Below are 72,089 nucleotides of genomic sequence, written 5' to 3' on the forward strand. Positions count from 1 at the left end.
CCGGTCCTATGCATGCTTCAGATCTGAGATTTTCGGCGCCTGGTTAGGGCACCTAACATCGCACGACTACCCTATTCTTTGCAGCCTCATTTCCTTCAAAACCTTTGCATTCTTTCCACTTCAATCCTTTATTCCCTGCGCTAGCCTTAGACACAAACTAGGCCTTGCTCCACCCACCTGTAAGGCCTTTCGGTCCTCCCAAAACAGGCCTTACAGCCCTCTGATCTAATGCTATAGGGGCTCAACCCTCTACAGAAATCTTCAGCCCTGATTGGCAAAGACTTAAACCAACAGACTATGAACAAAACTTCCTTTAAATATTGTCATCAAATTGCCCTAGCTCAACCTGCTCCAAACCCAGAAAGAGACCCAAACAATTCGACTTTCTACTCTTGGAAATGCTCCTACAGAGGCTGCAACTAGCACAGATTAGAAAACATCCTCCTTAGATGCTTTTCACTTCAGCTAGGGCCCTGAGGTCTGTGGCTAGATCAAATCATCTCTATCCCAAGAATCATAGCACTTATGATGTGTGTATTTAATGAGCTTCAAGGCCTCTTATTTATATTGGATGATAGAGGAGCCAAGGGGTGTCATATGTGCCAATGTGACCCTTCAATTAGTGAGGTTGACTTGAGGAAAATGCCCTTTAAATTTTTCCTTGTTAATATTTAAATATATTTAACAAATGCCTTGATGATTGCTTGCCCAAATAAATGTCACATCAAATAATAATGAGAGGAGTGCCAAATATATCAATAATAATATTTCTTTTATCCAATTTTGAATACTCTTTTGGGGCAAGACAATTTATCCTTGGGGGCAGCTGGGCTTTTCCTTGGGGAAATTGGATTTTGGGTAAATTCGTCCCGAAGCTGGCCCCAAATTTCAACAAAACCATTGCTTCTTCAGCCCTTCCATGAATAAATTCCAAATCTTCTGTAGCATCTGCATATTTCATCCTAATAATCCACGGGAGAGGCAGGGATTGACCTTAATTATTATGTACCCATTCATATACATGATACGCGCCATACCTCCCAATGGAACAACAAACACAACACTAAGTTCCAAGAAAACCATCAAAAGGGAAACATAAATGGACTTGCATTTAATCCACTTGCCTAGGTCTTGAACACAGATGTGATGCTCTTTGTTGGAAGTCGTAAACAACTCATACTGTGTTATCTAAAGATTATGGCTTGTGAAATTGATATGAAAGATGTTAGAGTTTGGTAGGTTGTTGTGGTCCAAAGGTTATGTTCCTTCATATTCATAGTTGGTTGGTGTTCTTTGGAGGTTCAAGATGTTGTGATGGTATTTTTTTTTGTTGGATCCAACACAGCAAAAGATTGCGGTGAGCCAAGATGTGAATTTCGATGAAAATGTATGGTCTTCTAGATCATAGGTATCTCCTTCAATGATTGGGGGAAATTAGGAGGTTGTTGTTTAAACTATGATTCAAAGATTAGAGAAGAATCACATCCAAATGTGGATGAGTTGAGATTGGGGATGGATACACCCTCACCTTCTACTCCAACACAAAGGAAGTAGAGATGGCTTACTCAAACAATGCAAGTTGTACAGGAGCATGTAGGAGCGCCCAAATCATCAATAGGGGTGAGAATACCTCCTAGGAGATATGCCCATATCACATTGGATTCTTCCATTTGCGATCCTTTTAGTTGTTTTAATGGGGTGAGGTATGATGCCTTGATGGAGGATGATGTTTAGGGTGATTGCAAGAATACAACATGTTCAAATTTGTAGATAGAAATTTTGATTCAGTTGTAAAGGGGGCATACTAGTGTTGGTGAAAATAATTTCCATATAAATAAGGCAGTGTTAGCTTTCAGGGACACTCCAAAAGTGTTCACGCCATGCCTAGGAAAGATTCATGTGGTGTGGGGCACATGGTGTGTTGATTACCCTTGGTTGTACCATGATGGGCATACACCTTGGAGTTAACTTGCTCATGGATTTCCATGCTTTGACTTGATACTTATATGGCACACTTCCTTGGAGCATATGAGACCCATGTGGATTAGTAGCTTTCTTCATAGCGTATAACATCAAAATGTTGGTTGCTTGCATTGGAGAATGTCTCACCATGGAGGAGAAGCAATGGGCATTCTGGAGGAGGGCATTAAGCACCAGATAGAGTGGGCACACTTGGTTACTTGCATAGAGGCTCGTATTTAACTCGAGGGCACTTATATTGAGGAGTGATCATGTAGTTGTGGTGGACATTGAGGTACACATGGCTTAGGAGGTGTTGTTGGAACTTTAGAGACTTTTAAGGAGAAGTGTTGGAGAATTCATGAGAAGCATTCAATCTTGAAGCCTAACTTGTTCAACATGCATACTTTGGAGCTTGACATGTGTCACCTAGAGTTGGAGTGATCCAAATGTGGGCATATCTTTTAAAGAGTTAGGTTGCATATAATGGACTAGGTACATTTGTTATTGCTAACCACCCTCACCTTTCATATAAATAAAAGGGGGGAGGAGGGAGTCATTCCATGATATTCATTGTTTTTCATTAATCTAATCACATACTCATCTTAGAGACGTGAAAGCTAGAGCAAGCTAGTCTCTTTCTACTCTTCTTATTTGTATTTGCTCTCTTTTCCTTAGGCACTAGGATTCTTGGAGGAAATTCATGGAAAGGCTAGGATTAAGCCTTTTCCCTAAAGAGGACAAGCAAGACTAGGGTTTGGAATAAACCCTGAAACAACAAAAGAGGCACTTGATCTTGTAATTCTTGTGAGAGAAGGAGATTAGGGTCTTAAGGAAATTGGAAACCCTGGTGCTATTTGGTTTCCTTGTTGTGGAGAAGATAAAGGAAGACAATCATGTACACTTCTTGGATGCAAGTGTTAGTGCCAAGGAGGACTTGTCAATGTGTATGTAAGCTAGTTGAGGATCTTTGGTGGAGTGACCCGGTTAATTGGAAATGATTATTGGTTAGGAGGAGTTGGTGGCTAAGGCTTTTCTTACAGTTTCCCTAACTAGGATTTGAAGAGCTTAACTTGTACCAGCTTGTCTTGAGCTATTGCCATGTACATACACTTCAGCTTCTATATCTATTATATATGAGGTGTTCCAGCTGTCCAAATTTTGTATGCAATTTGCCTGGTGCTATTCGGTTTCCTTGTTGTGGAGAAGATAAAGGAAGACAATCATGTACACTTCTTGGATGCAAGTGTTAGTGCCAAGGAGGACTTGTCAATGTGTATGTAAGCTAGTTGAGGATCTTTGGTGGAGTGACCCGGTTAACTGGAAATGATTATTGGTTAGGAGGAGTTGGTGGCTAAGGCTTTTCTTACGGTTTCCCTAACTAGGATTTGAAGAGCTTAACTTGTACCAGCTTGTCTTGAGCTATTGGCATGTACATACACTTCAGCTTCTATATCTATTATATATGAGGTGTTCCAGCTGTCCAAAGTTTGTATGCAATTTGAATTTCAGCTTATGTTATCGCAATTATTATGCAGATTCTAACACAAGTTATGCAAGCGGATTTGACATAATGTTGAGATAGATTTGTTAAGTGATTTAACACAAATATGTAATATGCTTGGAAAGTGTATCTGAAGGGTTGAAACTTTGTGGTATTGAAGTACACTTGATTGGTATTTATTTTCTTGGGCTGCTTTGTGAATTGGGTCAAAGGAAGTGAAGTATTTGCTACAGTAAATTGATATTTTGGATTCATCCCTAAGGCTAAAAATTCACAAGAAATCGATCTGGGAAGCCTCAAAGTTGAGGTGCATTACCAAATTTACAATAAAAGGCAATTTCTTGAAATTTCTACATTTCTACACTCCTTAGTTCTTATCTCTTCACTAACAGTTCATGTTTAAAAGTAACTATTTTAGGCAATATTTTTATCCTTTAATTGTTCTTAATTTAGAGGAAAAGTGCAGGGCAGATGAGATTCCCAGTGTAAGACATGGCACATTTTTCTAAAGAGAGGTGTTTTATTTTGAGCAACTATTGTGTGTAGGCTAGCCCCCGAGAGGCAGTTCAATTGGCAATCACTGTGATAATGAGTGTTACGTACCAAGAGTTTCAAGGTTAAAATCCCCCCGATTTACCTGTGTCTGCGAAAGGGGCGTACGTAGGCACCTAGAGGTTATAGTGGTAGTGGTCGGAATTGACCCCATGTCACGCAAGAAACCGGCCCATTTGTCAATTCCTCTAGTTACAAAAAAATACTTGTGTGCGTAGGCTGCACACACTTCCCATGAACATAATTAAGGTTTTACTAAGTGGGACATGCTAGTAGAGATTCCCCACTGGTTTTGTTATTCATTCAGTTTACCAGAATGTTTGTGCACTATGTTGGGATTTCTTTACTAAGTTCATAGAGAAAACAGAAAAGATTTTCTGAGTGTTGCAATTTCTTGTAGTTGTTGTTAGTACCAGTGTTGGTAATATCGGTATCGGCAAAATATCAGTGAGGGTCCAGAAAACATCTTATCGGCAATATCGGCAAAATGTTGGCAAGCATAAAAAATCAAAAAAAAAAATTAAACATAGTCGATATTTTGCTGATATTTTCAAAATATCGCGATATTTTTCCAATATTTTCAAAATATCACGATATTTTCTCGACGATATATTGTTTTTGCCGAAAATATCACGATATTATTGAATATCGTCGATATTATCAACAGTGGTTAGTACTTTTCAGTTAGCCTATAGATTTCAAATCTGACATACAGGAGTAGTTTTGTAAGTTCTTCATTCCAGCTTTCTAGGGCCAAAAGGTTTGCAAAAAAGAGTGTTTTTTGAAACCTTCTAGGTGATCGTAGGGCTTCTACTCAAGATAGGGAGTTGTTGGAAGGTTTTAGGGGTGTCATGTTCAAGATTAGTAATTGAGAAAAGCATCATGAACCTATGATAGGTTGTTTTAGTCTACTGATATGTTTGGATTATGTGTGTTACCAGAGCTGTAGTGATGACTAGTCCTGGTCTTCAAGAGTGTCACATGTTGAAGGACCCTTCCAATTTTATACCATTGAAACATAGGTTGTGAAATCCATTGGAGGAGGTTGATCTTTGGGGTTTTGATGGAGACAAAGGTTGCAGAGTCTAACAATCCCACGTGTTTGGCTAAATATACCAAGAAGATGTCCAAGGCAATGTGATTCATCCTCAACTTGGTCAAAACTAACTTAATCCCTCACATCATCAACGAGAAGATGTTTGATGCTCTAGTCACTATATATCAAAGAAAGAACATCAATCAGAAGATGTTTTTGAGGAAGAAGCTTAGAGCCACACATATGAATATGACAAGTACCATAGCCAATGGTTTAATGAAGACTAGCGAACTCCATGATCAGGATTCAGCATGCCATAGGGGTCAAGCCTCAAAAGTGAAGAGTTGGTACCTATGGCCTTGGATGGATTTTCATTTTCTAGGCAACCTTTTGTCTAGGGAGTCCACGCCCAGGGTAAGCTTCCCACTCCGCTTCCTAGATTTTTGGGAAATTACACTTCTGCAGATCTGCTTCCAAAAATCGTCCCCGCTTCGTGCAACATTGCCTATCAGTAGTTTGCGAAGCCAAATGGCTTCTCCCCTTCCTAGAATTTTGGGAAATGACGTTTCCACAGATCCGCTTCCAAAAAATGTCCCCGCTTCGTGCAACATTGCCTATCAGTAACTTGCGAAACCAAATGGCTTCACAACCAGCTAGACTGGCCGCCATGTACTCTGCCTCAGCTGAACTCAGTGCTATTGAGGTTTGCTTCCTGTTGAACTAGGAAATGACTGCTGACCCCAAACTAAAGCAACATATATATATATATATATATATATATATACATTGCATTTATATTTTTTAAAAAAAATCCAAAATACCAAATTAGTTGTAGAAGATATGGAAACATGCATATTTGTACATAAATCAAGATAGATATGGCACCCATTGTACATTAATGATTAATTATTCGAGCATCAACCATCTAGAATCTAGATTCTTCTCCTTTTGTCTAGCCTTTGCCTCTACCTAGATTGTCTAGGGATATTAAGTCAACATTGCCCAATTTTTATCAAACTACCTAATCCAAGACTTAAAATATGGTTGAAAAAGATTAGTATGCTTGATCGATGATTTTGACTTGATTGAAAGGTAATTTTTTGCTAAGGGCATGACAAAGGAGTTCAACAATTAACACCACCAACACTAGGGTACATATAGGGCTTGGTGCCTTCGATTAAATGCCAATCACCTACCCTGATACATGATATAATCTAATGAAATGCCACAATCCCATTGATCCTGAATTCCCTTAAAACTGTTAAGTCTGTTGAATTTTAAATAGGATATGAAATTCTATTTCTCCATATGAAGTGCGATTACACTGGAACCATTCTAAAACATCCTGAGTCATTTCATGGTAATGTTAAAAATTTAAGTAAAAGGATGTAAATGAATGTCACTTTAAGAATTTAACATTACGACGAGGGAGCATCTAGGAAGCATCTAAGGAGCATCAAGGGAGCATCTTGGGAGTATCTGAGAAGCCCCAACCCAACTTAAGTCATAGAAAAAAAAAATTAAAAAAAAAATTTAGAACCCTGTGGAACCGCCCGTCTCCTTTCGGATCCGCGCCCGATCCACCATCCGATCTGCAGTTCGGAAATCTGGAACCGAGGATCGAGTCGGCATGGTTCCGCATTTCCAGGATCCGTCTTTGTTGCCTGATCAGCGGTTCCAGATTTCTGAATGGCAGATCCCCCACGGATCCGTAAGGGACGCGGTTCCCAGTTTGGATCCTTTCGGGGGGGGTTCATGCAACATTGTCCACAGGATTGTTTGATCAAAAGCTTGAACTGATAGTGATACACTACAATAACTAAAGTTGTATCAACCACTCTGAGAATCCAGCATTTCATGATAGGTCAAAGCACATTAAGATCAAATTCCACTTCATCAAAGAAATGGTGTTGAGGGGAGTAGTCAAGCTCCAATATATTTGTATAGAGGAGAAATTGGCAAACATTTTGACCAAGCCCTTGGCGAAGGGCAAGCTCGTATGGTTTCCAAACATGCTTGGAGTGGTGGAGAATAACTTCCTCACTAAGAGGGAGTGTTAAAGTTTGTAGCTCAAATAGGTATTTCCATGAGGGTCTCTACTTATGGAAATCATCATTAAAAGTATCCTATGTTTTTTCAAACATTCACTTTAACAATTATTAATAAATTGAACATTCTTTTATTCAAGTGATTTTTAACTAATTTAAGTGATTAAGCTGGGCGCTCCCTCTCCAACCTAGGGTTCTGAACACAAGCAACGAAACTAGCTCTCACAGCCATGGCACCCCTGTCGAGGGGGTAGGCAGTGGCCCTTCTTTGAAAACGATCGTAGCACGTCATCCACTACAACGACCAATTAGGCGATCTAATGGCTCAGCGAATGCGCAAACCGCCACAGCAGGGGCATCAAACTACCAATCAGACGTTGCAGGCTCCAGGGAGCAGACCAATGCAGATCCCACCAAGCAAGCCTCAACAACCACGACCGCGGGACAGTCAGCAATACCCATTGGACCCTGCCATGCACAGACCTCAAAACCACCTCTATTAGAGATCCCTCCTCACAAAGTGGGATATACATTGGAGCATATGAAAGAGCATGCACTCATATGTAAATTCCTAGGACCCTAGCCATCAGGAAAACTCTTGATCAACTGGATCAAGAAGAACTAGGTCATCAAAGGGGATGTCGAACTAAAATTAGGCTCTCGAGGCTTTTTCATGGTCATATTCAATAATGTTCAGGATCGAGATGATATATTTCAAGGTGGGCCTTATTTCCTAAATGTAGCAGGGCTTTACATGAAACCTTGGGTCCCTCACTTTGACCCACAAAAGGAAGACTTCACCATCCTCCCAGTTTGGATTCGACTCTATTCACTACCTCACAAGTACTGGGATCCAAAGATTCTTACCCAAATAGGCAACAAATTAGGAAGTTTTAACGCTCTCTGGCATCACTAAGCAAGGGAGGTAAACAGTGTATGCTAGACTCTGCATATACCTAGATCTATCCAAACCCCTTCTAGACAGTATTCTTCTCAGTTGCGAAGATGTCATTTGGGAGCAACCAATCGACTATGAGCAAATTCCCTTTTGTTGTCGTCACTGCCATAAATATGGCCACCTCTTCAGAGATTGTCAAGCACAGTAGACTCAATCACCAGATCCAATAAGTGGCCCTACAACACAAGTTGCCTCTGGCAATGACTTTACCACTGTGACCAATAGAAGGAGGGTCGCAAGAAAGCGAGGTGGCACTTCACATCAGCTAGGCACTCAAGAGCAAAATCATTACAATATATTTCAAAATACGGAGGAAGAAAATGGGACCACAGAAGCTCCACCCTCCAATGATCCCCCTCACAACCTGAGGCCCAAGAAAAACACAACGAAGAAAAGGCGGCATCAACTCCCTGAACTATGGAGTACCATGAACATCACCACAAAGGGGATCAGGAAACCCCCCCTCCGATGGAGGAAGAAGATCTCTTAGATTTGGATCTGCCAAGCATAGATCTCCATCAAATAGCAAAGGAATGGGAGCATAAGGACCCGGCAACCATCCCAAAAGCGCAGATTCAATGCTAGCCGAAGCATACCTCCAACATCAAGAATTGCTCATCAATAGAATGCAAGGTAACTCCCCCTCACCATCCTTTTCATCTTCTTCACAAGGAATCAAATGCAATGCTCCTCAAGACCAAACCCTTGCAACTAAAGAGCCCAAGAAAAAGGCAGAAAAACCAAATAGCCAACTCTTACAAGACCTCGGTGAATTCTTAATTAACTCGGGTCAAGTAGCTCCCCTGAACACCCTTTTCCCCCCTCTCCACAATTCTCAAGAATATCGTCTCTCAAGAAAAGGCATACATTCTGCTATTGCAAGAAGCCAAACGCATGCATGAAAATCTTCGCAACTCTGTCAATAGCTTCTCGAAAAATGGTGAAATCCTCTCCCAATGCTCCACGGAGGCATCAAGTGACATTGCCATTCTTTGGAATCCCTCTTCGGTCACCCTGAGGGATTATTTCTCACTTCCTAGGATACTCTCTACCCGCTTCCAACCTATTGGCTCCTCTCACAGTGGTTTCATATCAAATGTTTATGGTCCTCACTCTCCTAAGGACAAACGAATTTTCCTCTCCAACCTTTCTTCAATGGTTCGCTTGGTAGGCCCCAACCAATGGATATTGGGGGAAGAGGTCAATTTGATCCACTCTCTATAGGAAAAGAAAGGAGGAATCTGTAGATTAGATGAAGATGCATCCTGGTTCAACTCATTCATAGATGAGCACAAAATGGTGCATATTCCCACCCCAAATGGCATCAATACATGGAATAACTGGCGAGGGGGCTCCCAACAAGTGGCCTCACGGCTTGATCGGTTCCTTTGCTCAGAATCCCTTTCTATTATCAAGCATCAGTATCGAGGTGCTCATCCTTCCTAGTCATGGATCAGACCATTGGCCGATCTCCCTTGGTCTAGGATGGTTATCATCCCCCAAGCACAAGCCCTTTAGATTTGAAGGATTTTGGCTTCATCATCCAAGCTTTCTAACCAATATGGAACAATGGTGGATATAATCGGTATCCATCTCGAGCAGCACAATGTATCGCTTTCAACAAAGACTGAAATACATCAAGCAAAAACTAACGGCCTAGAGAATAACAGATTTTGGCAGTATCATCTAGGACAAAAAACGACTAGATGCAGAGATGAAAGAATTGCAGCGAACTATCATCAATAACGGTCGAACAGAGGATTTGAAATCTTTAGAAGAGACTCTGAAAGCTCAATTGAATGAACAGTTGGCTCAGGAAGAAATCCTCTATATAAGGAAAAATCCCAAGTGAAGTGGTTGCAAGGAGGAGAAAGAAATACAAAATTCTTCCACAGATCGATGATCAATTATCGGCGACAAAATTGCAACAGTCGACTCAAAAACCAACATAACCAAATGGTGGAGGATTGTGAGGAGATCACTCAAGCATTATCCTATCACTTTCAGTCTCTTCTCAAAGAGTCAATCCCAAGCAAACGGAAGGACATCCGCCAAGTAACTCAACACATCCCTAAACGCATTTCTAAAGAACAAAATGCTTTGCCCGTGAAAGAGATCACTTTCCAAGAGGTTTAGCAAGTGGTCATGGACATGCCAAATGATAAAGCTCCAGGTCCCAACGGCTTCATGACCAAAATTTTATAAATCATGCTGGAAATTCCTGGGCCAAGATGTATGGCAGGTGGTAGAAAACTCAAGATTCACTGCCTCACTCCTCACTACTTTCAATGCTTCCTTAATTTCCCTCTTGCCCAAGTCATCCACTGCCTCATCCCCAGTGGATTATCATTCCATTGCACTCTGCAGCGTAATCTACAAGATTATTTCTAAAACCTTTGCTAATCGCCTCAAATTGCTTCTCCCCTCAATCATCTCCCCTGAACAAACCAGCTATGTAGAGGGCAGACAAATCTTGGATAGCCTAATTCTAGCCCAAGAGCACATTCATTCACTTTGATCTTCTAAACAACCCGATATGGTTCTTAAGCTCGATATGTCCAAGACTTTTGATAAGGTAAGTTGGTAGTACATTTATGACACCCTCCATCCCTATGGTTTTCAAGACAAATGGATCTCATGGGTAATGTCCCTCATTTCTAAGCATTCTTCTCTATTCTGGTCAATGGATCGCCCTCCCCAACCTTCATCCCTTCCGGAGCATCAAGGAAGGAGATCCCCCCTCTCACATCTTTCTCATGGTTGTCGAAGGCTTACGTCACACTATAAGGCATGCTCTTTCATACAATTGCTTAATGGGTCTCCCGCTTGGCTCAAATCATCAATGATCGACACACCAACAATATGTCGACGATACCCTATTAATGGGTCATCCCTCTCATCAGGATGCCCTGGAATTCAATCACATCTTAAATACTTTCTCAGTTGCTTCTAGCACTAAGAATCTGAGATAAACAACAACAAATCTCAAATCTTCTTTTTTAACACCCCTCAGAAGATACAAATCCACATTTCTCACATTTTTCGGTTTCAAAAAGAGCTCCCCTTTCGTCCAAATACCTGGGAGACACCTCACCATAGTTTTAAGACTCAGACTTGGACTCAAAACCGGCCGAGGGTCAACTCCGACTTAGTATCGACTCAGACTAGTCAATTCCAATGGCTCAATCTTCATAAAAATTACATTAAATATTTAATTTTAATGAAAAATCATATTTTTAAAGATTTTCATTTATGTTTCCAAACTCAAAGCATTAGAATAATAGAGACAAGACAACACTTGATCAAAGCATGCTCATGAAATGGCACCGAGTGCATTGTCCAATACATGTAATATATAGAGATCAAAACAAAAACACATAACCAATGTTGCTCCAAAAACCAACTCCTCAATGTTGCTCCAAAGATTGCCCAAGAACCTCCTCAATGTTGCTCCAAAAACCAACTCCAACTGCTCACAAACTCCTCACAAATGCTCACATAAATGCAATGAGATAGTTGTGAGGAAATATGAGGGGGTTGGGTCACCTTTATAGGTGTGGGAGAAGGTTAGAGGGGCTAGGAAATAGTTTAAACAAAAAAAAAATGATTTCAAGTCCGCCAAGCCCGCCTTTTTTCCCGCCCGCCAAGACCGATTGATTTAAGTCGAGCTCGGTCAGTCCAACCATTCCTTTACCAAACTGACCGAATCGGTGACCCGTCGAACCGGATAATTGACCTCGTCGGTCCAGGCAGGGATATGGCTCAGTCAACCAGGCTAATTCCAAGTCAAACCAACCTAGTTTTAAAACTATGCCCCCCACCTCCAATCCCCTGCGTCTCTCGGTTTGGGAAGAGCTATTGACTAAAATGGAAGCCAAACTCTCCAGTTGGACTTTTCGAGCTCTCAATCTGGTTGGTCGTCTTACTCTCCTTAAATCGGTGCTTCAAGCTATGCCTTCCTACCTACTCTCAGCTTTAGCAGCTCCTGAAGTGATTCTTTCTAAAGCTTTGTAGCCTCCAACGCTCCTTCCTTTGTGGAGAAGCTCAGCTAAATCAGAAATGGGCCTTTAATGGCTTGGGAGAAACTGTGTCTACCTAAATTCATTGGCGGCCTAGGCCTACGTGATCCTAAAACTCTCAGCAAAGCCCTTAGTGCAAAAACCTAGTGGAAATGGCTCAAAAACCCCTCATCCCTTTGGTGCAAAATGCGAAGGAATAAATATGCCCAGGGCATTCATACAAAGTAGAACGTCAGAATGTCAGCAAATCTCAAAGGCTCTCACATATGGAAGGCAACATGGAAAAACAAGCAACCCTTGCCAACTCACAGTAACTCCAAGAACAATTTCATCAACAAGGGCTTTCTGTGGTGGCACGATATTGGCACGATCCTCCCACGAAATCTGGAAAATTCAAGACCATGCATACGCCAAAACTCATAGAGGAACAACAGCTCCTCACACTAGTCTTGGATACAAGAAATATCACAATAAACATCGATAGGGGCATATTACGCTAGGACAATGGACCCTCAAGGAACTTCAATATCAAAGAGGCGTGTCGGACATGGACTCAAGCTCAACTCCCTCTCCCAACCGCAATTGCAAACATCTTTGGAAGATGAGGCACTTGCCCAAGATCACTCTTTTCCTATGGTTGCTAATGAAGCATAAAAACTTAACTTGGGATAATCTCCAAAAACGTGGCTTCTCAAGCCCCTCAATCTATTCCCTTTATATGACCCAGGCAAAGGACTCCACTCATCTCTTCCTGACCAACTCCTTTACCTCCCTACCTTGGGATCATTTGGCCATCTCATTTCACCGTCAAAGATTGTCATTGCAATCCATCATAAGCACTCAAGAAAATAGGACAAACTCTCCCTTTAAAAACAGTGTTAAATAGAGCCTAGACCCTTATCCCATGCTTTCTCACGTGGAACGTCTGGAAAGAACGAAATGCTAGAATTTTTAAAACCTCCTTTGCTTCTCTAGAATCAGTCTGAATCCTCACTCTCTCTCAATTAAAAGAAATTATTGCATCTTCTCAATGGACACCCCAAGATTGGGAGGGCCCATCTGAAGAACAGTTAATACTCAAAACTTGGGACTATCTTCCAACCAATCCCTCCCCCAAAGTACTTCTCTTGCGCCTCGCCCTATCAACCCTTCATCCTAGTCTCCGCCTCCGCAAGGATTCATTAAACTCAACTTTGATGGGGCCTCTAGGGGTAACCTAGGCCTGCAAGTTATGGTAGTCTTCTAAAACTGTTCAGGTCAGATCATCCACGTGTTGGTAAGCAAGTTGGGCTTCATAACCAACAATGAAGTTGAACTTTGGGGAGTGGAACACGGCCTCAGCACCGCACTTCACCAGGGCTACCATCAACTCCTCATCGAAGGAGACTCCCTACTAATCATAACAATCCTACAAAAAATGCATTATGGAATGCACCTCTCAAAGATCTCTAACAGTTGACGGATACAGGCCCATTTGTCCAAAGTGGCATCTCTACTAGATCAAATTCGAGCTCCTTTATTATTTCACATTCGTCGTTCTGGTAACACGCTGTAGATAGTCTGGCCAATTATGCTCTGGATTCTGAGAGCCCTCCATTGGACGCCCAATGATCCCAACAAATCCCAAATCAACTATGAAATGCTTACCTCTCCAATGCAATGCAGGGCTCTTCCCCCCACCACAGGTGCACAGAATCAATGACAGTCGGCAAGTGTACAAGGACATCGAAGAAAAAAGACGCTTGGCCATGTAATCAATCTTTTGGCACGTCGACACTCACCTCAAAATGATACTGACACTGGTAAGCCTTGGTAGATTTGTACCCTTCAAGTCGCTCACTCGTAGGATCGTGATGGAGGCTCATTATGGTTCATTACAGTTTCTGGCAAAGAAGCACAGAGATGGTGTCAAGATGAGCCGACATCTCTCCCCTAGCCCTCTTTTAATTCCATCAACCTCCAACGCTCACCAGATGCCTAAGGCAACAATGAGTCTGGTTGTGGTAACGAGCAGGAACAATGCCTCTCATGTTAATTCTCTCCTCTCAATCAACAATTGGCCCATTTGTAAGCTTGCTCTAGTTGTCTCGGCATTGGAACATATTCATTGCAATGGGAGTGGTACTCACACATCCCTAGCCTCCTCAATTTGCAGGGTGGTCATCGTATCTATAATGGCCCCATGGACTTACATCATTCATTTCACCCTCTAGTTAGCTTCTCTATTTCATCATTGTCTGTAGGTATTAGTCCAACAAAAAATTCACGGAAATAGGCACAAACTGATCCCTCTTTGTATGCTCAAGGGTGCCTGGCATGACAGCGTGGCCTCAACTCACGATTCACTATTGAAGAGTGTTGGCACACTCCTTCATAATCACCACAGAGCCCAAATAGTTAGTGATACACCTTCAAGGATGATAATTCGACCAATATGGCACCATTTTAATTTACTCCGCCTCTGAGAGAAGCCTCGTCGAAACCAGCAAGTAGTTTAGGGCTCAGTCACATTTCCTCTCGGCATGGCAAATCAATCTCAGCAGACTGACAATTCAACTCATCCTTCTCAAGGAATTCAGTGGCGCATTCCATTGCAGCCTCAAGGACATTGATGGCAGGCTCTTCACGTCGAGACTGCAAATGCTCAGAGGTCAACCGAGGACAACGTAAAGCTGGCAACTTCAGACTGGAAGGCGTGCCAATCAGAGCTTCCCAACTCCTCTTCGACTCTCCGCATATGGTTAGTCCAATGTATCATTAAGAATTTCGTCATGTAGTTGCAAAGTTATGGAGATGTTTACTCAATTTTGTCAAATTCTAGTTGGCCCATCAAAGGGAAGTCGTCCATTTTGTAATCAACAGTTTTGTAGCTTTGGCCTAAATTATCAGTACTTTTTGCCAGATAAACTAGTTAAGGAAAACATGCACAGTCTCAAGGAGCTCAACATGAGTTATTGGGTCGATTTCCCAACAGGGCGACCCATAGCACCAAGAAAAACACTATGTATTTCTCTGGCTCAGTAAAATAAAGTTGAACCTTTACACACACACACAAAAAATGACTTTTAATTAATAAAGTGACTAAAGTGGGTCACTTTATCATTTAATTAAAAGAGAGCCATTGATCTCATGGATAGGTCTCAACCATTAAAGATTAGGTTTTTGGCTCATGTCAAAGTTATAAAAGAAAGAGAGGGCAAAGGACAAAGACACACTTAACATTCATTTCACAAGTCACGAGAGTGAAGGAGAAAATCGGACATCTGATTTTCAGCCATTGGCAAGGATTCCAGCAGTATTTCAGTAAGAAGGTAGTCAGTCTTCAACAAGGAAAGGCAGCCATTTAGCAGCAAGGAAAAGAGAAACTTTACAACCAACAGAGTAGGTTGTACCATCGTCCGTACAGATTCCACACCGTCATACAAATTCAGTACAGCCTTACAGATTTGAGGGTAGGCTTGCCTTGATTTCCATGCAAACTAGAATTTTCAAGTTCGTTGTTCGTTTGGTTAAATTCTCAAAGCCATTTTTCCCTATAAGGGAGCTCTTGTAAGTTCTAAAGAAAATTTTGAATGATGAACTGATCATAGGCTCTAGTGCCTCCTTCCTTCTCCTATTGTGTCATATTTGTAAATCCTTCAATCCTATCCCAAGTTGTTCTTAAGGGGGGATGTTAGGATATTCCGACACATAGAAAATAGTTAAGTATAACTTGGTCTAGTATAGAGTTAGGTAAAGTGGGTTTCTTTACTATGTACATTTTGTAACTTACAATCCGACGGTCACGATATGTAGTGATCCGACGGTTCATTCTCTCCTCGGTATTACCGACACTTGATCCGTGGCTTAACACCCGATTGGTCCATGATCTCTATTTAAAAAGCATGGAGGGTCATTTGTAGGTTAACTGTTCATGAGAGAAGCTTATGTAAAATTTCATTCTTTTATTAATAAATTGCCTGAAGTGGCCGCGTTGGCTCAGGCCGTGGACTGTTTCCCTCTTTGAGGGTTTTAACCACGTCAAAAATACTGGTGTATTGATCTGTGATCTATTTGTGAGCGGTGTCCTTTGGTGTTCTGTCTGAGGAACTTACCCTGTAAATTCCTACATGGTATCAAAGCTATTTGAGGGCCGCGTCCGTTGGTGATCCAAATCTGAAGCCGGTAGAACTGCATTCGACTACCGTTTCCTAGATCTACTATTTCTGACTGCTTTCGGGCCGAGAGGACTGCTCTGTTGTGTTGGGAGCATCTGTTCCAGTGAGGAACCCCTTTCGTTTCACGCGAAAAGGTTTCCGGTAGCCCTAGCTACGTCATTTTTAAGATCTGGAGGTATACAATGTTTATTTGCAGTTTACAGTTATTTTCTCTCTGTTTATTTCGATTTCGGTTTATTTAGCTTTTTTTATTACCAGATCTATACCTTTCATTTCTGCGTATGCTCTTTGCCCCGCGACTCTGTGCGATCTGGGCAAATCAGAAACAGAAAGGAAGGATTTTTCTCATGCATATGCTCTTTTCCGCTGCGTCTTAGTGTGATTTCGGAAAATCAGAAACATTGAGGAAAATATTTAGTTTCCGGCTAAAATTAACTTCGAGCCGCAAGGTTCTTTTTTTTGTATGTCCGTGTTGGGTTTTGTGTTTTTTGTTTTGTAGAAAAAAATAGCTTTCTCAAAGCAAGCATGCAACCCAAAGCTTCAACCCCCCCTCTCTCTCTCTCAAACTTTTTGTATAGCTCACTTGGTCCAAAGCTAATTTATGAGAGTAGAGGTCTTGAGTTCAAATCTCCTTTTTGTGGGGGCAGATTTTTCATTTCCGCACATTCCCACACTTCGTCAGCATCTTCATCAAATTTTCTTCAAAAAGCCATAACTTCTTCATCCGGAAGCTGTTTTCAGAACCGTTTTTTTGAAACAACCTAATTTTTCGAGATCTTTCCATTGGAACACTTAGTTTCAACATCTATAGCTTCAGTTTCTGTTAAAATGGAAAGTCCATGCCAAGTTATTCTTTCAGCACCAACTACTTCCAATGGTGGTCCTACATTGTGGATTTACTTAGAAGTAAAGGTCTCTACAGAATAGCCTCAAGCCAAGAAACCAAACCGAAAGATGAAGATAAGGCAGCTAAATGGGAAAATAGGCAAGATCAAGCACGTGGGTTGATAGGGATGTCTATTTCTCCAGATCTTAGATTCCATATTGCAGAACTTGATACTCCTGATGAAGCATTGAAACAGATTACTAAAGTTTTTGGAATCAAAAATGAACTTAGAGCCCATCAACTTGAAAATGAGTTGTTTACATTAGACCCCAATAATTTTTCTTGCATTGAAAATTTTTTGTCCAAGTTCAAGACCCTTAGACTTCTCTTGGAAGGTGTTAAGGTTAAGAAAGAAGATAGTAACCTTATCTATTCCATTCTTACTAAGTTGGGACCAGGCTACTCTGTGTTTGTTTCCACCTTCCATTCTACAAGATAAGCCTTCATTTCTCAAGAACAAGACTATAAGTCCCCTTCCTTTGATTCTTTTTGTGATTCTTTAATAAGAGAACAAGAAAAACTCTTACACCTTGGTCTTCTTAATCTTGGAAACTCTTCTAAGAAAGCGTTAGCCGCCCAGCAGCAACCAAATTCAAAGAATCCTAAGAAGTTGTATCCTAAAAGGAATGGTCCTACACCAAACAAGGGTCCTAAGCAATTTCATCCTCAAAATGAAAAATCATTTCAACAAAATGATAAGACAAATAAAAACAAAAGGAAGAAGACTGATAGACATTGCAACTTTTGTAATCGAGATGGCCACTTAGAATCCAAATACTTTAAGAAGATGGAAGCCTTGGAAGCAGCAATGAAGAAGCATAACATCCATTTGGAGCACTCTTCAACTTCAACTTCAACTTCATCTTCAGGAATGGCACTTTCTGCATGTGGTTGTCAAGCATCTCGGTCTGGCTAGCACTAAATGTATCTTCTTCTTCTCATTCTCATGAGTGGCTCATTGATTCTGGAGCTTCTTATCACATGGCCTAAAACAAAGCCATGTTTTCTTCTTTAAATGATTGTAACACCAAAAATATATATGTTGGTGATGATAGATCTCTTAGTGTTGTAGGGATTGGAACTGTTCATATAGACAATGGTCAGTTTAATGATGTATTATGTGTTCCAACCTTATCCTAAAACCTTCTATCTGTATATCAGATAACTCATTCAAGTGAAGGTAAAATCGTTGAATTTTCACCTCACAATGTTGTAATTAAGGACCTAAGAGATCCTAGACAGAATTTAGCTACTAGCATTGTTGATGATTCTACAAGGTTGTATAAGTTTCACAACTTTGGGTCATCAAATATTCCCTCGGTATTTGTTGCTCATAATGATGAAGTGAGCAAACTTTGGCATGAGCGATTTGGTCACTTAAACTATCACTCTCTTCAGAATCTATGTAAAGAAAATATGGTGACAGGTCTTCCAAAATTTACCATAAATCTAATTTTCTCTCTCCTAATCTAAGTTTCAACCCCTAGAGGACAAGCAGCTAGCTAGGGATAGGGCATGAATTGGACTAGGGTTGAAGTTGTTGGTTTGTGGAAGGATTCAACATTGAAAGGAGCATTGGTTGCCTCAAAACCAGCCCCTTTAGTGGCTAATCCACCCATTTCAAAACTAAATTCTTCTGCCCTATTGGGATCTTGCCCTAGAAAAGCCCTAGTTTGCCCTAGGCTTCAACTTGGGGCTTATTGAAGGCTTTTTGTTCCATTGGTTGCTAATATTCATTGTTTGAAAGCATTTTCATGGCCTTGCAATGCTAGGTTGATCCATTAGGCTTGCTATTTAGCAAGCCCTAGATTACTTGTGCCCTAATAGGCTATAGGGTGGAGGATGTGAATTGCCTTTAACCTTGCTTGAGCCTTGTCCCTAGGAAGATTTTTCCACTATAAGCTTGTCTTGTCACCTTATTCCTTGAACTTAGCACATCTCTCATAAGTGATCTACGAAAGGCAACCTCCCTAGAGGTCGAAATCCACAAAAGAGCTAGAGGTAGTGGTTGTGGTGACAGTGGGCCACACCTGATTGTTGTCCCTTAATCTAGTTTTTGTCTTGTGAGTTTTCCCCACATAAGACCTGTTAGATTTTGAGGCAACAAGTCTCATCCTTGTTATCATAGGAGATGAGATGAAAAAACATCGAAAGTCAGAACACAAATGCCTTGTTTGTGAGAGGACGCTCACGTAATAGAAATAAAAATAAATCCTCAAATGGGAGATCTAAATCTAGAGGAAACTCTAAATCTCTACGAGAATTCATGATGGTAAGTTGGAGATGTGGAAAAGAGGAGCATTACAAAAAATCCTATAGATCCAAAATTGTTGAGAAAAAGGGAAATGATCTGATGATGCTCCTTCCATATAAACAAATACCTCCTCAAATAACAAAGGGGATGTGTACTTGGCTTCTTCAAGTACACATGTAGATCATGAGGCTCGATTGGTCAACTCAAGTGCATCCTTTCATATGACTCCTCACAAGGAGCAGTCTTGCGAGTATGATAGTCTATAGATATGATGGTGATTATGTTTTCTTGAGAGATGACTCAACGGCCATAATCATAGGGCAAGGAAAAGTCAAGATGAAGCACATGGATGGAAGGTTAAGAACTCTCTCTAGTTTTCTTCACATGCCAAGATTGAATAGAAATTTAATTTCTATAAGCAAGATGAGCGATGCATGTGCAAAAGCAATGTTTGAAAATGATATCTGCAGGATGGTTCGAGGAGCAATGGTATTATCGAGGGGAGTTTAGATTAGAACTTTGTGCAAATTGTTGGGGAGCACAATGTTAGTGATGGGTACAATAGTTCTATTGTTCCAAGAGTGGAGCTAAAGAAAAAAAACACCTACAGTATTTAGAGAAAAGACTATGTTGTCGCATCAAACATTAGAACATATCGAAGAGAAGGACCTTAGAGTACTACAGGGTAATGGTATGGTAGAAGGTATGTCTAACTGCTCTCTAGATTTTGATTTTTGTGAACATTGTTTATATGGGAAGTACAATCTAGTAAGATTCTCCTCTGATGCTACAAGGGCAGAGGGAATACTACAGTTGGTGCATAGCGATGTGTTTGACCCTATGTTGGTTCCATCACTGGGTAAATATGTGTAACATGTTGCATGTATATATGACTTCTCGATAAATACATGGATTTATTTCCTTTGGAAGAGATCGGAAATCTTTGACAAATTCAAAGAATTTAAGGTTCTTCTGAAAAATCAAACAAAGAAGAATTCTATGGGAATGGATTCAAAGAATTTTGTAAAAGTGCAGTACAACAAAGCATATGGAGTACCTCAATAGAATTGGAATAGCAAATAGGATGAACAAGACATTAATGGAGAAAGCATGGAGCATGCTCAGTGGTGATGGGTTGGAACATGGAATTCTAGGCAAAAACAATGGACGTTGCTTCCTTGGAAATAGATCACCCTCATCAGCAAGAAGACAAGACTCCACATAAGGTTTGGCCTAGTAAGAAACCCTCTCTTAAACATCTCAAGGTATTTGGCTATGATGTTTATGTTGATGTTCCAAAGGAGAATAGGAGTAAACAAAACAAGAAAGATGAAAAGTGTATCTTTATTGGATATAATATGGTCTGAAAGGTTATAAGCTTTGGAACCTAGAAACTAAGAAGGTTGTATATAGTCAAGATGTGGTATTTAGAGAAATCAAAGATGTTGTCAAACAAGAAGTCCTATTGAGGGAAAAAGAACAAGAAAAGATACAAGTTTGAATTGAAGGATGATGAAAAAGCAAAACCACATACTCCAATGATGAGGAGATCAATTCGTGAAAGAAGGCAGACAGAAAGGTATATTCCAACTAGTTTCCATTCAAATTTTGTTTTGTTTATTATTAATGATGATCCTTGAACTGTTAGGGATGAAATGGATTCAAAGGATGGCAAGCTCTGGAAAAAGGCCATGGTTGAAGAAATGGAAACCTTAGACAAATATGAGGCTTGGGATCTAGTGGAATTGTTGGCTGGAAGAAAGCCCACTAACAACAAATGGGTGTTTAAGAAGAAATTGAATGCAAAAAGCAAAGTGGATAAATACAAAGCTTTGTTAGTAGCAAAATGTTATTCCCAGGTAGAGGGAATTGACTTTGGTGAGTTGCCAAGTTAACTTCTATTAAATTTCTTTTATCCGTTGCTATTGCTTTTGATTTTGAAATAGAACAGATGGATGTAAAGACAACATTCCTACATGGGGATCTAAAAGAAGAAATCTACATGAAGCAACCAAAAGGCTTTGCAGTAAAGGGAGCAAGCAAAAGAAGTCCCTATATGGGTTAAAGCAATCACCAAGGATAAGGTATCAAAATTTTGATATTTATATTAGGACTTGGTTTCACAAGGAGCAAAACGGATCACCGTGTATATTTCAAATTAGTTGGTCACAATCTAATTTAAAGGTTCTTGTATGTGGATGATATGTTGTTGATTAGAAATGACAAGGAAATCATCTAGAAAGTGAAAACACAGTTGTCCTCTAAATTTGACACGAAGGATCTTGATGCTGCAAATTTCATTTTGGACATGGAAATTAAAAAGAGATTGGGAAAACAAGAAACTCTAGTTAAATCAAAAGAAGTATGTAAGACAATATTGTATATAGGTTTAACATGCAGGAGTGCAAACCAACAAAGGTGCCTATTACTGTAGGTGCAAATTTATTTATAGATTAGTGTCCCAAGACACGGGAAGAGGAAGAGAACCAGTGTTCAGCGGGGACACATCCCCCAGGGTGTGGGGCACGCTTCCTCGCTCCCGAGACAAGGAAACTCATGGGGAAACATTTCCCCGCATCCCCTTTTTTTGGGAAACTCCGAGGGGATGTTTTTTTGGTGCTGAAGTGTGTCTCTCGTGTGGGGGAGGACGCAGAGGGACGCCTAGGCATCCCCCCCACCAAATACAAACAAAATTAAAAACTAAACGATAAATTAAAATTTTAAAACATTTCCCATTAACCCTACGATTTTACATTGTCGTCCAACATCTTCCTTCTGTCATCACTTGACATTTTACCTTTTCGCTCAAGATTTTCCTATTGTCGTCGCTCGACATTTTCCATTTGCAAGTTGTTGTGATTCTGATTACCATCAACCGCGAACCTGAGACATTTGGAGTTACGCAAATCATTTATCATTTGGCACTACAATTTTCATTTTGTGACTTGGTGCCGCTGGATTGGCGCTGCAATTTTCATTTTATGACTTGGAGCCGCTGGATTAGAGCTGCAATTTCCATTTTGTGACTTGGAGCCGCTGGATTAGAGCTGCAATATTCATTCTGTGACTTGGAGCCACTAGATTGGAGTTGCGATTTTGGAGTGTGATTTATCATTTGGAGGTCGGAGCTGTGTTTTATCATTTGACACTTTGTGACCTGGAGTCATCATCCCAAGCCATTGTCCAAACTTTGTGAGCCACTCAACAGCCATGAATTATGTGTTAGTATTTTTTACCTCAAATCTATGTTTGTATATTTTTTATTTTTTTTTTAAATCTATGGTATACTATGATCGTATTATAATTTTCTTATAGTATTTTTTATTTTTATTTTAATTTCATGCTATTGTTCAATCACCAGTGTTAAACAATGGCACTTAAATTCACTAATTGCATAATGTCAAATGATGGATTCAATTTAGTAATTTACTTTTAGATTTACACAATGTTGCAAACATAACGTTCAAGATTAAATCGACAAGGATCCGAAATCGGAAAAAATCGGCACATACAAAAAAACAAATCATTCTTTTCAATTTTTTAAATATCTAAAGCATCCACAACATAAAATAAATTCATTGACACATAAATATGAAAAGAGAATTAATATATAAGATGTGTAATATCATGTCTAGTGCTACATCACACATAACAGCCTATGAAACCGGATTCGTCCTAGAGGCCCCACGAATCCTGAATCCATCGTGTCCGACACGATTCTCTCAAGATTCGTGTCCAAAAACCACGACACGTTGTGTCCTTTTTTGACACGTCGAATCCAACTGCGTGTCACGATTTTGGCAACGTGTCACGATTTTGGGAATCGTGTCCTGTTTTCCAGGACTCGCTAGGCTCAAAAAGTGACCTGCGCGGGTATGAAAAGGGCGTGTTTGCTCATTACAGCCACGCATATTTTCATTTGGCAAGTGTTTTGTGAGTTGTTGGCAAGTGGAGAAGGGTTTGCAGCAAGGAGTTAAGGGAGTAGAGCATTCAGCAAGGAGAATCAACCACCAGGTAAGTGCATTTCACCTCCATTTTTTTGCATTTCTTACAGCAGTTTGTATATGATTTTTTGTTTACAAATTTGTGCATGCTTTGTTCATTTCTTTTACAGTATTCATGGCTCAATCAAAGGCAGCAGTTAGGGGGCAAAGGAAGGGCAAGAATGTCATGGGTGGAGATGCCCCTCCTCCCCCAATATCATCAGAGTCTACTGCAAGTAATGTTGAGGGAAGAGGACCTAAAGACAATGATAAATATCCATTGTGGAAATATGTCACAAGAGAGGATGGGCCAAACACCAAGGGAAAGGGAGGAGGCAATGTCACATGGAAATGCAACTTTTGTCACATTTCTTTCAAAAGCACATATTACCGTGTGAAATCACATTTGTTGGCTTCACCTGGTTGTGGGATTGGAGCTTGTAAAGCTGTTTCTTTACAAAAGAGAAAAAGATTGGAAAAGAAGGCCAATGTTGGTATGGAACATGTGGCTTCAAAATCAAAATACCTAAGAATGAAGACCCCCTTCAATTTTTGAGGAAAGCCACCACCAAATTTCCATTTGAGAGTTCTACTTCTATTGGGGGAAAAGCATCAAAAAGAAGAGCACTTGGTCCAATGGACAAGATTTTCCAAAAAGAGAGACAGGAAGAGCTTGATCTCACCATTGCCTTCTTCTTCTATCAAAATTTCATATCATTTAATGTTGCACATTCACCTCTATTTATTGAGATGTGCCGAGCTCTAACTCAAGGGACTCCAGCAAGGTATGTGCCTCTTGGGTCAGAGAAGCTGAGAACCACATTGTTGACTAAGGCAAAAAAAGAGGTGCAAAAAATGCTTGAGCCTATTGTAGCATCATGGCCAACATCCGGGGTTAGCATTGTTTCTGATGGATAGACAGATCCAGCACGACACCCACTCATCAACTTCATGGTCTCTTCCTTGAGTGGTTCAATTTTCATGAAAGCGGTGGATACACTTGGCGAATACAAGGATGCACAATTTATGTGTGAGTTATTTATTAAAGTTATTGAAGATGTAGGTGTTGATTCTTGTGTGCAAATCATTATAGATAATGCACCTGTTTGCAAGGTTGCTGGCATGATTGTGGAAGCTAAATATCCACAAGTGTTTTCAACACCTTGCATTGTCCATTCATTGAACTTAGCACTGAAATCCATTGCTTCTGATGTGCTTTGGATTGGAAGCATTATTGAGGATGCAAGACATATCCGTAACTTTGTGCAAAATCATACAAATGCCCTCACTATCTACAAGGAGTACAGCAATCTATCATTGTTGAAGATTGTTGATACACGGTTTGCATCTTCATTCATGATGTTGAAGAGGTTGAGGGAGGTCAAGACCGCTCTTGGGTCCATGGTTATTTCTAAGTTTTGGTCTTTTTGGAGAAAGACAGATCAGGTAGCCTCTAAAAGAGTGAAGGACACAGTGCTAGATGATGCTTGGTGGGAGAGGGTAGATCTAATTATTCGAATCATGGACCCTATCATTTCTTTGCTTCGATTTGCAGATACAAACAAACCCATCCTAGGAAAGGTTTATGAGGGATGGGATTCCATGATTAAGTCTGTGAGGAGCATTATTCTACAGAGTGAGTGCCCCGAGTATGAAACATCACCATAGGCCTTCTGTGATACCATACATGATATTCTTGTCAGCAGATGGGACATGGAATTGTACACCTTTACATTGTTTGGCTCACTCATTGAACCCCAAATACTACAGCCATGAGTGGCTGAATGGTGGACCTTCCCGCAGATTCCCTCCTCACATGGATGGTGAAATCTCACAGGGGAGGAAAGAGGCATTCAGGCAGATTTATCAGGATAGTGCTTTGCTTGCTGAGGTGGAGGATTTCTTTGAAGAGTTTTCCACTGGCAGTGGTCGATTTGGAGGTTATGATGTGATTAGAGACAGGGGGCTAACAAGCCCTATTCTTGGTGGGCAAATCATGGGGCAACAAGCCCTCATCTTCAGCAGTTAGCCATGAGGCTCCTCTCTCATGTGACTTCATCCTCTTGTTGTGAGAGGAATTGGAGCACATATGGGAATTTGTATAGTGTGAAGAAGAGCAGGCTTGAGCAGTCCAGGGCAGAGAGAATGGTGTATGTGCATACCAACCTTCGTCTTATTTACAAGCAGAGGGAAGAGTGGTTGAGGGGAAGAACAAAGATGTGGGATGTCTTTCCTAATGATATAGGTCTGGACACCAGCGTTGAGTTGGCATTGGCCAACATGGATCTCAATGATCCAGTGCTAGAGCCTGTTAGATTTGATGACTTAGAGGGGTCAACCTCCACACCAACAGATGCAGAGGCGACTATGGATACAGGGGAGGAGGAGGATGCAGAGGAGAGCAATGGGGACCATGATGATGAGGACAGTGATGTTGATTGATGCCTTGAGGCTTGTATACATGTAGTTGTTTTATATTTTCTATTTCTATTTGCCATTGACATTGCACCAGCACTGCCTATGTAACACATTTTGATTTGATGACTTAATGAGAAAACTACAGTTGTCAGTGTGTTTATCTTACTATCTTGTAGTTGTAAGTTGTCTTTCAATTATGAATTATGAATCATGAATTAATAGATTTATCATTATGTGACCAGTACCACTAACATTTATTTGAATTTTGTATGTACTATGCATGCTAATAGCTATAGATGAAGATCTATGTTTGAAATCAATAAATTTGTATCATTAATTAAAATTTGTGTAAGAAATATCTAATTTTTAATATATATATATATATATAACGAATCCTACGTGTCCTGTTCCGGGGGGTCAACGTATCTGAATCTGACACCACGAATCCCAAATCCTACGAATCCTGAATCCCCGTGTCAGGTGACTTAGATAACAGCAAATCATGCCCTAAATACTAAGTCTTGAGTCCCGAATCAGCCTCAAAATATCAACAAAAATGTAATATTGTATCTCATATCATGAGTCATAATGTCATATACAATGAAATGAACCAAATAACTAATACTATTGATTTCCTCTACCCCTCTTGCGAAAAAATGTAACAATTTTCCCTCTAGATGAAAGAGGTGCTCAGGCTGGCACTGGCATTGGACTCTATTGTGCTCTAGAAGCTGAAGAACTAGGAGCTATAGGAGGTAGACCACATCCTCTACTAGTGACCATGGTAGGTGGTGTCACCTCCTCCTCCGCCTCCTCCTCCTCCTCCTCTTTTGTAGTTGCTACCCCTCCACTACCTCCTTTAACCAATCAAGGGTTGACTCCATGATAGACCTCTTGGCCTCAACCCTCCATGCAACAATGGTGTCAATCCCATCCAATGAAATGGCCTCCACATCAGGTGTATTCTCAAGTTGTCTCACCCACAATCAAAAATTGTAGTAGACGTAGACCATGCCATTAAGTCGCGAAGACTCCAACCTGTACAAGGGTCATAAATTAATAAATTAATAATTATAAAAAAATATTATTTAATGTATTCAAAAAATTAATTGGAATATTTTTAACCTATTGCGCGTCTTGGTATGTATTTTTTCAAACACACCCCAGTTGCGCTCACATTTAGAGTTGTGTTTGGTTGAGCAATCAAATGGAAAACCTTTGGAGATTGGGTACTCTACCACCATAGCTTCTCCACCATGCATCTACAACAAATAAGATAAACATAAGAAAAAAATTGAAATTTGAAAGTTGAAGCAAAGTATGAAGAGGCAATGAAATTTGAAACAAATTAAAGCTTACCTAGCATTTTAGTCTTCCTATCCACAATAGCCATGTCAAAGATAAATGTGCTACCCGCCATCCTGTATATCTCCATTTCTTTGGAGATTTTTGCACGTTCTATTGGATATGACACCATCTTATGAACACAAGTGAAGAATCCATCCATGACCTCGGCATCAGATAAGAAACCATAGGAGTAAGAAAATGTGGGGTTCAAGTAGATCCCTGTAATATGAATGGGACGATGGAGTGTATTGTTCCATCGCTCATGAATTGCTTCCCATATGAATTGTTGTCTCTAAAACCCCTCATCCCCCTTATCATCTTAGTAGCTGCGAATGGATTCTTTAGCCCTATCCATGGCCTCATACAAGTAGCCCATTGCGGGCTTGTCTCCATCAACTAATCGAATAACCTTTACCAAGGGTTTAGTAATCCTACACACCTCTTGCACTCCTGCCCAGAAGCTTTCCCGGTATGAAACTAGCCTGCATATGGTCTCTCACTCTAGTTTGCGGCTCTATGGCAAAGCATGCCACTCTAAAAGAAACATTCTCTTCACATCCCACATAGAATTTAGGAGGGATTAAAGAGATATGAAGCTAGTGGCAAATTGTGTACTGGCAAGGCGCACAAACTCGTTGTTAGTGAACGTTCTCATCAAATTAAGCACAGATTCAGGATTATATATAAATTTTGTAATGCTTTTTGATGATTCAACAATATCCTTGACAAAAAGAATTTTTCCTATGTCCTCCCCAACATCAAATCAATGCAGAGTACATCACAAGTTGTCTAAAATAAGTTAGGATACCTGCCAGCAGCAACATAATTTGCAGCATTGTTCGTTATGACTTGGACAGGTTGTGGACCCACCTCCTGAATGAACACATCCATAAGCATCCTGCCAGCAGCAACATAATTTATAGCATTGTTCGTTATGACTTGGACATGTTGTGGACCCACCTCCTGAATGAACACATCCAACAAATCACATAATAACCGTGCATCTTTAATTTGTGCAAATGCATCAACATATTTCATAAACATTGACCCCTTGGGACAATTACCCAAGAAGTTAATAAGGGTTCTACTCTTTTGATCGGTCCAACAATGCATCTTATGTGTGCCCACGAGCCCCTAAACTCCTCCAATATCTTAGTGCATTCAACCTTTTCATTCTGAAGAATGTGCTCTCTAAAGTCATCATACGTAGGGGCTTTGTACCCCGGGCCAACAATAGCAATAGCATCAATCATAGGCTGGAAAAAGAGATTGTTCCTAGCAATGTTGAAAGGGATATCACTCCAAAGAAGACACCTGCCCAACAACTTGTCAGCTTCTTCCTTCTCCCTTTTTTAAAGAGTTGATGTGATAGATAGTTGTGCTCCAGGTGTGGTCCTAGGAAAAAAAATGATGAGGCAGTTATGGGGTTGAGTGTAGATGTTGATGTTGAAGAAGAACCAATACCACTCTCACGATCACCTCCCAATACTGCCACTCCACCCCCTCCCAATTGACTCTTCAGAGCTGCCTTGGTCACTTTGGTTGTCTCTATTTCTTCCAATGATTTGAGGGCTCTGCGGATGATTTCTGGATTTGTGTTTGTGCAAGGCCCTACCTCATGTCCAAGAATTTGTGCAAGGTAGAACTTCAATCTGTATACCCCCACATAACTTGCAAGTCAAATTTGATCTGTTAAACCCTCCATCAAGTTCACCAAATTCCCACATAGAGTCCAATTTCCTTGGCATGATTGTAACTTTGTTGAATCTTAAATTTTAATATAAGATTGAAGTTTGAAGTTTGAACCTAGAGCACAAGAAGAATTGCAAGTTTAACAAATGAAATTAAAATTTATATACAACATTTTAAATTTTTGACAAAAAAACACCCTCAACTCAATGCAACAATAATGGCAAAAAAAACGGCCACGGGGTCTTGGATAAATAGTGATTGGGTGCTCTGTTAAGGCACTCGTTGATGTGAAGCCATTGGTTCAATTCCCCACCTCGATCGGGGTGATATATTGGATATGGTGAAGATGTAGTCCCACCAAGCTTACAAAAAAAAATAATGGCCAAAAAAACACATTCAAACCCAAGCAAAAATCATGGAAAAAAACTAGGGCACAAGAAGAAAATTAAACAAATAAAACTAACAATCAAAATTTTGCATTTTTGACCAAAAAACCCTCTCCATTAAATGCAACAAAAATGACAAAAAAAACACATTCAAATCCAATCAAAAATCATGTAAAATATATGGGTAGTAGAAACCCAAGAAAAAGACAAAATATAGGGCCAAATTTGATGCCCATACCTGAAAACCACGCTCTGTTGAAGAAACCTGGTCCAAACTTGGAATTTTTTGCTTGGGATGCTAAATTCCTTCACTTTTCTCCTCTCTTGCCCTTGTCGATGAGTTCTCCTCCTCCTTAGCTCTCACCTCTGCTCATTGTCTGCAAAATGAAAGAAGAAAAAACAAATTTTAGCTTTAAAATCGTTCTGCCTAGCGATTTTTACCCATCAACTCGCGAAAAAATGGCCAATAAAATCAGCCAATTTAATCGACATCACGAAAAAATCGCGATGTTCGCAACACTAGATTTACATTAATGATTACGGAAATGTCAAATGATAATTCTGATTCATAATAGTCTAATACAAAATGATGATCATATTTAGATGCATATTTCATCATTATTAATATTTACTATTTACTAATTTAGTTATTGAAATATTGTTAGGATTTTATTTTTTATTTGTATATATTAAATTTTTAATAATTTTATAATTTTTATGACTCTAAAGTCCCCCCGTTTCCCTGAAATTTCCCTAAATGTTTGGGTTGCCTATACATCCCCCCTTCTGTGTATCCTCGCTCCCGCATTTTCCCGTCCTGAAAACTCGATGGAACGTTAAAGAGAATATGACCTGTGTTCCATATGCTAGTGTAGTTGGAAGTTTGATGTATGCAATGATCTGTACTAGACAGGGCATTGCACATCCAGTGGAAGTATTAAGCAAGTATATGTCAAAACCAAGGAAGGAGCATTAGATAGCAGTAAAGAGGGTTTTCAGGTATTTGTGTGGCACTACTAGTGATGGATTGTGCTACCAACGAAGACCAGGGTTGGACGAAGTGTTGGACATACATGGCTTTCTTAATGCAGACTCGGTTGGAGATATGGACCATAGAAGATCTACAAGTGGGTATTTGTTTTAACCTATATGGAGGAGCAATTAGTTAGATGAACAAGAGACAATTTGTAGTGGCACTCTCAACTATAGACATCGAATACATGGTAGCCACTTATGCAAGCAAAGAAGCAATATGGTTACAGAGATTGTGTTCAGACACTATGTTGGTACAACAAGTTGTAAGGATAGATTCTGATAGTTAGAGTACAATCTTCCTGGTGAAGAACCTCACTTATCGAACCATAACTTATTATTAGATTTTATTTAATATAATTTAATCCTAATAATTGATGTTATATTTTAAAAATATTATTTTTCAAATCTAACCATTTATTATAGTCGTTAACTTAACTAAGGGTCTCTACATTGCTCTCTATTTAAGTTGGTGCCATGCTCTGCCTCTTCATCTTGTCCTGATGATGAACCACACAAGATGGTTCAAAACATGTCAATAAAAATTCTCCTATGTGATCACCACCGAAAGTTTTTTCTTAATTATTCAATAAGGATCACAAAAGCCTGAATTCAGAAACCTCGTTCATCATTATAAGACAAAGCGTATTGATGTTTAGTGCCACTACGTGAGAGATAAGATTGAACTTCTCCTAGCATAGATAAACAATGGGCATTACTTCCTTGGATTGTTGATCATGTACTGTGATGCCCCCCTGTATGCAAAGAAAACAACAGGTGGAAAAATATTGGATATGTCTTATATTCTTCACATGACCACCTTCACCCTTTGTATGTTGTGTCGGGCATAGCAAGAGGGGTCATGGGGGGGTTGTTAAGTTCCTATAATAATAGGGATCATAATTTTGAATTGACTATGTTAAGTCTTGTAATATTGTACATACCTTTTCTTTTCTGCAAATGTTTTCCCATATTAAAAAAATGTAAAGAGGGAATGTCCTAAAGGAATAATCAAAGGACAAAAAAACAAAGATCAAAAAAGAATATTAAATATGAACCCCAACAAAAAGAGATAAAAATAGATCATGAAAGTGTGCACATTCAAATGCCACTCCTCTTAGTTTACTTTTTGCAAATAAGATTGTGTGCAGCGTGTCAAAATGCCACAATCCATGATGATCAAACAATTTAATCTTAATTCATTCATGATTTAAATTTCATGCTTATAGATAGAGAATAAAGATCTAGCCAAACTGTTTAATCTTGGCAGATCAGTAGTTAGGTAGAAAATAATAATGAGCTCATCAGTTTAATCTGAGCCATTGGACGTTATAAGATTAGAATTAGATAGTTTGCTTATCAAAAGAAAATAAAAGGGTCAGCAAGCTCAAATGCACCCAATAAATGAAGAAAAAATGTTAGGGTAAATGATGGGTAGGCAGAAGCAGTTTGCACAAGGTATGGAAAGCAGCAGTTGGTTTGTTTCTTATCACTAATATCTTACTAATTTCCGCTTCCTAATTCCAAAAATCCCTTCCCTCATCATTTTCCCTTATTCTAACATATTTCCCTTGTAAAAATATCCCTACCCCTTCATTTTACCTTTCCCCCTATTTCATCTCATTTTCCCTAGTAAACCCACTAAAACCCCCTTATCCTAAGTTATTTCCTAACCTATAGTCCCGCTTTATGTATATTACCCCCCCACTGTATAAATCCCCGACCCTCACTAAACCTTTGATTATATGTAACCCGCTGCATTATTAATCCCCGGGCCCCGCCAATCACACCCCGACTCAGTCCTTGCAACTCTATTGCGTGATAGCCCTTCGATCAACTGCTCCCAGATCCGACAACCCATATCCATATCACGCGCTCCCATCGTCCGATAGTTAAAATTCCAAAAGCACGCGAGATTTGTGGTTTTGCCCGAGCGCTCTTTTGCTACGTTTCAACCCCACGTTATATCACGTGCTCTCAAAAAATACCGCCCTCCACTCAAAAGCAGTGCGATATGCCACAAAACCACCTCCCGTTCCACGGCAACCCCCTCAGAAGACTAACCTCCAACTGTCTCCTCCTGCCCGAAAGCCTCCTTCAACTGCTTCACTGTGTATCCCCGAAAGCCCTATCATCCATTGTCGTGCGGTAAACCATCTAACCGCACCTGCAAAATGTGAAAAATCACAGAGCTTTTACAATATGAAATTCTGCCATTCCCTTATCTCTGTTTAAAATGAATAAATGAAAAGCCTTTTCCAAACAGAATTGAGCCATCCACAACCCAGACTTCGTTCATAGACATCTCAGTTCAATAAAGCCATTGATTGCCTTCCCCGCAAACCTATGCTTTATTAATGATTGTTTTATTTTGCAGGTAATTAGCAAAACGGGGGCTTGGACAAACATTGTTGATACTAGTTTCAAAACCTATTTACTCCAAGATTCGCAAGGAAATGTATTCAAAGGCTTTATTCCTAAGGAAAAGACAATTATCACAAAGCAAAAAGAAATCATTTACACAAAGGCAGTAATGGTTAAAACAGAGATAAATCCCATAAAGTAAAATATATATATATATATATATATATAATCCCTCTTTTTACCCCTTACTTCACCAAACCCTATTAATATAAAGTTTTGGACTTTATATTAATTTCTCCCCGCAAGCCTATACTACCTCTTCCCCCTGCAAAGTCAACCAATGGCCCACCCCGCACTAAGAATTAAACCCCCTTCATTTTTATTTGCCTCGAGATTCGTAAAAACAAATGAACAGTTAAAATTCCATATCGCATGCTCAGCTCATCCAACACTTAACACTCAAAAAGCACGCGAGATTAGTGGTTTTCCCAACCCATCTTTTTACTACGTGGCAGCCCCACGTTATATCGCGTCCTCTGAAAAAATACCACCTACCACTCAAAAGCGGTGCGATAAACCATTAACTGTTTTGGTTTTGAATATTATAAATGTTACGAGAATATAGAGTGGATTAATTTCAAGTGAAATACAGAGATATGAAAATGCCGTAATATTTCAGAGCTACGGGTGAAACCATACTTGAGGTAAAATTATATAGCTACAGGCAATATGAGACTAAGGTTGTGGAATGATATTCAAAGGTAAAATGGTTTTACAGCAACACATGAAAAAAAATTCATGAATGCCATGAATTTATCAAAGGAAATAAAAGGGAAAATTTCACATGAAATTAATGTATAGGAAAGCAAAGATAACATTCATGTAAATGCATTTCATGATAGAAGATTAAGGTGAAATCAATTTACAGATTTAAAATCATGTTGCAGGTGAAAGTAAAAGAGTAAAATGAGAATACTCTTCCAACCACACAAATCAACACATGGTTTTGTGGTTACCTCTATTATTTCTTTCATGACAACCCTAGGGAAATTTTAGAGTGATAATAGGGGTGACAAATCCCCTATTCAACAACGTTGCAGGGAGGTGAAGCACCACCTGATCGAGGGGTTCACAAGGGGTTGGAAGTTTGCCTTACATGTGACTATGAGTGAAACACCCCAAAAAGAAAATTGGGTGATTTTTTGTGTCCGCTCTTTGTGGTTTGTGACACAAGATTTTTGCTTTTAACAACTTTGTTGTGATGATTTTATATATCTTCCATTTTTAATACAAGCCTTCCAAATATAATGAAGCAATAGGTGAGAAGGTATGGAAAGATGCCATGGTAGAGGAATACAACTCCGTCTTGAATAAGTCTAGAAGATAGTACCAAAACCAACAAGGAAGATAGTGATTACTTCCAAGTGGTTGTAAAAGGTAAAGCATGTAGTTGATGGTAATATTGAGAAGTATAAGGCAAGATTCGTTGAAAGGGAACTCTCCCAAAAAGCGGGGGTAGACTATCAAAAGACCTTTGTTCAAATTGGCAATGATACTTCCATCAGAACCATTATGTCTTTTGCATTAGTATTTGAATAGCCTTTATATCAGATGGATGTTAATAACGACATTTATTAATGGTCTAATTGAGGGAGAATTATACAGTAATCAGTCAAGAGGTTTTGAGGTTCATGAGTGGGATACCCATGTATGCAGGTTAAAGAAAGCCCTTAATGGGTTGAAATAAGCACCACATGCTTGGTACTCACAGATTAATGAATACAGATAAAGTTTGGGCTTCGCTAAGACTGATGTAGATAATGACTTGTATTATTTGTTTGTGTAATCCACTATGGTTTTATTATTGTTGTACGTATATAGCATTATACTTTAAGGTAGTTCATATAAGCTCATAGCATGGTACAACAAGACACTGGCAAGTGGATTCAACATGAAGGGCTAATGCTTATACACTGTTTCTTGGGCTTTGAGGTTTGGTAGAGTCCATGAGAGGCGTTCCTATGACAAGGTAAGTATGTAATTTAGATTCTGAACAGATCTCAGATGTGGAACTGTAAACCCTTGGCCCTAATCTAAAGTTATTAACAGATTCAAATTTAGTTGATCCATTAATGCATAGACAGTTGATAGGTTCCCTCATGTATCTGGTAACTACCTAACCTGGTATTTCTTTTCTAGTAAACACATTGAGCTAGTATATGGTTAAGCCAAGGTAAACTTACTGGGTTGCTGCAAAGTAAGTTGCTCTGTTACTTGAAGGGCGCAGCGTATCATGCTCTGAGGTAATGATTTGATGCCTCATGGTTTTGTAGATTCCAACTGTGCTGGAGATGCAAGTGGCAATAAGGGTACTACAAGGCACTGTTTCAGTTTGGGTTCAGCTATAATATCCGGGTTCATCAAGAAGCAGGTGGCAATGGCACTTAGTTTGGTAGAGACAGAGAAGGCAGCCAATTCTCCTAGGTGTGAAGCCATCACAGTTTGCAAGTTGATAGCAGAGTTGACTGATCAGATGTTAGGCCCTACAGTGATTTATCAGGATAATCATAATCTGAGAATCCAGTGTTTCTTGGTCATTCAAAGCAGATCAATATTTAGTGCCATTTCATCAGACACTTGATAGAGGATCAATGGTCCTGGTTTATGTTCCTTCAAATTCCCAGGTCACTGATACTTTGACAAAGACCTTGGCTAAGGGAAGTTTACGATATAGAGGGCGAGACTGGGCATTGTAGAGAACATCTTCGCAAAGAAAAGTTAAGAGTTTTCCTGGTTGCATGGCAGTTATTCACATTTGAGCAGCACAGTTCAGCAGTACCTAAAGACGTAGTACGGTAATTGAGACGGGCATAATTTTAGAATGCTCTCTAAGTGAGGTGCATGCATGTGTTGGAAATTGTAACTAGGTTTGGTCATAATTACATCAAGAAATTATTTATTTGTCATAAAGAAAATTTGAATTGTATTATGTCCCATTTGGACAATTAAAAGAAAAGAAAATTTAAATTTTATAAGTGATATTTGTCCCTCAAATTGCCAAGTCAGCCCTCCTAGGAGACAGGTCAGCTCAGCCCTATGAGGCACCCTTTCAGACGTGAGAAACAACTATATATATGCCAGCGTGCTCATCCATTTGGGCTGAAGTTCATGGATAATCTGAGGAAAAGAATTCAGATCTGTGTAAAGTAATTTGAGGCATATAACTATGGAGCAGAACGAGCTATTAAAAGACATTCCTCTGTTGATGATTCGTGCTTTCCTGTGGCAAGAACTCAGCGATTTTCGGACCCCATGCAGTACAGCACTGTAATTTTTGGACCCTCTGTGGTAAAGTCCTGTAATTTTCGGATCCTCTGAGATGCAGTACAGCTCGGTGATGATTTTCGGGCCTCCTGTGGACAGACCTATGGACAATAGATATGATTGAAGATAGATGTGGCAGTTTTCATGATGTCTGGATGGAGGGCTGGCTTAGCATTTGGGGTCATTGATTTGACTTAGATTTCTCTTGACTCTATAAAAAAAGGATTGATGGGTTTTCCTCTTGGTCGGGTTTTGCCCTGACCTCTGGCCTAATCTCTTGTGTTCTTTGTCTCTTGTGCACTATGAACTTAACGCTTGGTAATTATTTGATGGAGAAGATTAACTAACTAAGAAAGAAGAACTAATAATAATGCTCACAAGTAATTATCATGTTAAAGAATTCAATTATCACACGAATTCCAACACCACACACCCTCTTCAATTCTTTTCTCATATCTTACAGTTCAGACTTAGAAGTGCCTATTTTAGGAATTATGTTTAACATTTAATGGCTATTCTTAATTTCGAAGAAAAGCATGGCAGATGAGGTTTCCAATTTTAAACTAGGGCACATCATTCTAGGAGTGAAGCATTCTATTCTAGGCGACTTCCACATGTAGCCTGGGAAACATTAATCAGGGTGCTCCAATTTTTTATTAATTGATGTTAGTACTTTTCAGTGAGTTTATGTGTTTTCACTTTTCAGACATAGCATACAGAAGTAGTTTTGTATGAAGTTTTTCCAGCTTTCTAAGGTTAACAATTTGCAGGTCTGTTTACCATGTACTGAAATTAAGCAGTCCATGACTGCTAGTCAGCTCTTTGCAGACTAAAGCATGAAGAACAATTGGCTTTTGCAGGACAGGTACAATTAACTCAATGAGTACAGTAGGCAAAGGGCTTTCATGATAATCTCTTCGTAAAGGCTTTGATCTTTACTAAGAAGGAAAGGTGGAGAAAGGGACTTTGCAGAGCAAAGCCAGTATAGGAGGTTATATTATAAGGAAGGGTTAATCATTTTATTTCTAGAGCATACTCAACATGCAATTGAAATAAACATGTAATAAAAAGGAAAAGGGGAGATTCCTCAAGATTTCAAGCACATTTAGTTTCCAAGTTATGAGAGCCATTACAGTTTTGGCCTTTAACAAACAGCCTGGTTCACCATTCAACTCGCTAATGACAAGTTTTATCTTTTTAAGTTTAAGTTTTCTCTTCCTTCTCCAATAACATGGATTTGCAATCCTCCCTGTAATAATAATTAACACCAACTAGTAATCTATCACTATTCCTCGGTTATTTTGGTTTTAAAGCTGGCATTCTTCTGAGAGGCTGATTTATTAAAACAAACTAAAACCATGTTTTATCCAACAATGGAGGATTGGAGTAGCAAAATTGGGGGGTGAATAACCAAATTAGACAGAATGTTCAATCTTATTGTTAAGGAGGTCGTCTTTGAGTTCCAGGTACAAAGACATTTACAAGAATTTTAAACACAAGGAGGATATCGATGCAGCATGAAAGATAGGCACAGCAGTAAATAAAGAAAAACAAAGAGCCTTTCAGTTGACTGAAACAGTCAAAATGTAAATAAAACAGCAGGTATTCCAACCTTCCAAACATCGTGCTTAGGTCTAATAAAAATATGGAAAAGAACATGCTGTGTCGTGACTCACAGCTTTTCTTATCTATAAATTTGTAAATATGTGTTAAAATTGGCAACTAGGGCCAAACTCCATGTGAGTCATCTTATTTATGGCAGCTGATATTTTTCTTGGATCCCTCTCATCGAGAGGTGTTCCGATTCCGATAAGTATTCATGGAGATATGAATTTATTAGTGTTATAACTTATGGGACAATTCGTCAAGGTCAGCCAGCAAACAAATAAACCCCACTTGTGCTCAACGTTTTAGTATAAATAAAGGAGGACTTCAGGTCATTTAGACTCATCTCTTGTGATCTCACTCTCCACTTGTTTTGGGTTTTTGGTGAAAGAGGACGTCTAGAGGAGATGCCTTCTACGCAGCCCAAAGAAGGGTCATCTAGGAGAGCCCTAGCCGCAGACTTGTAGGAGATCTGGCCGCAGATCTAAGAGGCCCTAATCCGCAGCAAGAAGAACCCTAATCTGCAACTAAAGGGAACCCTAATCCGCAGCAAAGGGAAGGCCCTAATCTGCAGGTAGAAGAAGCCCTACACTGCCCTACCTAAGGGTGGTATGAAGATGCCCTAGCCGCAGCAAGAGAGGATCAAGAAGAGGACAGTTTGCTGGGTTGATTTGCGAACTGTCCTAGGACTGTTTGAGGGCTATCAAGACAAGTCCGAGTTGCTGGGTAGTGAAGGCCGAAGAGCTAGAGGGACAAAATGCTGAAGAAGAAGGTGTGTTTGGGCATGCGTAGGGACTGTCTCATGAGAATGCTAGGCCACAGGCCTTAGCACACAGAAAGAGCTGCGTAGAGGGCTGTTAAGGTGGACTAGCCCCTCAGAAGGCAGCGTGGACAAAGAGGAGGCTTCACTAGGAATGCTGCAAACCTTTGAGGGTTGGTTTGTGGACTTTCATAAGGATTTAGTGCTGCAGCATGTGCCCTAACCAGGGCTGTCACAAATGCAGACAGATATCAATTCAACAGTGTTTTGCAGGGGTGTTGGATCCTAATTTAGGATCAATACTACAGTTGGTTGCTGTCCTGGAAGGCCACCTAGCTGCTATTGTGTAGGTGACAGCAGGGCCATGTTTGGGTATGATATGCTGGACATATTATGGGACAGAAGCAGTATGTACAGCAGCATGTATAGGTACAACTGTTGCAGTGGAAGCAGTATGTACAGTGGCATGTATAGGTACAACTGTTGCATAGTGGAGGCAATATGTACAGTAGCATGTATAGGTACAACTGTAATGATTGCATCATAGTGGAGGGAGTATGTACAGCAGCATGTATGGGTACAACTGTGAGTGGTGCAGCATAGTGCACTGTGATGGGTACAACCATGACTGGTTGCATTTCCGTGACAAGAGCAGCTCAGTGAATGGGTGCATCATGATGACGAGATGCAGCACGACGGAGAATCAGTGGAAGCAGCTTGTCTTCAACTGATCTCATGTATCATCCTCTTAGAGATTATCTATGCTCTTATCTAGATAAGTCAAAGTGTTGCCTTCTGTTGTAAATGTACTATCTTTCTGTCTCTCTCTCTGCTGAACTATTGAAGAACATATAAGAAGAATTGATCAAGGGTTTCCCCACATTGGGGTTTGTCCCTGGATAGCGCCACATCTTGTGTCCTCTTGTCTTGTCTTGCCTTCTGCGATTTATGTTTATGTTCTACCTGCAGTTTACTTCAATGCTGATGTGATTGCTAATCTGGAAAAGATATTGAGCTAACTATGAAAATTGAAATAAATTGCTCTAAGCATAGAACATACTTAAACTTAACATGGTATCAGAGTTGAGGTGAAGACAATGCCCAAGCAAGAGTGAAGAGCAATCACCGAAGACAGTTAGGAAAGGACAAAAGGATCAATGGGTTCCTCATCCCTCTTCAAATTCACAGAGGGTGAAACCGAAGCAGAGAATATTATCAGAATGGCGCAGCGGAATATGGCCTACCTAAATATCACTTCATTGGAAGACTAGATCTCAAGGTGGAAGGAAAGGCAAATAACTAGTTCAACCATTATGCGAAGGAGTGTCCAAATGGCAGGGACACATCACTTGATGATGATAACAATCATTCCAGGGACATCTTCAATGGTCAGACGAATGACAAGTAATGCAGGTCATCAAGGAAATGGCCGACTCTTCAGAGAAAGCAAGGAACCCCAAGTATGAAGAATCAAATGTTGTTTCTGATAAGATAAATAAGCACTATCTTGTATTGGCCCTCTCCTTCAAATTCTTTGGGAATCTGGCTTATCGATTATAGTGCTTCAAGGCACTTCATTAGATAGAAGGGTGCTCTCTCTAATTTGGTAGAGATGGAAACAATCATGGGATTATACTTGGAGCAGATGCCACCTATCCCGGAAAGGGTGTAGGGAATGTTAACCCTCAATTGAATGAGGGTAACTCGATTCATTTACAGAATCTCTTTTACGTACCTCATCACAAGAAGAGCCTGGTGTCCATTTCGGCAATGGAAGTCAAAGGTTACATGGTGGCATTCATCGATGGAAAGGTACGTGTTTGAAAATGGAATTTTCAAAGATTCTTTTACTCATGGATTCAGGGTTGGCAATTTGTGTCAAGTTGCAGGATGGTCCATTGGGGATCATGACATATCTCATCTATAACACCTGAGATCTACTTTATGAGGTCCTAACCGATGTGACTCAGATGGTGACTTGGATACCTGAATTCAAGAAGAGCATGAAGGTACATGTTTGAGATGTACCGAAGGAAAATCTAACAAGGGGACCATTCCCCTCATGTAGCGGGTCCACAGGTTTATAACAACCCAAGGGGTTTGACATTCATGATTAGGAATCTCATGTATACAGGTGGAAGAAATCCCTCTATGGCTTGAAGTAACACCCCGGGCCTAATATGAGAGGATTGATAGCTGTCTGAAGAAGCTGAGATGCACTAAAAGTGAAGTCGATCCAAACCATTGTTTGAAGGTTGTGGATGATAGACCTCTCATATCGGCACCTTCTGAGAAACGACCTCTTTCTGACAGGTGCAGACCCTCTCACTTGCAAAAGTAAGAGGGAGTTGGATTCCAGATATGGAATGGTAAACTGCAAGGCCGTGACTACCTCGAGGATCTTAACTTTCAGAAGTTATATAGTGGTGATGTCAGACCAGATTTGGGAAATGCCTCTGAGTTTCATTAACTCATCTGCATTGATGTTCTTGGTGAACTTTCGTCCGTATATATGCTTTGCAGTTAGCATGGTGAGCTCATATTTGGTTGAGCCTCACTAGATTGGTGCCAAGAATCTTCTGAGATATCTTCAGGGCACAATCTCTCATGGATTGAGATATACTGCAGGAAACATGAAGTTGCGTGATTATTCGAATGTCGAGTGGGCGGGCAGTGTGGAGGATTGCTAGAGCACTTCTAAGTGTTGGTTCTCTCTGGATTCTGCTTCGATATCATGGATGGGCAGGAAGCAAGAGTCAGTGGCTATAAGCATCATCGAGACCGAATACATAGCTACGAGTATGATCTCGTGTAAAGCTGCCTAGTTGTGGAAGCTCATCAGTGAGTTGTTTGTACACATGATGAATACCACTGTGATTCTTTGTGACAACCAGGTGGGATTCGATTATTGAGGAACCCCGTATTTGATGATTGCTCCAGCATATAGACATCAGATACTACCTTATATGGGATATGGTAAGTCAATGAGCGAGGAGGCTCCATCGCATTGACACTGATGTACAAGTCGTAAACACTTCGTCAAAGCCCCGGGGAAAGGTCAAATCTGTGATTTTCCCGAACGACTTGGAGTTGTTGAGAGACCTTCGTATAAGGGTCCTACATGTTGCATGCACTGAGCTCTGGGAGCTCTGGGGGCTTGGGGTACTTACTGGAGAGATATACGACCACAAGGCAACTCACCCTCCCTTGGTGGTGCACTATGTACAGGGTGACAAGTTCAACCTTTCCCTGTGATACCTCGTGGCAACTATGGAACAGGATGATTAGTTCTCCTGTGGGCCGGGATGATTAGTTCTCTTGTGACAACTATGGAACATGATGATTAGTTCTCCTGTGGGCCAAGATGATTAGTTCTCCCATGGCAACTATGGAACAGGATGATTAGTTCTCCTGTGGGCCAGGATGATTAAATCTCCCATGGCGATTATGGACAAGATGATTAGTTCTCCTGTCGAGGCATCCTACCCATGTAGTCTGGGACTCATGGGAAGTACCTCTCATCTGATTAATGAGTAGGGAAATGGGGTTAGGGACCATAGTAGTACTATCGATGAACGCATCGTTGTATCTACCGTACTCCCTATGCTAGGATGACCTCCATTGATCTGGGATCAACGAAACAGATCTGGGATCAATTTGAGTGGTTTGAGACACTCTCTTGTGATATTGATCTAGGATCAATAAAACTGACTTCGGGTCAATAAGATGAAAATAACTCCGGGTCAGTAGAGAATGGTATGAGACATTCTCGATCAATTATTCTTCTTCATGGTTCAACAGAGCAAAGCAGAACTGAGCAGAGCTCAGCAACGCAGAGCAGAACTGAGAAGAGCTCAGCAAAGCAGAGCAGTGCAAGGCACTGATGGCAGAGATAGTACAGTCGGACATATGGATCAATGGATGGAGTTCTCCATAGTTGAGAGGGAGTGTTAAAATTGGAAACTAGGGCCAAACTCCACGTGGGTCATCTTATTTATGGCAGCTGATATTTTTCTTGGATCCCTCTCATCGAAAGGTGTAGGATTGATCTAAAGATCATCCGATTCCGATAAGTATTCATGGAGATATGTATTTATTACTGTTATGGGACAATTCACCAAGGTCGGCCAACAATCAAATAAACCCCACTTGTACTCAACGTTTTAGTACAAATAAAGGAGGACTTCAAGTCATTTAGACGCATCTCTTGTGATCTCACTCTCCACTTGTTTTGGGTTTTTGGTGGAAGAGGAGGTCTAGAGGAGATGCCTTCTACGCAGCGCAAAGAAGGGTCATTTAGGAGAGACCTAGCCGCAAACTTGTAGGAGATCTGGCCGCAGATCTAAGAGGCCCTAATCCACAGCTAGAAGAGCCCTAATCCGCAGCTAAAGGGAGCCCTAATCCACAGCAAAGGGAAGGCCCTAATCTGCAGCTAGAGGAAGCCCTACGCTGCCCTACCTAAGGATGGTATGAAGATGCCCTAGCCGTAGCAAGAGAGGATCAAGAAGAGGACACTTTGCTGGGTTGATTTGCGGACTGTCCTAGGACTGTTTGAGGGCTATCAAGACAAGTCCGAGTTGTTGTTCAAGGGCCGAGTTGCTGGGTAGTGAAGGCCGAAGAGCTAGAGGGACAAAACGTTGAAGAAGAAGGTGTGTTTGGGCATGCGTAGGGACTGTCTCATGACAGTGCTAGGCCGCAGGCCTTAGCACACAGAAAGAGTTGCGTAGAGGGTTGTTAAGGTGGACTAGCCCCTCAAAAGGCAGCGTGGACAAAGAGGAGGCTTCACTAGGAATGCTGCAAACCTTTGAGGGTTGGTTTGTGGACTGTCATAAGGGTTTAGGGCTGCAGCACGTGCCCTAACCAGGGCTGTCACAAACGCAGACAAATATCAGTTCAACAGTGTTTTGCAGGGGTGTTGGATCCTAGTTTAGGATCAATACTACAGTTGGTTGTTGTCCTGAAAGGTCACCTAGTTGTTGTTGTTGTTGTTGGTGACAGAAGGGCCATGTTTGGGTATGATATGTTGGACATATTATGGGACAAAAGCAGTATGTACAGCCGCATGTATAGGTACAACTGTTCCAGTGGAAGCAGTATGTACAGCAGCATGTATAGGTACAACTGTTGCATAGTGGAGGCAGTATGTACAGCAGCATGTATAGGTACAACTGTAATGATTGCAGCATAGTGGAGGCAGTATGTACAGCAGCATCTATGGGTACAACTGTGAGTGGTGCAGCATAGTGCACCATGACGGGTACAACTATAAGTGGTTGCATTTCCGTGACAAGAGCAGCTCAGTGAATGAGTCTAGCATGATGACGAGATGTAGCACGATGGAGAATCAGTTGAAGCAGCTTGTCTTCCACTGATCTTATGTATCATCTTCTTAGAGATGATCTATGCTCTTACCTAGATAAGTCAAAGTGTTGACTTTTGTTGTAAATGTACTATCTCTCTCTCTCTCTCTGCTGAACTATTGAAGAACATACAAGAAGAATTGATCAAAGGTTTCCCCACATTGGGCTTGTCCCTGGCTAGAGCCACACCTTGTGTCCTCTTGTCTTGGCTTGTCTTCTGCGATTTATGTTTATGTTCTATCTGCCATTTACTTTAATGCTGATGCGATTGCTAATCTGGAAAAGATATTGAGCTAACTATGAAAATTGAAATAAATTGCTCTAAGCAAAGAACATACCTAAACTTAACAATATGCTTATCTGTAATTCTGCTCTATGTCACAGGGTTCACCAAATTTGAACTTCAAAAAACTTGCAGGTTCATTGAGGTTCGGTAAACCTCAAACTAAACCCCAACAAACTCAAATCGCTGCTGAATTAGAAATGAAAGATAAATTTCAATTCAGTTTCACCAGCTTGTTTTTAGGTAATTTTATATTAAAAAAACGAATAATACTCCATTCTGAACGTCTAATCCTATGATCTATCACCATGCACTTCTTTCACTTGGCATTGATTTACTGGATGCACCACTGAAGCAGACAACCATGGTTCAGTCAACCCCTACCTTCGATTATCACCATGTGGCATGGAGTTAGTTGTGGCTTCTACAGGGCTTTCTCGAATCCTGTCATGAGCACCCACTCTCAAGGAAAAAGCTTTGCAGCGGGAAATCTTTATCGTTTATACATATAGAAGTGAAATGATCATATTTGCCCATTTTGTTGCCTTATATAATGTTAAGAAAAATAATGAAACATGTGAAATGTTTGGCAGATGAGATGGATAGTTGATCGATGCAAAACCTCTTTACTATTGAAATACCGGCGCAACAATTCCTTTATTATTCCGCTGCACAATCTTTGTAAACCCTTTGCCACACATACCTAGATGCGGGATATGCAAAATAAGACTTGCGAGTCGCATGCATGTTGTTTTTAGGTATATACCCTAAAATGGGTACAATTACCCTTGAAATTGAGTGTGACCATGTTTGTAAACCCCAAAAAAATCAAATATGTTTAAAAAAAAAAGAAACATAAAATGGAATTACAAGAATGTGGGCCCAAAGTTGATAACCTTAATCAACCACTTGCAAGCCTGCTTTGTTTTTCAAACTTCATTCATGTTCGGAAAGAACTGTGTTGTTAACATAACCAGTAACTCTATGTCACTGTAATTACTCACTCACAGAATTGATGATTGGATTTTAGTGTGATTAAATTATTGGTTACAAAACATAACATAAGATTTTATCATGATTAAGTGTATGTCTAAATTTAAGAACAACATTGACGATTGGACTTTATCATGATTATATTCCTCATATATGCTTATTGACCATGATTCTTACACATATATGTTTATTGATGTTGATTTCTTATTATTTTATATTGTGTGTAGCTGCATTTAATGGTGAACCTCGTCCAAAACTTATAAAATAAATTTAACCCGATGGCTATCAAACCCAAACCATGTGAAATAGTCTGCTATTAATTCACAGTAAGATTTAATGTCTAAACTGGTTATTTATGAATAACAAGAAGTCAATTTTATAGCGAAAAGAAAATCCAAGAAAGAGATTGCATGGAAGTCAAAGCACGTCTTCAATAGTACACCTCATCTGCATTTCTTTTATCAGTTCTCTCCCACTTTGTCATCATGCATGGACAATGAGAAAATAAGATTCAGCAAAACATAGTGATGAACAACTAATGCTCTATAGAAGCAGTATTTACTGTAAGGTGCAAAAATTAAATCAAATTCTACGACCATGAAACTGCTACTCCTTCCTATCAAGACTATTACAAATGGGCCAAAAAAGGGTAATCCCAGTTCTAGAATATAGATTCTAGAAGACAAATATGATAGATTTCAAAATCAAGTTACCTGTTCTATTTGATTGCTTTTGATATAAATATTACTTATTGATCAAGACAATGCGTACAAGAGGTAAGAGATACTGCTAGAGATTCAGACGCAACAACCAGCTGGGAACTAACAACAATAGGTTGAGGAACTTCATCTCAGATTTTATATCTTAAAACCTATTTCCAAATGCATTAACAATGTCCCGTATCTTAGAGAGAGCGAGAGAACTATTCAGCTTAAGAGCATCATTCAAATTGGCAAGCTGCTCCAACAAACCAAGATGCACTCCCACCCACTCACACAGTGCGCTTCTGCTGACTGAATAGCTATTTCCATCTAAGATATACTATAGTAGGTCTCTTAAAGTTTTACTTGAATACAACAGGAATTTTTTGTGTACAACGTGCATATAAATTGCTTTATTGTTAGGAATAACTATCTCGAAAGGACTTTTAGCTGCAACTAAGTATACTAGTTCTTAACCAGGTAAGGAGCTATGTTATAACCTCATCATGTTCAGTCACACCCTATTTCTTGGCCAGGCAAGAAACTTTGGAAGAAACTCATCATGTAAACCAAGAAGTTGAATACTAAAACTACAAACATATCCTTGCCAGAAAAATACCAAAAATGTTGTCAGGTAAAATATTGGTTAAAAATTAACTAACAGATAGAAAAAGCTCACATTGTTTTTATTGAGATATTTTATGGTTGGAGTTACTGCCAACGTTACCCCCAATCAAATCAATCTTAACAATACTGCTTGAGCAAAACAGCCCACAGTACCTCTATATGATCAAGTCATATTTCTTAACAGCATCTTATCTGGAGTACTTCAAAAGAATATCTACAAATAGGACAGAATAAAAGTTGTTTTCAGCCAACACATAATATAAGAGAATACCATTGTTGAGAGGTCATCTGTCCACAAAAAGGCAAAACAATATACAAATGACTGTTCATTCTAAAATTATTGCAAAAGAAAGAAACCGAAAACAGAATTGAGAGATATTTTTGGAAACAAATTAAAGCGGGTACGGGATGGGATCAAATGATAACCTGCACAGCGCAAATTATGTTCGCAAGGATGCCCCCTGTTTCCTCTGCTCTTCATAAGCGGGATCGTCAGTAGGAAGCTCGTATCTACATAAGGGGCATGAATTTCGAGAGATTAACCAGGGAAGAATGCAATCCGCATGATAGCTATGCCGACAAGGCAGCTGCTTTGCCAACTCTCCCACGGAAAGCGGATCCTTGCAGATCGCACACATTAACAGAAGTTCAAAATCTTTCTGACCGATCCAAATTGATGGCAAGCTTTCTACCGCAGCCTTGGAAGCAGGAGGAGCCCCTGTCAGAAAATCATCATTATTTTCTGCAAAATTTTCATGTTCATGTTGGTGTTGGAGCACAATTTCATACCCTGCCGCGTCAACATAGTCCTCCGGAACTCCATAATATACATCACCGTCGTCATCTTCTTCCTCGTCAACATCCTCATCTTCTAAATTGAAATTAACAAGCATCTGCATCATTCCTGCGAGTTCCGATCGCTCTAGTAACGGCAGGCTGCGAGAATCCTCCGCATCGGACACCTGCTCTTCTTCTTCTTCTTCTTCGGCCGCCGGAAGGATAATTCCTTCGGTGGATCCAAAGTTGAAGTTAACCTCAGCAGTATCATCAGCAGAAGCAGCAGTAACCGCCTCTTCTCCCAGTACCTCCTCCCATTGTTCATCATCCTCGCTTTCTTCTTCGTCATGGACTTCAAACGAATCCCAGGCATTAAAAGCAAGCATCAGGTCCCCCATCTCCGCGTGTATGCTAGGACAACCATCCGATGGGGCCGTAGGGTAAGGGGAAGATCCACTGTGATCGACTGAATTAGAGCCGACTGATTCCGCATCCGCGGGGTCATCAGCAAGAGCGGTAAAGAAACAATCATTTGCGTCTGAATTTCGACTGAAGCTGAGGCTGTTCTTTGCAGCTTCGTCTAAGTCATTGTCCCTGGGATCGACGTTTCCAATAAAGCTCTCGCCTTCCAATTCGATCTCGTACGACGTAACCCTCCTCCGCTCCTCCAGTCGACCACGGCTCTCGGAATCAATTTTCACCTCAAACTCATCCCAGATCATTCGAGGGCTTTCTTCCCATCTTCTGGAAGTTCCCGGTTCGACCTCACCTTCGCTGGCGGCATAAAAATTCTCGGAAACGCCTAGATTTTCCCATAGCTGCTCCTCTTCTTCTTCTACGATTCGGCCTTCCGGCAAGAAGTGGCCATTAGAATCAATCCCGTCAGAGAAGCAGTCCAAATAATCGACAGCCTTCTCTCCCTCACCTTCATTAGAGTAATTGTGATCGCGATCATGATTATCCAGGGACAGGGCTCTGTAAGGCGAGGAACGGATAACCCCAAAGAAATCGTGGAAGTAGAGGCTTTGGGGCGGTTCATTCCAGAGAAGACGGCTTTCATGGGGGTTTCCACTCCCAAGTCCAATTCCAGCTGCAACTGATGATGATGCATAAATTCGCTCCAAGAAACCTTCTTGGCAAAGGCAGCAGACCGGGTTCGGGTTCGAGTTCAGATTGAGATTGAGGTCGAGGGCCACCCCAGGCTCTGGCGTAACCTCCTTTCTGCATTCGTAGCACCACCAGTACGAGGGGGCCCTCGCCTCCTCCATCTGTGCCTAGACACCAATACCAATAGCTTACCTTACCCCTCAGACACAGACCACGGTGGCGTCCTGCGATTCCAAACTGTGCACACGCTGCGAGTTCGTGTACTTATATGGCATATGTCTATCTGTATCTTTACCATGTATATTCCAATGCAATTTCTTTCTTCCATACATTCACATTCATTGCCTTTTGTTTTGGTTTGGTTCGGTTCGCCAGATGCCAATCCACACCTTCCCTTCGCTTCCCCACAAGGAAGTTACCGAGCGCACGGGTCGTTCGTTAAACACCCTCTTTCAACTACGTTGACACAAGTGTGTAGATGTTAGGAAGAAAGGAAAATATATATATATATATTTTGTTAAAGTTAGATTAAGTTGACACAAGAGGAGATGTTAAGAAGAAAAAATAAAGAAATTATTTTAACCTTTATCAGACTAAAGATAGCTTAGGTATTCTATGCAAACCACAAGTCTATCCACAGACGTATCAAATTTAGTTATATTTCAAATTGAAAGCTTCAATTTATTTAGCCTCAAAGTTAAAATAGTTTATTATTATTATTATGTTGTTGAGAAGTTTGAAAATAATTTAATACACCTCAGAGTTAAAATAGTTTATTATTATTATGTTGTTGTGAAGTTTGAAAATAATTTAAAATTTCGTGTATTAAAGGAATATTTTACAATTTATTAATTATAAAATTCTATTTATATTTTTTTAAATATAATTTTTAATTATTAAATCATATTTAAATTATCAAAAATAATTTTCATTATTTTTAATTAAATATAAAAATAATAATAAATTTACATATTGATATAAAAAGTAATGAGAGGACTTCTATTACAGAGTACTTAGTATAATATAGATATAGTCTGGGCAATTCTTTGGCCTTTGTAGACCACTACAAAAGAAAATACTAATATATAAATAGGAGTTATAAAGTTAGATCAATTTTACCATATAAATTAAAATAATAATTGTGTAATCATATTTAAATTTAATTAATAAGACATAAAAAATTAATTTTTTCTCACAAAAAACTTCTTCTTCTATTGATAAATGAAAAATAGTTAATAGTGACATTTGTCACTTGCTAAAATCATCCATTAACCTCGATTGTCCACAAAAAACTGAAGAAAAAAAAAAAGAGAGAGTCGTAGAGATCCCAATTGAAACAACCCTTTGAAAATAAAACAGAATAGTCAATCAAAGGAGTCGAAGCCTCCTCTTATGAAACATGACGCAGATCAATACTAAGGCTATAGAGAGGAAAAGCTAGCAAAAAACAAAAGGACTCCATGCATAAAAATTTGGTGATCTGCTGAAGGTAGCCAAAAATACCAAACCAAAAGGATATGCTCCAAGAAATGAAACAAGACTATTGCTAGAAGACTAACACCCCTGAATCGTAGATGGAACCATTGACAAGGCAATTATACCAAATCTGCCCAAGCAGGACAGAAGACTATCGCTTTAAAAGAAAATCTGCCATATTATTCTACTCACGGAAAATGTGGGAGAAGGAGATGGAGCTGAAATAAGCCATCAAGTTTTTTATTTGATCTAACCAGTGGAATAATGATGGCACCTCAAGAGAGAAATGACCTTTGGCCCAATCAATAACTGTCTTTGAGTCACCTACAATCAAAATCTCCTCAACAGCCAGCCATGAAGCACACCGCAACACCCCTCAAAGAAGCCCTGTCAAAAAAACCAAAAAGGGAAAATTGTTCAAGATTCTTATATGTCCATTGGCACTTATGAAAAATTGGTCCCCATGGACCAATTTCCATAAAGAAGGTCGTTATTTTCAAATGGGTGGACCTTGAATCAGGGGCTATATTCTCGAAAATGCAAGTGTTTCTACAGCACCAAATGCCCCAAAAATATATATAGAGGTACAGTTATATATTCTTGCTGGCAATATGACCATTGAAGGAAACATGATGCAATTGAAGAGATGTCCACTTGTGTGTTGATCATAAGAGATCTGGAAACCTCCTCCCAAATAGTGATCATGAAAGGATAATGCAATAATAGATGAACAACCTCTTCATAACCGATTGACACAGAGGACAAAATCCCGGACCCTGAAATCCCCTCTTGGCTAGATTTTCCCATGTGAGAATTTGTTTATGGAGCACTAGCCACGTGAAACATTTTAATTTTAGTGGCACATCCCACTTCCACATGCCAGTTAGCCAAGCTGCAAATAACCTTGTTGATTCTGATGGGAGATATATGAATATTCCTCTTTAGCGAAGATATAACCCCCATAAGAAAGACCACCCCATGTAAGCTTGTCAACCTTCTCAGACAATGCAATCTGAGCATGGAAAAGTTTGTTACAGTAGTTTTTCCATTCGACAACAAGCTCCATTAGGAGAGCCAACTCATCAGCAAGAGCCATTTAGTAGAGGGGAAAATGTGTTATGTGGGCAACCAATGTGCGTTAAGGTGAAGAGCCCATGCCCATTAAGAAACTGGATAATGGGGAGGGAGAGGATATGATATCCAACTAGGCCTTTAATAGCATCTAATCCAATGTAAATTTGATCACCACAAACTACCTCCCAGCTAAGATTGCCACACAACCATGATTTTACTTTCATCAAGTTGTGCCATATGTATGATGCTTTGTTCTTTACTAACGCCCCAGCTAAGATCCAATCTTCCAGATTTGTGTGATTTTAGGTATTTTTCGTTGATTATGCCATGCCATATACCAAGCCCCGTAAAAGCTCTCCATGGGTTCTTAGTAAGCAGGGCCAAATTGAAGTTCTTAGTGTCTTTTATGCCCCAACCCCCGTCTGCAACAAACCTAGTAATAGAATCAAGCTTGGAGAGGTGAAATTTTGATTTGCTTCCTCTACCAACCCATAGAAATTCTGCAATAATAGACTCAATTATGTGAATGAATAACATTGGTAAATGGAACAAGTGCATACAGTACACTAAGATGCCTTGCAAAACCACCTTAATCATTACCAACCTGCCACCCAATGTAAGCCATTTATTTTCCCACTGGGTCAATTTCTTTTCGAATTGTACAATGAGCCAGTTCCAATCTTGCTTCTCATAATTGCTAAGCTTCAAATGAAAACCCAAATACTTGAAACCACCAGCAAGTGATCTTACTTTAATCCCAAATAGATTTGTAATTTGCTTTTTCACCTTCTCATCTATATTATCTATTATGAATTCGAATTTTTCTTTGTTCAAGATGAGCCCATAAGCATTCCCAAATTTAGTGATAATTTGATAAAAAGTTTGCCATTATGTGATCTTTTCCTCACCTAGGCAGAGGACATCATCAATGAATGTGACAGATAAATTTTGCTTATAGCCCTGCATCCAATGACCTTACAAGCCTCCCTGGCATCCCTTAATCCTCTGCTAAGCCCATCCATTATCAAAATAAATAGGAGAGGTGAGAGCACACAACCTTGACGTAGACCTCTAGAGATCCGAAAAAAAAAAATATGATGGCATATCATTGATTAGCACAACTAAGTTTGTCGATGAGACACAAGACATTATCTAATTAATGTGTTTACAAGGGAAACCGATTATGTGAAGAATAAGCCTGAGAAAGTTTGAGTCAACCTTATTGTATGCTTTGATAAGGTCAATCTTCATTAAGCGGGTTTTCAATTTGTGGATTTTTATAGAATGAATACATTCTTGTGTAATTCCAACAACATCCTGGATCCTTCTTTTTGCAAGGAAACTGAATCATTCCAAAGTGATATGCTTAGATAGAATTTGTTTGACTTGGTTAGCAATTAATTTAGAGATCATTTTATAAGCCACATTACAAAGTGAGATTGGTATGTAATCTGAAAAACATGATGAATTAGATTTTTTTGGAATAGGTGTGAGAAAGGTTGCATTGACAACACTTGAAATGTGACCCAAAAGACGAGACTCTTTTGCCATCTCAATGAGACATGATCCCATAGTGTTGAAGAAAAATAAAAATAGTTCCACTGGCTATCCATCTAGACCCGTTTTTTTGTCCTTCATGAGTTTTTCAATACTCCTTGCAATTCTTCTGAAGAAATGGGATTACCCATCTGCTCAATAACTTCTTCGTTAACGATACAAGAGAACAAATTAACCAATTCCAAATGATATTCAATATTTGAGACTTCAAACGTCTTGTATTTCTTACTAAAGAAATAGGCTGCTTCTTATTGTATGTCTTTTAGAGGCGTGAGCATTTTGTTATCGTCATCACGAATGTACCAAATTGTGTTTGTGCTTTTCCTTTTAGAAGCAACCTTATGGATGAACCAAGTGTTATTATGGGCACCTTGAACCTAGGCCATTTTTCTTTTGAGCATCCATTCATCTTCCTGATATTTCAAAATTTTACTTTTCTTGACTGAAAGATCCAATAGTGTGTTCTTTATTTGTTCTGAGAAGAAACCAGGAAGTGTGGGATCCACCAGGTCAGAAATTTCTTTCTTGATACTATGCAACTCCAGTGAGAGTTCCTTTTTATTCTTGCTAACCCATGATTTAACCTCCAACTTCAATCTGCGCAGTTTATGTGAGACCTTCTCCATTTTCTTGCTAAGGTTTGACTCAAGTGGCTACAACCAAGAGTGTCGAACCAAGTCCACAAATTATTTTTCTTGAAGCCACATATAGTTAAATTTAAATGGCAGGGCATTGACTTCTTGCTCTCCGTTCCATTCAAGGAATATTGCATCGTGGTCTGAGATTCCAGAATAAAAATACCATGTTGCCAAATGTTTTAATATTTTCGTACAAATATGAGGGTACAAGGAACTTGTCAAGCCTTTTTGCAATGCCCTCTGCACTGGAGCGTCCAGTCCTCTAGGTAGGACATATGGGACAGTGTATTATGTCCTTAAGCATTTTTCAAGCAAATAGTTCTTTGAAAAAGCCTATTAAAGGATCCATCTTGCTTTTTTCCCAAGATCTCCCCTATATCCATTATTAAATTCAAATCTCCTGCAACAATGAGCAAGTATATGTCTAGTAGTCCACATGCATCAAGTTTCTCCAAAAAAAAAATTGATTAGCATATGGACCATATATATTAAGCATACACATGTGATTGAGAGTTCCCCTATAATATCCACTCAAGATAATGCCAACGAAGGAATTATATGCCTTGAGAGAAAATTGTCTAGGGTCCCACGTGGTTGTTATTCCCCCAGAAGTGCCCAAAACATTAGTTGCACAAACTACCCAAGTAGGGTATATCCGCAAAACCCTGGTATTTCTCTTTGTCAATCAATGTTTCCTAGAACATAATAACAACATGGCTTTTAGAATACATAATATTGTGTAGTGATTGTGTAGACTAAGATGATCCCAATCCTCTAATATTGAATGTCATGATCTTCATTTTAAACGAGTATGAGTATATAATAATGTAAACAATGTAAAATTGATCCAAAATGGATCCTAAAGCCCTCTAAGTCATCAAAAATCGAAAATTATCGCAAAAGGACGATCCTTTAAAAATCGCAGATTACACTATTGGGCCTGAAAAAACATGAAGAAACAGTGAAAAACAGAGCTATCGGAGGCTTGAACAATGATGCACGGGAGCCATCTGATCTGGCCAATCAATGGTCCAAATCCGATCAGCATATCGCAATCGGCGGAGGCTATCGGAGATGGCCTTACGGTAATTGCGATAGCGATCAGTGCGAGTTATCGGGAATGTTGATCAAGTGCGTAGATCAATGGCCCATATTACATCACAATATTGCATCACCAATACACAAAGGGACAGAGTTACGGAGGCTCAAAGACCACGCAATATGCAATTGCAATATATCACATGGCTTATATGCATGTATAAAGGGACTTAACCACAGGATTAGCGATATACGATTGTGATATCGCAATATCGCATCGCAACTGTATAAAGGGGTGATGCTGATAAGGTCAGCGACCATGCGATGCGCCATAGCCAATAAGGACAATCGGCTCAATCGGCAATCGGAAGCCAAATAGGGAGATGCGATATGCGATATAACCAAACCCAATAAGGTTTATATATGGGAATACATAACATTTGAAGTCCGATATGGCGAGATTTCCTTTATATTTGGGGTTTTCATTAAAAACCCAAATACAAAGAAAACATGACAGAGAGACTTCGATAGCGATATAAGGGCGGACCCGATGGATTATAGGGCGGATTTCATAACATTTCAAGTCCGATAAAAGGAATTTTATAACGTTTTACGTGTATTTCTCTATGTAAACAGAGAACGACAATTTTGGGATATCTTATGCGCCAATGGTCCCTTCCATTGCAAAACAGGTGGCCACCTTCCTTGAAAGCGTTAACCAATGATTACTTAACACTCAGAGGGGATTTGAGTGGATAAAGGCCAGAAGCCAGAGAGCTCGAAAGGGAAGACAAATAGACAAGCGTCGATTGGATTAAAAAGCCACTGAATGACAGAGACAGCAGCAAGAGAGCAGGAGAGCTGAGACAGAGAGGAAAACAAAGACAGAGATTCAGTGAGGAGAGTCTGTGTACTTAGAAAAACTTGGGGGATCCAAGTAAAGCCTTATTGTTTTGTATCTATTGTGTGAGATGCAAATTGAGCTCACTTTTGGAAAACTCTGCTCTTGAAGACATAATAGAGAGGTCACCATTGAAGGCTAGACCAGGAGACATAGCCCAAGAGTTTTGGGTGAAATCCATATTAAACTTGTTGTGTTATGTGTGTTTGTCTATTATGTTTCTCTAACTTCTCATTGTCTATATTATTCACAATCTTATCGATTCGTTGCACTAAGTAATATAGACAAATCCATGCACATGAGTCTGTAATACCTTAATATTAGTCTAAGATCTCATTTTCAGATCAAGTGGTATTCGAGCTTTAGGTTTACTAAGGTTAGACAAGCTTGTGCTAGATTTTTTTGTATGCTAACTAGGTCAAAGCTCAAACTGGAAAAAGGAGAACTTGTTGAGGCTAATCCAGAGATTGGGAGAGTCTATCCTCAGAGGAGAATGGCAAAAGAAACTCCACAAGAATCAGAAGCCCAATTCTTGGAAAGCTTTATGGCCATGCGAGCCATAGTGGAAGAGATGTATCGGGAATTTAAGAAAGGTCGAGGTGAAAGTACTTCAACCTCCAAACACGACAAAGGATCAAAGGAACCTTCTCTAGATGCCCCAGAGGGCAAAGGGAAAGGGGAAAAGCTTCCTCCATCATGTCCTCCACCATCATCCTCATCTCTTGGCCCTGGAAATAAAAAGAAGAAAACATATGTGATTAAATTAGATGTGAAATTTGATTTGCCAATTTATGATGGAGAATTAAATGCAGAAAAGCTAGATAACTGGATTAGACAGATTGATGTATATTGCAGGGTGCAGAACATTGATTCAGAAAGGAGAAAGATTCAGCTGGCTAGCCTTCGCCTTGGAGGAGCTGCACTAGTGTGGTGGGAAGGCAAGACACAAGCTGATCTGAAGAAGCATGGAAAAATTCTTTCTACCTGGAATGAATTTGTTTTTTCCATTAAAAAACAATTATATCCACTAGCTTATATGCAACAAGCAATGATGAGTTGGAAAACTCTTCGCCAATTAAAGGGGCAAAGTGTACAAAGTTATACCCAGGAATTTAGAAAAAGAGCTTTAACCCTAGGCATTTCTAAACTCACCTGAAACTTTGTTGAAGTATATAAGTGGTTTGCATAGCTATTTGAAGCACACCATTCTCATGTTTAACCCCACTAGCCTAGATGATGTATCAGTTCAAGCTACACATCTAGAGGCTAGAGGCAAGAATGTGAACCCAGAGATTGGGGGATCATTAAAACCCTCTGCAAGCAAGAACAAGGAAAAGAAGAAGCAGAAATGGAAGGAGAGGAAGGCAAATGTTGTACAGAAAGACAAACCTTCATGCACTCACTACAAGAAGGATGGATACATGATGAACATTGTTGGTCTTTGCATCTGAAGCTGAAACCTAAGAGGTTCGGTGGTAAGAAGAAGAAGACCGTTGCTGCTATTCAGAAAGATTTGGGGTCAGACTCAGGTGATGAAACAACAGTCACAGCCACAGGTATAAAAGGTAAAAATTCTGAAGCATCTACAAGTAATTTTGCTCAATCTATTGATAATGAAGATAATGAGAGGAAAAGACATGAGATTTTTCATATTAGAGTTATTTCCAAGCACCAAAAGATTGATACTTTATTTGATAGTGGTTCACAAGTAAACTTGATTTCTGAAACAATTGTAAAGAAGTTGGGCTTACTAACAACACCTCACAAGAAGCCGTATCCATTAGGTTGGGTATGTGATAAAGCAAAGCTACAAGTGACTAGACAATGTAAACATAGGTTTGCTATTGGGTCAACTTTTGTAGATGAGGTTGAGTTGGATATAGTTCCCTTGGATATATGTGGTATTGTTTTAGGAAGTCCTTACTTGTATTATAGAAAATCCATTTTCTATAGAACTGAAAATAAGTATCAACTCACAAAAGATGGAATAGAATATATTGTAAGAGCTCATCAACTCAAAAATAACTATTCTCTCATAAATTAAGAGCAAATGAAAAGAATTGTAGATTCATGCAAGTAATTTTTACTAATGGTTGTAAAGGAAAAGACCCCTGATAAAACCAATGTATTTGAAGGCTGTGATGCTAAACAGAAAGTTGATTTAGATAAAGTTGTTTCAGAATATGATATCCTATTTCAAGAACCTAAAGGTCTGTCACCCAAAAGGGAAATAGTACATGATATTCATTTGTAGCAAGATGCTCCATTGCCTAACATCGAAATGTACTGGTTATCCGCTTTAGAGAATGCAGAGATCAAGAAGCAGGTACAGGAGTTGCTCGATAAAGGGTTCATAAGGCCAAGCACTTCACCATGTGGATCTCCAATTGTGTTGGTGAGAAAGAAAGATGGTTTGTGGAGGATGTGCATTGATTACAGAGCACTGAATAAAATAACGATCAAGAATCGTTATCCTCTTCCTCACATAGATGATCTATTAGATCAGTTGAAAGAAGCAGTTTACTTTTCCAAGTTGGACTTGCGTAGTGACTATCATCAGGTCAGAGTTGCAGAACAAGATGCATGGAAGACCGCTTTCAAGAAAAAGCAAGGGCTATATGAATGGCTGGTTATGCCTTTTGGCTTAACTAATGCTCCTACCACTTTCATGAGAGTTATGAATGATGTACTCAGAACTTTTATTGATGATTTTGTAATTGTATATTTAGATGACATTCTTGTTTTCAGTAAAACATGGGAAGAACATTTGAAGCATGTAAAGCAGACTTTAGATGTTTTGAAAAAAGAAAATCTCTATGTGAAGTTATCAAAATGTGAATTTGGAAAAACATCTTTAAATTATTTGGGTCATATTGTAGGGGGTGGTGAATTGAAGATAGATCTCTCTAAGGTCGAAGTCATTGTGAACTGGCCTAAACCCAAATCTGCTATAGAAGTTAGGAGTTTCCTAGGAGCAACACAATATTGGAGAAAGTTTATTGCTAACTTTTCCTTGATTGCAGCTCCCTTACATGCTTTAACAGGATTGAACAAGGTGTTTCAGTGGGGAGGCAAATAGCAGAAAGCCTTCGACACCTTGAAAGAAAAAATTAGCACAACACCAGTACTAGCATTGCCAGATCTTCAACGACCATTTGAGATTGAAACAAATGCCAGTGACTATGCCATGGGAGCAGTGTTGATGCAACACGGTAAACCCATATGTTATCATTCTGAGACATTTACTTCTGCAGTAGTTAATTATCCCACATATGATAAATAATTGTATGCTTTAGTACAAAGTGTGAAAAAGTGGAAACATTACCTAATGGGCAAAGAAACAATTATACATACATATCATCAACCACTTCAATATTTGCACTCACAAACTAAATTGTAACAATCAAGACACTATAGGTGGATGGGTTTTCTACAGCAGTTTCATCTTGTCATCAGATATAAGAAAGGCATGCACAATAAGGTTGTAGATATGTTATCAAGACCAATCATAAATGCATCTACTATACTTAAGCATAACTGAGTATTGCATGAAAGCTACATTGAACAATATGCTCAAGATGTGGATTTTAAAGATGTATATGCAACTTTAAGTCATGGCAAACAAGTAGAAGAATTGGATTATCATGTTAAGGACCAAATCTTATAACATTTGGGAAAGTTACGCATTCCTCAAATTGAAAGAGTTAACAAAATCCGAGAAGCACATACTTCTCTAATATCAAGTCATTTTGGTGTAAGTAAAACAGTTGCACAGTTGCAAAGGTTCTGTTATTGGCCAAGAATGCATGAAAAAGTTTCTAGATATATTAAAGGGTGTACTATGTATGCTAAAAGCAGGCCCAGTAATAGAAAATTAGGCTTGTACACTCCACTTCCAATTCCTTCTCGTCCTTGGGAAAGTGTTTCCATGGACTTTATTGGGTGATTACCAAAGTCTAGAAAAGGTCATGATTATTTATATCGCAATATCGCATCACCAATACACAAAGGGACAGACTTACGGAGGCCCGAAGACCACGCGATATGCGATTGCGCTAAATCGCATCGCTTATATGCATGTATAAAGGGACTTAACCGCGGGATTAGTGATATGCGATTGCGATATCGCAATATCGCATGACAATAGTATAAAGGGGTGATGTCGATAAGGCCAGCGACAAGCGATGCACCAATAGCTGATAAGGCCAATCGGTGCAATCGATGATCAGAAGCCAAATAGGGAGATGCGATATGCGATATAACCAAACCTGATAAGGTTTATATATGCAAATACATAACATTTGAAGCCCGATATGACGAGATTTCCTTTGTATTTGGGTTTTTCATTAAAAACCCAAATACAAAGAAACCACAACAGAGCGACTTGCAATAGCGATATAAGGGCAGACCCAATGGATTATAGGGCGAATTTCATAACATTTCAAGTCCGATAAAAGGCATTTTACAGCGTTTTACGTGTATTTCTCTATGTAAACAGAGAATGACATTTTTGGGATTTCTTATGCGCTAATGGTCCCTTTCGTTGCATAATAGGTAGCCACCTTCCCTGAAAGCGTTAACAAATGATTTCTTAATGCTCAGAGGGGATTTGAGCAGACAGAGGCTAGAAGCCAAAGAACTCGAAAGGGAAGACAAATAGACAAGCGCCAATCAGCTTAAAAAACCACTGAATGACAGAGACAACAGCAAGAGAGCAAGAGAGCTGAGACATAGAGGAAAACAGAGACAAAGATTTAGTGAGGAGAGTTTATGTACTCAAAAAAACTTGGGGGATCCAAGTAAAGCCTTGTTGTTTTGTATCTGTTGTGTGAGATGCAAATTGAGCTCACTTTTGTAAAACTTTGCTCTTGAAGACATAATAGAGAGGTCACCACTGAAGGCTGGACCAGGAGACATAGGCCAATTTTGGGTGAACTCCATGTTAAGCTAGTTGTGTTATGTGTGTTTGTCTATTATATTTCTCTAACTGCTCATTGTCTATACTATTCGCAATCTTATCGATCCGTTGCACTAAGTAATATAGGCAAATCCATGCACATGAGTCTGTAATACCTTAATATTAGGCTAAGATCTCATTTTCAGATCAAAACTATATACTCATGAGCCTGAGCTGCCTTTCTTAAGGGCAGGGGATGTTCTTGAGGCAACACTACATGTTGGGGAGCCTAGTTTTGAACCACGTCTTTGTAAGAGAAGGCTTGGGAAGAGGATTTTTTCCCTAAAGCTCCCCCACGCAGTGGAAGGGCCAAGAAAATTATGACGTCCCTGCATATATTATAAATAGAGACAGGAAAGAGAGTTTCTATTTGCTTACCTTCGAAAAGAAGGCATTGTACTCCAAAGGGTGTCCCAGTTTTGAGTTGCTATAATAGCTTGAGGTCTTTTACTAGATATGTAGATCTCAATAAAAAGCATCGAATGCCTAGAAATCGATCTTATCAAAATCTGAAAAAGGGCTCGAAAGATCTAATGCAATGACAGGCCCGACCTTCTCACCCATGGCTTCCCTAACATCGATCTACTTCAGAACCCCCAATAAACCATTCAAGAAAAGAGGGCTTCCTACAACATGAAAAAAATCAAGGCAATGCACCATTTCACAATTGAACAAGTCCCAGTCGCACTGGATCTCTGGGGTAGGGGTTGGAAATCCATCCGAAACTGAAAGCAAAACCTGTGTCTTGTCAATCGTCTTAGCATTGCCAAGAGCCACAACCTCTCCCCCTTGGGGGTGTTTTCTGAGATGTGGAGGGTAACAAGATATCGCCTTGGGTTTCCTCTTTCGCCTGCATAAGATTAATTAAGACTCAGTCACCGAGGGGCTTCAATGTCGACAACTACTTGGAAGCCATGAAAGTTGTAGCCCCTACAGAGATTGTATTACAAGGAGAGTGTATGAGAGAACCGAGGACGTCGCCATAGATGGTTTGTTGGGAAAATATGGTATCAGGCCCTCGTAGGACTTGAGAGTAAGGCCCCTGCCCATCTAAGAGGTCGCCATTTCGAAACCTAGAAAAGCTTGAATTTAAATGTAACAATCCTGGTTTAAAATCCATGTAAAAAATTATAAGACCGTGGTTGATTGGACACGTATTCCAAGCTGAATAGTGGGAAAAACATCCCAGTGGGTGTTCACTTCGGTTATTATGGATAAGGAAATTTGCAAAGGCTTTGGAAAGACAAAATGGCATTTATTGGAAATTTTATTTATGAAAATAAAGGAATTAGGAGAAAAGGAAGGTGAAAGGTCACAGGTTGCATGCAAGGAGGAAATTGAAGGAAAATAGTGGAAAATGAAGAAAATAGAGGCCTCATTGATAAAAAGGCTTTTGAGGATCAATTGTCAAACTTTTTTTCAGTTCACTTTTGGAGCTCTCTCATTATTCTCTCCCCCTCTCTCACTCTTGGACACTTAGAGTTTTCTTGGAGCACTTTGGCATTAGATCAAGAAAGGAAAAGAAGGCAAGAGGAAGGAAGGAGCAAGCAAGGAAGAGTAGGATCAAGCAGCTACATCAGGATTCTTTGTAGGTATCGATTTACATGTGTGATTTCCTTACTAGATTTTGCATGCATGGTATTGCATGTGGTTCTTTGTTGTTATGGCATGGGTTTTGCCAGGTGTGACAATGTTTTCAGCTAGCCTTGGCATTTCCAAATAGCCATGGTGTGATGGGTTTCTCATGTTTTGATTGAGCTGGATTGTCAGATGGATTTGAAGCTGAGTGAGGTGGATCTCTAAAAGAAAGAACACATGGCCTAGTGATCCCTGGATCATACTTTGGATTGTGGTAAAGCCATTGGCCTAGTGATGCTTGAACTAGATAGTGGGTTGCGTAAAGTTAGGTATTGTGTGCCTCAACGGGCCTAGGAATCCTCGACCTATGAATGGTAGGATATATGGTAAAGCCTAGATGTGGGTGCTTTCCATCAGGCCTAGTGATCCTAGGATGGGATATGCGGTAAATCTTGGAGAGGGTCTCAGTTTAGGGTCTAGTGATCCTGTGTGGATTGCGATAAAGCCTGAGAGACTAAGAGACACAAAAATTCCTCACGGTGTAGGTGTAGAAATCCGGGGGCATTCATGTTTGTTTTGGCCTAGTGATCTGGTGGAGATCATGTTAAAGCCTGTTATTACATGTTTATTGTGTTGGCCTAGTGACCTGGGATGAATTACAATAAAGGCTAGTTTCTATTGATGAGGGTGAGGCGGTTTAGCCTCGGAATGCCCTGGTTGGATCTTTTGGTTTGAGTCTCGCATTCATGCTTGGAATATGGCGTGGAGGTGAATGACTAAAGATATATTTGGCTCAACCATTTTATGGTCGAGTGGAACGTGGTAGTCCCATTGGATTTTGCATTCATTAATAAGAGGTTCTCTCCTTGAGATCTTATGTATAAATGTATTGGTTTATATGTGGATTTTATGGCTGATGTATCCTTGATATTTCTGTTGTTATTATGTTGGTTATAAGCATGTAATATGACGGTTATAATAAATGGCTTTCCTCATGTTTTGCTTGGTAAATGAATGAACAATGTATTTATGACCTAATGGATTATAATGCAACTAATGATATAAGAGAACAATGATTCTTAGTGATTCTCATATAAGCATGAGACCCCTATGCTCAAAGCTGTTGTTTACACCTGTAGATTACAGATTTGTGATATGTTTGACGAAATGCATGTCATGGCTAGTAGGGTTGCAGTTAAGCACTTCTTCAAGTAATTGCATTTGCATCATCATTACCTTGTTATCTTTCTATTTTGAAGGTCTCATTTAATTATGGGCAATGACCTAGGCTTTGGGCCTGAAAAAGTGGCTCAAATCCTGGGGACACTGGCACAATACTGAGGAGAATAGTCCCTAGACACCGACATGCCATGGTGTGGGGGCATCCAAAGCCCTCTAGACGTAGACATGACAATATCATGGGAGAGTCTCGGAGTTAATTAGTCTAAAAACTCAGTGGGACCCAGGGGCTGGTTGCCGGAAAGGTTGGGATGGTTCCTAGGAGTCCTCATATTGATGTGGAAGGTCTGTATGTTGTGTTTTCGTCGATTACACTTCATTAAGGTCACATAGGAGGTTGAATCCCATCATAGTAGCCTCTCGGCACATGTTTACCGTGGTTGGTCGGTTACTTCGGTAGATGTGGGAAGAGGGTGTTACATTAAATTATCATAAATAACCTTAATTATTTTTAACTAAATGAACATAAAAATAATAATAAATTTACATATCGATATAAATTATAATTTAAATGTATTATTGTGCGAAGAGGTGTTTGCCTAGTTTAGGCAGATGTGTAGGCATTAAATGTTAGACATAAACATTTTTTAAATTCAATTTGTTTATATTGTAATTTTGTTTTTATTAGTAAAATTATGAACAATATTCTAAATCAAATAAAATCACAATATACATATCACATTAAAATATATAACATATAAATATTAGTTATAAAATAAGATAATTAATAAACACCTAAAGTAATGATTTTGTAACCATATTTAAATTTAATTAATAAACACTTAGAAATTTAATACTCACAATATAGCAAGATTCTTGACCATGAATTTTCATCCTCATTTTACCATGGATATTATTAACTTTTAAATAGGCTTTGTTACAATACCATGGTATTAGTTTTGTTACACTATCATGAGTCAATATTGTGGCTTATCAATACCACATGCCCAAAAACCATAACTCATCCAAAATCAAAATATTCTATAAATATTTTATTTTAATTTAATTTTATAACATTTTTAAAATTAAAATTAATATTTACAATAAACTTACAGTGTAGTCTAACTTATAGATGAAATAGTATTTTTCACCATAATTCGACAATGTAATTTCAAACAAGATTGTGATTTTTTGTTGTTTAAAATACACATTTGAATGCGTAAATGGATTCAACACCTTGAAAAACAACCATTAAACAACTTATATTTGAGTTTCTAAATATCTATGTTGGATTTTGGTTAAAATTAACCATAATAAATGCTCTAAGAAAAGTTATTTTGTTTATAAGTTAGATTACGCCTAAACTTATAAGTTAGATATTCGCCCATATTTTACTATGGATATTATTAACTTGTAAATAGGCTTTGTTACAATACCATTGGACATTGCCATGGCTTGTAGCCCAAAAACCATAACTCATTTCAAAAACAAGATATTTTATAAATAATTTATTTTAATTTTATTTTATAACCCCCTTAATTAAATCTAAAAGCAAAAAGGTATGGAGAAGATGTTGTACTCGTGTAAATGTTTGTAAACATTTACATGTGGACTCAATTAAAGAATAACAGGGAGTAGTCTTTAAGTGCTACTTTTTGGAGTTTCTGATGGAATTTTGGTCAGAATAAAAAAATTGTGGTCAAATCTTGATTTGTGTTGTTTAAACTGGTTTTTTGATTGCATATATAGATTCAACACCCTCGAAAACCCTTGGGGCACCTCAATTGTGAAGAGAGTTCACAATTAAACTTGTGATTTGGATGAATCTTTACCGGATTCTAGACAAATCAAATCCTGACGATGAACCACACTAGATGGTTCAAAACATGTCGACAAAATATTTCTGATGTGATTTTTACCGAAATATTTCTCATTATTCAAGTTAAAGACTAGTAAAAAATTAATAAAATGTTAAAAGTAATTTCCTAAGGCTCTCTAGATATGTTGTAATGTCGTGTAAACATTTTATCTAGGTCAAAATAAAATAAAATAAAATAAAAATATAATAAAATTAATAATTGTATTTATCATTATAACTATATTTCTAATTCTAATTCTAATTAATTAATAATGATTATGATGATGATGATGATTAACTTCCACTAAGACCAATGTGGTTTTATCAAACTTTAAGAAAATAAAAGATTAATTGTGACCCTTTAATATGGTATTTATGTGATCAAAGAGAATGGAAAGAAGCACTTTTATATCGCTATAGTTTTGTTGACTTAACAAGTCAAGAAGGTTGGAAGTAGGATTTTTTTGGATGTAGATCTCAGGAGATGGCGATTTCAAACCGGAGCTCCCGCGTGGCTGCCCCTTGACTAGTTCCCCGCCTTCTCCAGGCCCCGCCTGGTAGCTCTACTGTTGGGTCTGTCTCTGCCCTTGCAGGCCCTCCTGGGCTCCTTTCCACTGCTTCGCGGTTTCTTTCGGGCCTTCTGCCCGGCCCCAGCTCTGGGGCCCCCCTTCCATCTTCGCCTTCGTTTTCTTTCCTCTGCCGGCTTCGTGTTGGCCCCCTCCGCCGCCATGTCTGGGACTGATCATTCCTCGTCCCCAGACTTTGAAGACAACAAAAAACTCTTTGCATCTCTTATCCCTGAGAACGCCTCCTCAAGAATCCACCCATCTGCATCTAAGTTTTTCAAGAAACTAGATGAAATTCCTGAAGTATCTCTTCCTCCCAGTCTCCCGAGGAAGGTTGCGATCGCTTTAGCTGAGAGGGGTCTCGTTGGCCAGTTTACTGGCCTCTGGCCTTCGCCCAGAGCAGTCCAAAAATGGGTGGAACGTAACTGGAATGCTATAATATAAGGGAAAATAGCTATCAGATTCTGTGGAAGGGGCTTCTATACTTTTCTTTTCGAATCAAAAGAGGACCAGAACCTCATTTTTAGAAATGGCCCCTACTTCATGGATTCAAGAGGCCTCTACCTGAACAGATGGTCTCTCGATTTTGATCCGGAAATGGACATCCCAAATGCAGTCCCGGTTTGGGTTCGTCTGCCTCACCTCCCCCTCCACTGCCGGGGATGTGAATCAGTAAAGGCCATTGGGAATGCGGTTGGAAAATACATTGACAGATGCGAACCAAAGGAGAATATGCATGCCTGTGCGAGGATCTGCGTTGAAGTTGACCTAGGGAAAGGCCTGCTGGAAGCCATCAAGATCAAAGTATATCAATGGACACACGTCTAACAACTAGACTACGAGCAACTACCTTTCAAATGCAAGGTATATTACGAATATGGACATTTCGCAAATAGATGTAGTAAGTTAAAAATAAATGAGTCTAATGAAAATGCTAAAACCTCTGAAGGCTCATGGGAGCAAGTAAAAAAGAAGAAATCAAACCCCCTGCAAGGCCCAAGTTACAAGCCTCCTCTGGAATCCCAAGTTGCCCCTCCTCCTCCCCCTTCTATCTCAACCCAGCCCTTCCCCTCATCCTCCAACCCTTTTGAATCCCTGTCAGTCGAAGAACCCCTTTCACCCCCTCCCTCTCCCCGGGCCACTGCCCTCGCAGTCATCCCCTCTCCCTCGCTGCCCCCGTCCTCTTCCCCTCCAACTATAGAACACATCCTCACTAGGAACAAAATGAAAGAAGCAAGTCTCATCTCTAATCCTCCGAGAAAAGCAGGAAGGAAGTCAAACAAAGAAATTAGAGATGAAACAGCAGCAAAAGAAATGGCCATTGGAACTCAGCAGCCAATGGACTCATTCCTGGACAAACAAAAAGGAAGTGGGGAAAAGACAAAGGAGAGGAGCGGGGCTCATCCAAAAAATCAGTAAATAATGATATTGGTCTCTTGGAATTGCAGGGGGTTGGGCTCCTCCCTAAAATCAAATGCAGTCCGGGATTTAATCAATCAAGAGCAGCCAAATCTCTTCCTCATCCAGGAGACCAAAATATCTGAGCAAGACTTTCAGAACCTCACAAAAAGATACAAAAATTTCACAGGTACAGCTATAGATGTAGTAGGTGCCTCAGGAGGTATAGGAACTCTTTGGAACAAGAGCAAATGAGACCTCACCAACCAAAAATCTTGCAACTGGTGGGTAAGAACAGATCTTAAAAATAGAGTCTCAAAAGAAGAATACATCATCTATAACATCTATGCCCCGAATCACTACAGGGATAAAGCTCTCTGCTAGGAATCCATAAACTCAGAATTGCAGGCCTCTCAAGACAGGAACATTTTTATGGGTGGAGATCTAAACCTAATAAGGAACATTGATGAAAAATAGGTGGGAACTTCCTCGCTGATCCCTCAAGAGACTCACTGGAAGCAATAATCCAAACCCATAACCTCATTGATATCCCCCCTTATAACGACAAATTCACATGGAGCAACAAGAGAGTTGGTATTCACAACATCAAAGAGAGACTGGATAGAATTTTAATTCATGAAAGAATTGTTTCAGGCTTCTCCTCAGGCAAAAGCAAAATTGTCCACGCCTAAGCTTCAGACCATAAACCTGTGGTCTTGATCCTCGACAAGGGAAGAAATCTTGGGCCCCTTCCCTTCAAATATAATAAATCTTGGGACTCTAAGGAGGACTTTCGAAAACTCATCAAAGACCATTGGGCGAAGGAAGTCATCAGTTCGCCCCACTACATTTGGGAAACAAAATTAAAATTCTTAAGAGCAGTAATAAAACAGTGGGCCAAAGCGAACACGGCAATGGAAAATAAAAAAAGAGTAGAACTTCACAGGCAAATGGAACAGTGGAATCAGGAGAAAGAGGATAACCAACTCACAAATGAAGACCATTACCAGGAAAACGAAATGTCCAGGGAACTCTACAGGCAAAATAGAGTGGAGGAAGAAGAACAGAGACAGAAATCGAGGTGTCTTTGGCTCAGAGCTGGAGACAAAAACACCTCCTTCTTTCACAACAACATAAAGATCAGATGAGTCGGAAATCAAATCGATAAAATCATTGCAGAGGGGAAAGAAATCATCGAACAAGAGGAAATTAAAGCGGCAGCTCACAGCCACTTCAAATCGCTATTATCAACAGTCCCTCAGACTCCAAACAACACAAATTTTCTCAGACCAGTCGAGAGCAAAATTTCTGAACTGCAAAATAGAGAATTGGATCAGGATGTTTCAGAGGAGGAGATAAGGTTGGCGACCTTCAGCATGCAACTGGATAAGGCCCCGGGACCCGACGGTTTCACTGTTGCCTTCTACAGGAATCACTGGGACACAATAAAAAAAGATTATGTCAGGATGGTAAAAAATGTCTTTAAAAAATTTAAGGTGGGGGAAAACACTAAATCCTCCCACCTTGCTCTCATCCCCAAGGACCTCAATCCCCTCTCCTTTGATCGTTTTAGACCTATTTTTCTTTGCAACGTTTCATACAAGATAGTCACTAAAATTCTGGCTAATAGGCTAAAAAAGCTTCTTCCCTACCTTATATCAGAGAATCAAGGTGGATTTGTCCCCCATAGACAAATAACGGACAACGTCATATTGATTTGAGAAGAAATCCACAGTAGCATCAACAGAAAAGAAAGAGGTATGATTATAAAATTGGACATGGCAAACGCCTTTGACAGGGTCGACCATCACTTCCTGGCAGATGTCCTCAGGAAATTCGGGATCTCCAGCAAATTCATAAGCATCACCATGGAGTGTATCTCAAACCCTTGGACTGCCCCCCTCATAAATGGTAGACCCAGCAGCTACTTTAGAAGCACTAGGGGACTGGGGCAAGCCTGCCCCCTCTCTCCCTTCTTATATATCATTATGGCTGAAACCTTGAGCATTCATCTGGAAAAACTCCGCAAGCAAAAGGAGATCACAGGGATCAGCATAGAGAGAGGGATAAAAGAAATTAATCATTCGCTCATTGCGGATGACACCCTTTTAATAGGGGGAGCCTCAAGCTTAATGACAAAAAGATTCAAGAAAACTCTGGACTCCTTCCTGGCAGCATCAATGGGAATGCTAAACAACAAAAAGTGTAAAACATACATTTGGAATGTCCCTATTCAAATCATGCAAAGAATCTCCTTGATCATGGACATCCCAGTTCAAAGGAATTGGAGTCACTTCTCTTATTTGGGTCTGCCCTTAGCAAAAGAAATAGTCAAGTCTGAAATTTCGGTTAAGCATATAGAAAAAATGAGAGGACTTCTTCAAAGCTAGGGGTTGTCCTGGCTAAATTTGGCAGGTAGAACTACTCTCATTAAGGCACTCCTCTCTGCTCTCCCCATATATCAATATGCAGTAACTTTGGCCCCTGCTAGTGCCCATAAGCACATGGAGTTAATTATGAGAAGTTTCCTCTGGCAGGGAGGGAAGCAAGACTCGAAAAAATTCAGCCTAGTCAGATGGGACCAAGTTACCCTCCCCTTCGAAAAAGGGGGCTTAGCCATCAAAATTCCAAGTATCTCTAACAAAGCAATGGGATTTAAACTGATCTAGAGAATGCTCATAGGAAAAGGCTCCTGGTGGGTGGAGGCTATGAAGATGAAATACCTCAATGGGCTGAACTCTAATGTCCTCTCTGAAGTAATCGTAGAAAGACCTTGCACTCCAGTCTGGAAACTCATCAAAAAAGTCCTCCCCCAATTCAAAAATCACATCTCAAAATCACCAGGCAATGGAAAAGAAATAAATATATGGATGGACAGAATTATGGGAGCGAAGCCAAGAAATCTTCTTCAGCAGTTCAGCACCTTGAAAACTTGGATGGAAGCAAAAAACTTGAACTCCCTTTATGACATCTCCCTATGGGATCAAAATAGTTGGCTTGCATGGAAGGATCTACCTCTCCCAAATAACCTCAGGGATCAATGGGCAGACCTCAAGATCTCCCTTTCGGGATCAGCTCCCATAAACAAAGAGGCTCGCGACAGGTTCATATGGGATCCTAGCGGAGGAAACTTCACTGTAAAAGATGGGTACAAACTTCTTCAGGCAAGCTCTACTCTAGGTAACTGGAATCTTTGTACAGCGGTGTGGAAAACAGAATGCCTTCCAAAGGTCAAATTCTTCAACTGGACTCTTCTCAAAGGCAAGATCCTTACGGCCGAGAATCTCAAAAAAAGAGGTATACATGGCCCCTCAATCTGTTGTCTCTGCCGTGCTGAGGAGGAAAGTAGCCAACACCTCTTTTTAGATTGTCCTTATGCCCAAAGCTGTTGGAATCAAATTATCAGTCCATTGAGAATAAGAGAGACCTTCGACCAGCTTTCTACCCTACACAAAAACTGGGAGAAATGTTACCCTCATTCTAGGAAAAGCAAGGCCATCATCACCCGCTTGTGGAAATGTATACCCTCAACGCTCAGCTGGAAAATTTGGCTCACCAGGAATAACTGCATCTTCAACAACCAGAAGCCAAACCCAGCTCGCACCTTGGCAAAAACTATGGGCCTTGTCTCCGAGATAATAAGCGCCAACTCTGTCTCTCAACCAGATCGATCCAGCTGGAAAAAAGATGAGGAAGACTGGTTCAATAAATTCTGCCTAAGTTATGACAAAAATAAGCAACCCCCTTCCACAGCTGGCAAGAGGGGGAACAATTGGAAACTCAGGGGCACCAAGGAAGACATAATCCAATGGATACATGAGCAAAAGAGAACCACTCTCCAGTTTGATGGAGCTTCAAAAAACAATCTGGGGAAAGCAGGGGCAGGGGGAATTATAAAAGATCAGTATGGCACAATACTCATAACCTATGAATGGGGCCTGGGTCAAATGTCGAATAATACGACAGAGGCTTACAACCTTCTTTTAGGCACAAGCATTATGAAGCAGATGCAAGTTCAAAACCCAATAATTTTGGGTGACTCGGCAATTGTGATCGTTGCATTGGCTATAGGGGGAGAATTAAAAAAAAAGGCTCTCAACAACATCAAACTAAGGATCATGAATAATATAAGTCATCTGGGAGATACCAGCTTCAAACATGTACTGAGGAATAATAACACAGAAGCAGACTCACTTGCCAACAGGGTAGTCAATAGAATCACTGGACAGGTCCGAGAGAATGATCATATTTATGACAAGCCAATCCCGTAACTCGACCCATCCTTCAACAACTTCTCTGAACTTCGGTCATTTCAGTCATCTCATTAGCCCGTCCACCCTTCCTCCCAAAATCGATAAGCAGTCCGCAGACTCCACCCTTTCTGACATTGGCATCCTCCTCATCCTGAACGCTACAAAGGAAATCGCCTCTGACAAAACAAACAGGTACAGGATGATGCTTAGTCAGAGTTCTCATGACAATTCCAAGCAGAGGTTAGGCGCCAGTCTCATCAAAATCTATATTGACTGCATACAAAATCCAAGACATGATCACATGCATCAGATTTGGATGCCCAGTCTCTCGACCTTCTTTATATTCATCAGGGAACCTCACTCTCCCTTCAGCTCAGAGCATCAGTTCTTCAAGATCAAAAGAGTAAAGGCTCGTTTCTCTTCAGAATGTCCCAGGTGTTCCTCAGTTCTCGATTGGGCTCTGCGACCAGCTTCGGAAGAAAGTTGTCTCCCTCCGACCTCAGTGGTAATCGTTGTGTCGTTTGTGCTTCTTTTTCCTTTCTCTCTATTAGTCTCTCTGGTTGTTTGAATCAGCTCCCTCCTTCCTCTACGCTCTCTTCCTCCTAGGTCTCTTCCTCCTAGGTCTCTTCTCTCCACATTGTTCCCATGCTCCAACCATGCCTTTCTTTGGATATGATTGATGTAGAGTAATAGTGAAAGTTTCTATTTCACCTTCACATTTTTTTGTATCAATTATTAGTGAGTGTCCAATATCAAAATTTTCACATAGACATATCAACCATCATTTTGTATTAGAGTCTCTTTCATCCTCTTCTTAAAAGTAAGATCAAGGACTAAATAGTTTTTTTGTATTGAATACTGGAAAATATGTAAACCTATCATTTAGACAAACAATCAAATTTTGGACAAGTACTTTGCCTAAGTGAACATAATCTTCCCTAGTATCTAATCCAAGTGAATTGTGTATAGGTTCAAATATGAAAATATGCATATGTGAAGCATTGGAATTATCAACAAATTCCGATTTTCCAAGTTTTGGGTTTTTAAGAAATATGAAACATGTTAAGGACGGCTCCAAATACATCTCACAAGAATCTTCTATGAAGAAGTTTAATAAGAACATCTAATTGCATACTAATGGATGTTATATTAATACACTCTTCTTGAAATTGTTGACTTAGCTTATTTAATTCACTTATAACATTTAAAAGCAAATGAATAGAAAGTTTAACTTGAAATATTGTTCCCATTTTATACATATTTTGATTATCATGTTTCCATTCCTATAGTAATGTTGCAATGATTCTTACAAGCCTGTTCATCACCTTCCTCTAGAAAGCTATCAGATTTGATGAATTTGAAGTACCTTTAATTTATCAATTTGAAATATGTACATAAAACTTTTAAGTTCTCCATGTCGACTTTCCCAACCAAGAATATACTTTATTGGCCAACTTATCAACATATTTAAACTCGTGAAATAA

The 72,089-nt window shown here is 39.7% G+C and overlaps 1 protein-coding gene across 2 annotated transcripts; it reads right to left on the reverse strand.

Annotated features, from left to right (window-relative positions):
- Positions 1-46,248: 46,248 nt before the first annotated feature.
- Positions 46,249-48,569, reverse strand: LOC149262870 (uncharacterized). Of its 2 annotated transcripts, none has more exons than XM_089425359.1 (2): positions 46,675-48,569; positions 46,249-46,462 (listed from the first exon to the last, which is right to left on the reverse strand). In XM_089425359.1, exon 1 carries the CDS (start codon positions 48,291-48,293, stop codon positions 46,689-46,691), a length of 1,605 nt encoding a protein of 534 aa, XP_089281485.1. In that variant the 5' UTR covers positions 48,294-48,569; the 3' UTR covers positions 46,249-46,462; positions 46,675-46,688. The 2 variants fall into 2 exon arrangements, with proteins under 2 accessions (XP_089281485.1, XP_089281484.1); XM_089425358.1 differs by having other exon boundaries at positions 46,249-46,536.
- Between the last annotated feature and the right edge of the window lie 23,520 nt (positions 48,570-72,089).

Source organism: Pinus tabuliformis, chromosome 6 (assembly GCF_031772625.1).
Source record: "Pinus tabuliformis cultivar Carrire ecotype Pingquan chromosome 6, CPIR1, whole genome shotgun sequence".
Lineage (NCBI taxonomy): Eukaryota > Viridiplantae > Streptophyta > Pinopsida > Pinales > Pinaceae > Pinus > Pinus tabuliformis.

Coding starts and splice junctions, on each gene's coding strand:
- LOC149262870 (XM_089425359.1), bottom strand. CDS start 48,293: ATGGAGGAGGCGAGGGCCCCCTCGTACTGGTGGTGCTACGAATGCAGA.